This window comes from Oncorhynchus mykiss, chromosome 6, assembly GCF_057628025.1.
Source record: "Oncorhynchus mykiss isolate SJ-2025 chromosome 6, ASM5762802v1, whole genome shotgun sequence".
In the NCBI taxonomy this organism is placed as follows: domain Eukaryota; kingdom Metazoa; phylum Chordata; class Actinopteri; order Salmoniformes; family Salmonidae; genus Oncorhynchus; species Oncorhynchus mykiss.
This window is the reverse complement of record NC_143027.1, coordinates 34221635-34293723: the sequence shown is the minus strand read 5'-3', so window position 1 is coordinate 34293723 and position 72089 is coordinate 34221635. Positions and strand designations below refer to the sequence as shown.

The 72089-nt window shown below is 42.8% G+C and overlaps 1 protein-coding gene across 1 annotated transcript; it reads left to right on the top strand.

The window, feature by feature from the left end:
- Positions 1-48151: 48151 nt before the first annotated feature.
- On the top strand, positions 48152-51740 carry LOC149982841 (uncharacterized). Its single transcript, XM_090237735.1, has 2 exons — positions 48152-48455; positions 50500-51740. The coding sequence occupies exons 1-2, from the start codon at positions 48347-48349 to the stop codon at positions 50928-50930; spliced, it is 540 nt and encodes a 179-aa protein (XP_090093861.1). The 5' UTR covers positions 48152-48346; the 3' UTR covers positions 50931-51740.
- The last annotated feature ends 20349 nt before the right edge of the window (positions 51741-72089 follow it).

The window sequence follows — 72089 nt, the reverse complement described above, 5'->3', positions numbered from 1 at the left end:
GATTTTTGAAATTCGTTCCAGTCATTGGCAGCAGAGAACTGGACGGAAAGGAGGCCAAAGGAAGTGTTGGCTCTGGGGGTTACCAGTGAAATATACCTGCTGGAGGGCGTGCTGCGAGTGTGTATTTCTTTGGTGACCAGTGAGCTGAGATAAGGCGGGGCTTTACCAAGCATAGACTTATAGATGACTTGGAGCCAGTGGGTTTGGAGACGAATATGTAGTGAGGGCCAGCCAACGAGAGCATACAGGTCGCAGTGGTGGGTTGTATATGGGGCTTTGGTGACAAAACAGATGGCACTGTGATAGACTACATCCAATTAGCTGAGTAGAGTGTTGGAGGATATTTTGTAAATTACATCGCCGAAGTCAAGGACCGGTAGGATAGTCAGTTTTACGAGGGTATGTTTGGCAGCATGTGTGAAGGAGGCTTTGTTTGCGAAATAGGATTTCCGATTCTGGCACACGGGGAGTGTGGTGAAGACAGGTAGGAGACCTGCACCAACTTTCCGTGCTTACAGGAGAGAGAGAGGGACCGGGCAGGCACCGTGTTATGCGGTGGAGTGCACAGTCTCCCCAGTGCATGTGCATAGCCCGGTGCGGTACATTCCAGGACCTCGTATCAGCCGGGCTAGAGTGGGCATCGAGCCAGGTGCCATGAAGCCGGCTTTACGCATCTGGTCTCCAGTGCGTCTCCTCGGGCCGGCGTAGATGGCACCAGCCTTACACATAGTGTCCCCGGTTCGCAAGCACAGCCCAGTGTAGGCTATTCCACCTTGCGGCACTGGCCTGGCTACCGGGAGCATTCAACCAGGTAAGGTTGGGGAGGCTTGATGCTCAAGAGCTCTATCCGGTGCCACCTCCACCCACAAGCCCTCCGGTGGCAGCCCCCCGCACCAGGGTGTCTCTCCGTCTTCTGCCTACAGGTGCTCCCGCCTGTCCAGCACTGCCAGAGCCTTCCTCCTGTCCTGAGCCGCCAGAGTCTCCCGTCTGTCCTGAGCCGCCAGAGTCTCCCGTCAGCCAGGAGCCGCCAGAGCCGCCAGCCAGGAGCCTCCAGAGCCGTCAGCCAGCCAGGAGCTTCCAGAGCCATCAGCCAGAGTTAGTGCTACAGTATGCAAATTTCTGTTTGAAAAAGCTAGCCTTTGCTTTCCTAACTGCCTGTGTATATTGGTTCCTGACTTCCCTGAAAAGTAGCATATCGCGGGGGCTATTCGATGCAAATGCAGAATGCCACAGGATGTTTTTGTGCCGGTCAAGGGCAGTCAAGTCTGGGGTGAACCAAGGGCTATATCTGTTCTTAGTTCTACATTTTTTGAATGGGGCATGCTTATTTGAGTTGGTGAGGAAAGCACTTTTAAAGAGCAACCAGGCATCCTCTACTGACAGAATGAGGTCAATATCCTTCCAGGTTCCCTGGGCCATATCGATTAGAAAGGCCTGCTGGCTGAATTGTTTTAGGGAGCGTTTGATAGTGATATGGGGTAGTCGTTTGGCTGCAGACCCATTACGCACGCAGGCAATGAGGCAATGAGATCCTGGTTGAATACAGCAGAGGTGTATTTAGAGTGCAAGTTGGTCAGGATGATATCTAAGAGGGTGCCCATGGTTACGGATTTAGGGATGTACCTGGTAGGTTCCTTGATAATTTGTGTGAGATTGAAGGCATCTATCTTAGATTGTTTAACAGCCAGGGTGTTAATTATGTCCCAGTTTAGGTCACCTAACAGTACGAACTTTAAAGATAGATGGGGGCAATCAATTCACATATAGTGTCCAGGGCACAACTGGGAGCTGATAGGGGTCTATAACAAGCGGCAACGGTGAAAGACTTGTTTCTGGAAAGATGGATTTTTAAAAGTAGAAGCTCGAATTGTTTGGGCACAGACCTGGATAGTATGACAGAACTCTGCAGGCTATCTCAGCCCCCTTTGGCAGTTCTATCTTTTTGGAAATGTCTATAGTTAGGGATGGACATTTCTGGACTTTTGGTGGCCTGCCTAAGCCAGGATTCAGACACGGCTAGGACATCCGGCTTGGCGGAGTGTGCTAAAGCAGTGAATAAAGCAAACTTAGGGAGGAGGCTTCTAATGTTAACATGCATGAAACCAGGTTTTACGTTTACAGAAGTTAACAAATGACAGCGCCTGGGGAATGGGAGTGGAGCTAAGCGGTGCAGGGCCTGGGTTAACCTCTACGTCACCAGAGGAATAGAGAAGGAGTAGGATAAGGTTACGGCTAAAGGCTATGAGAACTGATCTTCTATTGCGTTCGGAACAGAGAGTAAAAGGAGCAGATTTCTGGGTGCGGAAGAATAGATTCAAGGCGTAATGTACAGACAAGAATATGGTAGGAGGTGAATACAGTGGAGGTAAAACTAGGCATTGAGTGACGATGAGAGAGGTTTTGTTTCTAGGTGCACCATTTAAGCCAGGTAAGGTCACCGCATGTGTGTGAGGTGGAACAAAAGGGCTAGCTAAGGCATATTGAGCAGAGCTGGAGATACGGCAATTCAGACAGCTAGCGAGCCAGGGCTAACAGGCTAACAGATGGGCCTTCAGGGGATGTGCAACGGAAGAGCCTGTTGAAACCCACTCGGAAGTTTATGTTGGCAGACCAGTCGTGATGGATCGGTGGGGCTCCGGGTCGGCAGTAAAAGGGTCCAGGCCAATTGGCAAAATAGGTGTTGTAGCCCAAGAATTGGCTGATGGACCTCTTCAGCTAGCCAGGAGATAGACCTAGCTCGAGGCTAGCTCCAGGCTAACTGGTGCTTGCTTTGGGACAGAGACGTTAGCCAGGAGTAGACACTCAGATAGCAGCTAGCTAGCTGCGATGATCCGGTGTAAAGGTTCAGAGCTTGTGGTAGGAATCCGGAGATGTGGAGATGTGGTAGAGAAAAAGCAGTCCGATATGCTCTGGGTTGAAATTGTGCTGTGCAGACTGGCAGGAATTGACCAGGCTGAGGCTGGCTGATGTCCAACTTAAAAGTGATGACCGCTAGCAGTGGCTAACTGACTGCTGGCTAGTTTCTGTTGGGGGTTCCGGTTCTAAAGTGTAAAAAATAGCAGATCTGTACCACTTTGGGGGATGCGGGTTTCAGGAGAGTTTGTTCAGTCCGTAGATGGAAATTAAGTTTTAAAAAAACATACAAAGAAAAATATATATACTTGGGACGGGACAAGACAAACAGGCGTCTGACTGCTACGCCATGTTGGATTCTGCACAGGATGTACCGATCCTTTGCAGGTGTTGTTACACGTGGTCTGCCGCTGCGAGGGCGATCAGCTGTCCGTCCTATCTCCCTGTATCCCTGTCTTAGTTTATTTTTTTGCCGAGTTAACAATTATCTGTAAGGTCCCTCAGTCAAGCAGTGAAATTCAAGCACAGATTTAACCACAAAGACAGAGAGGTTTTCCAATGGTTCACAAAGTAGGACACCTATTGGTAGATGGGTAAAAATAAAAATGCAGACATTGAATATCATTTTGTGCATGGTGCAGTCATTAATTACTCTCTGGATGGTGTATAAATACACCCAGTCACTGCAAAGATACAGGCACCCTTCCTAACTCAGTTGCCGGAGAGGAAGGAAACCGCTCAGGGATTTCACCATGAGACCAATGGTAATTTTAAAACAGTTACAGAGTTTAATGGCTGTGATAGGAGACAATTTAGGATGGATCAACCACATTGTAGTTACTCCACAATACTAACATAAAAGACAGAGTGAAAATAAAAGAAGCCGGTACAGCAGGGTTCCCCAACTGGTGTCCTGCGGGCCAAATTTGGCACATAAAATGTTGTTTTATTTGGCCCTCCCCAAGTTTTCTGAGCCAAATTGTTGGACATAAAAGACTGTAAAAACACCAGGAAATCAGCTAACCCTAACCCAAGTGATTTTAATTTAAGAAAATCAGTTCCCAAGTATTCCCATGCATAATAGAGAGATGTGATCGTATACAAATTTAAGCAAGATTTTAAATGATTATGTTTTAGTCAAATATTATATCTGGTCAATTTGAAGTCTACAAATGATGTTTAATTGTGTTACGGCCCCCCGACCATCCGCTCCAGATAAAATCTTCCCGTAGCTTAATTGAGTTGATGATCCCTGCTGTATAGAATACAACTATTCCAAAATATGCATCCTTTTTGCAATAAGGCAATAAAGTAAAACTGCAAAAAATGTGGCAAAGAACGTCACTTTTTGTCCTGAATACAAAGCGTTATGTTTGGGGCAAATCCAACACAACACATCACTGAGTACCACTCTTTCTATTGTTAAGCATGGTGGTGGCTGCATCATGTTATGGGTATTCTTGTCATCGGCAAGGAAAAGGGAGTTTCTCAGGATAAAAAGAAACGGAATAGTGCTAAGCACTGGCAAAATTGTAAAGGAAAACTTGGTTCAGTCTGCTTTCCAACAGACACTGGGAGACAAATTCACCTTTCAGCAGGACAATAACCTTAAACACAAGAACAAATATGCACTGGAGTTGCTTACCAAGACAACATTGAATGTTCCGGAGTGGCCTACTTACAGTTTTGACTTAAAATCAGCTTTCAAACCTATGGCATGACTTGAAAATGGCTGTCCAGCAATGGTCAGCAACGAACTTAACAGAGCTTGAAGGTTTTAGAGGCCTTCCTCTTGGCAACAGAGACAAAATGTTTCTGTTTTCAAGCAAATTTCCTGCAATTCTATATATTTCTCATGGGGCTGAGAGAATAATTTCAGTTTCAAAACGAATTACCTGTAATTCTACACATTTTGCCATGGATTAAACCTTGTGATTATGCAATCTCATTGATTCAAACATTATAACAAAATCTATGGGGGACCCATGCCATGACATTTTAGGAATTTTAGATTCTCCCTGACTGTCTATTTAAATTTTTATTTCTCAAAGATTACTAATCATTTCTACATACGTTATATCTGGTTTTAGTCATTTAGGTTTACACTGAAAACATTTTACTATTTCAAAATGTATTTTATAAAATACATATATATATATATATTTGTTCAGTGTATATATATATATACACTGAACAAAAATACAAATGCAACATGTAAAGTGTTGGTCCTGTTTCATCGCTAAAATGTTGTGCAAACATTTGTTTACATCCCTATTAATGGCCATTTATCCTTTTCCTAGATAATCCAACCACTTAACAGGTGTGGCATATCAAGAAGCTGATTAAACAGCATTACAAAGGTGCAACTTGTGCTGGGGACAATAAAAGGCAACTCTAGAGTGTGCAGTTTTGTCACACAACACAATGCCACAGATGTCTCAAGTTTTGAGGGGGCATGCAATTGGCATGCTGACTGCAGGAATGTCCACTAGAGCTGTGGCCAGAGAACTGAATGTTATTTGCTCTACCATAAGCTGCCTCCAACCTCATTTTAGAGAATTTGGCAATACGTCCAACCGGCCTCAGAACCGCAGACCAAGTGTAACCACACCAGCCCAGGACCTCCACATCCGCCTTCTTCACTTGCAAGATCGTCTGAGACCAGCCACCTTGACAGCTGATAAAACTGTGGGTTTGCACAACCAAAGAATGTATGCCAAACTGTCAGAAACTGTCTCAGGGAAGCTCATCTGCGTGCTCGTCATCGTCACCAGGGTATTGAACTGACATCACTGGGAAAATGCTCACCTTTGATGGCCACTGGCATGCTGGAGAAGTGAGCTCTTCACGGGTGAATCCTAGTTTCAACTGTACCGGGCAGATAGCAGACGTGTGGCATCGTGTATGGCATCGTGTATGGCATCGTGTGGGTGAGTGGATTGGTGATGTCAACATTGTCAACAGAGTGCCCCATGGTGGCGGTGGGGTTATGGTATGGGCAGGCATCAGCGAACACAATGCTATCATTGGCAACTTAAGTGCACAGATATACCATGACGAGTTCCTGAGGCCCGTTGTCGTGCCAAATTCCGCCACCATCACCTCCATTTTCAGCATGGTAATGTACGGCCCCATGTTGACTCCTTGCTGTCCCCAGTCCACCTGGCCATGCTGCTGCTCCAGTTACAACTGTTCTGCCTGCGGCTATTGAACCCTGACCTGTTCACCAGATGTGCTACCTGTCCCAGACATGCTGTTTTCAACTCTCTAGAGACAGCAGAGCTGCAGAGATACTCTTAATGATCGGCTATGAAAAGCAAACTGACATTTACTCCTGAGTTGCTGACTTGCTACACCCTCGACAACTACTGTGATTATTATTATTTGAACATCCTGGTCATTTATGAACATTTGAACATTTTGGCCATGTTCTGTTATAACCTCCACTCAGCACAGCCAGAGGAGGACTGGCCACCCCTCATAGCCTGGTTCCTCTCTAGGTTTCTTCCTAGGTTTTGGCCTTTCTAGCGAGTTTTTCCTAGCCACCGTGCTTCTACACCTGCATTGCTTGCTCTTTGGGGTTTTAGGCTGGGTTTCTGTACAGCACTTTGAGATATCATCTGATGTAAGAAGGGCCATATAAATACATTTGATTTGATTTCATGTTGCTAGGATGTGTACGTAAACAATTCCTTGAAACTGAAAATGTCCCAGTTCTTCCATGGCCTGTATACTCATCAGACATGTCACCCATTGAGCATGTTTGGGATCCTCTGGATCGATGTGTACAACAACGTGGTCCAGTTCACACCAATATCCAGAAACTTTGCTCAGCCATTTAAGAGGATTGGACAACATTCCACAGTCAACAGTCAACAGCCTGATCAACTCTACATGAAGGAGATGTGTTGCGATGCATGAGGCAAATGGTGGTCACACCAGATACTGACTGGTTTTCTGATCCACGCCCCTACTTTTTTAAAGGTATCTGTGACAGATACAGATGCATATCTGTTTTCCCAGTCATGTGAGATCCATATATTAGGGCCTAATGAATTTATTTGCATTTATTGATTTCTTTATATGAACTGTAACTCAGTAAAATCTTTGAAATTGCTACTTGTTGCTTTTAAATGTTGTTTGTCTATAGTGCATTTGGAAAGAATTCAGACCCATTTACTTTTTTCACATGTTGTTACGTTACAGCCTTATTCTTGTAACGATCGTTGTTGGAAGGATGGTCGGACCAAGATGCAGCGTGGGGTAGGTTAATCATTTTTTATGTATGATAACCGGCACAAAACAAGAAAGGGCTAAAATGCAACAATACAAAATCAAGATCCCACAAACAACAGGTGGGAAAAGGCTGCCTAAATATGATCCCCAATCAGAGACAACGATAGACTCTGATTGGGAACCATACCAGGCCAACATAGAAAATAAAAAACTAGACTACCCACCCTAGTCACACCCTGACCTAACCAAAATAGAGAAAAAAAAGGTTCTCTAAGGTCAGGGCGTGACAATTCTAAAATGGATTATATAGTTTTTTTCCCCTCACCTATCTAATACCCCATAATGACAAAACAAAAACAGTTTTTTAGATTTTTTTTTTTTTTAAATAACTGAATTATCACATTTACATAACTATTCAGACCCTTTACTCAGTATGTTTGTGAAGCACCTTAGGGGGCGATTAGAGCCTAGAGGCTTCCTGGATATGACGCTAAAAGCTTGACACATCTGTTTTTGGGGAGTTTCTCCCATTCTTCTCTGCAGATCCTCTCAAGCTCTGTCAGGTTGGATGGGGAGCGTCGCTGCACAGCTATTTTCAGATCTCTCCAGAGATGTTTGATCAGCTTCAAGTCAGGGCTTTGGCTGGGCCACTCAAGGACATTCAGAGACTTGTCCTGAAGCCACTCCTGCATAGTCTTGGCTGTGTGCTTAGGGTCGCTGTCCTGTTGGAAGGTGAACCTTCACCCCAGTCTGAGGACGATCTCTCTGTACTTTGCTCCGTTCATCTTTCCCTCAATCCTGACTAGGATCCCAGTTCCTGCCGCTGAAAAACATCTCCACAGCATGATGCTGCCACGATCATGCGTCACCGTTGGGATGATGCCAGGTTTCCTCCAGACTTGACCACTATACTTCATTGTAGGGACAGTGCCAGGTTTCCTCCAGACGTGACGCTTGGCATTCAGGCCAAAGAGTTCAATCTTGGTTTCATCAGGCCAAAGAATCTTGTTTCTCATGGTCTGAGATCTTTAATCAATCAATCAAACAAATGTATTTATAAAGCCCTTTTTACATCAGCCGATGTAGAGTGTTTTCTATCCTAATCTGACAATTATATGCATATTCTAGTTTCTGGGCCTGAGAAATAGGCAGTTTCAAATGGGTACGTTTTTTAGCCAGAAATGTAAATCCTGCCCCCTACACTCAAGAAGTTAGACTAATAACACACAAACAATTATACAGCTTCATGTCTTTATTGAACACACCATATGAAGCCTGAGAAATAGGCAGTTTAATTTGGGTGTTTTTAATCCAAACATCAAAATACGGCCCTCTACACTCAACATGTTAAAGGTAGAAAATCCCAGTGGAAAGAGGGGAACCGGACACGCAGAGACAGCAAGGGCGGTTTCGTCGGTCCAGGGCCTTTCCGTTCACCTTCACACCACCTGGGCCAGACTACACTCAATCATAGGACCTACTGAAGAGACGAGTCTTCAATAAAGACTTAATGGTTGAGTCCGAGTCTGCGTCTCTCACATGGATAGGCAGACCATTCCATAAAAATTGAGCTCTATAGGAGAAAGCCCTGCCTCCAGCTATTTGCTTAGAAATTCTAGGGACAATAATGAGGCCTGCGTCTTGTGACCGTAACGTCCGTGTCGGTATGTACAGCAGGACCAAATCAGAAAGATAGGTAGAAGCAAGCCCATGTAATGCTTTGTAGGTTAGCAGTAAAACCTTGAAATCAGCACTTGTCTTAAAACTTCTTATGGCTGGGGGCAGTATTGAGTAGCTTGGATGAAATAAGGTGCCCAGCGATGCCCAGAGTAAACTGCCTGCTACTCAGTCTCAGTTGCTAATATATGCATATTATTACTATGTTTGGATAGGAAACACTCTGAAGTTTCTAAAATTGTTTGAATGATGTCTGTGAATATAACAGAACTCATATGGCAGGCAAAAACCTGAGACAAAATCCAACCAGGAAGTGGGAAATTTGAGGTTGGTCGTTTTTCAACTCATTCCCTACTGAAGATACAGTGGTATATTGGTCATGTTGCACTTCCTAAGGCTTCCACTAGATGTCAACAGTCTTTAGAAACTTATTTGAGGCTGCTAATGTAAAGGAGGGGCTTATAAGGGCTCTTTGAGTCAGTGATCTGGCAGAATGACACAAACTCGTGACACTCGTTCAAGTGAGAGGTAGCTCGCGTTCCATTGCTTTTCTACAAACAAAGGAATTCTCCGGTTGGAACATTATTGAAGATTTATGTTATAAACATCGTTTGACATGTTTCTACGGACTGTAACAAAACTTTTTGACATTTCGTCTGCTCCTAGTGAACGTGCTTCGTGAGTTTACATTTGTTTACAAAACGCGCTAACAAAAGTAGCTATTTGGACATAAATGATGGACATTATTGAACAAAACAAACATTTATTGTGGAACTGGGATTCCTGGGAGTGCATTCTGATGAAGATCATCAAAGGTAAGTGAATATTTATAATGTTATTTCTGACTTCTGTTGACTGCACAATATGGCGGATATCTTTTTGGCTTGTTTGATCTCTAAGCGCCGTACTCAGATTATTGCATGTTTTTCTTTTTCCATAAAGCTTTTTTGAAATCTGACACAGAGGTTGCATTAAGGAGAAGTGTATCTAAAGTTCCATGCATAACACTTGTATTTTCATCAACATTTATTATGAGAATTTCTGTAAATTCATGTGGCTCTCTGCAAAATCACCAAATGTTTTTGGAACTACTGAACATAACACGCCAATGTATACTGAGATTTTTTTATAGAAATATTAAATTTATCGAACATAACGTACATGTATTGTGTAACATGAAGTCCTATGAGTGTCATCTAATGAAGATCATCAAAGGTTAGTGATTAATTTTATCTCTATTTCTGACTTTTGTAACTCCTCTCTTTGGCTGGAAAAAATGGCTGCGTTTTTCTGTGACTTGGCTCTGACCTATCATAATCGTTTGTGGTGCTTTCGCCGTAAAGCCTATTTGAAATCGGACACGGTGGTGGGATTAACAAGAACTGTATCTTTAAATGGTGTGAAATACTTCTATGTTTGAGGAATTTTAATTATGGGATATCTGTTGTTTTGAATTTGGCGCCCTGCACTTTCACTGGCTCTTGTCATATCGATCCCGTTAACGGGATCTTAGCCCAAAGAAGTTTTAACAGGAAGCCAGTGTAGAGAGGCTAGCACTGGAGTAATATGATCACATTTTGGGGTTCTAGTCAAGATTCTAGCAGCTGTGTTTAGCACTAACTGAAGTTTATTTAGTGCTTTATCCGGGAGGCCAGAAAGTAGAGCATTGCAGTACTCTAATCTAAAAGTGACAAAAGCATGGATACATTTTTCTGCATAATTTTTGGACAGAAAGTTTCTGATTTTTGCAATGTTACATTGATGGAAAAAAGCTGTCCTTGAAACAGTCTTGATATGTTCGTCAAAAGAGAGATCAGGGTCCAGAGCAACGCTGAGGTCCTTCATAATTTTATTTGAGACAACTGTACATCCATCAATATGAATTGTCAGATCCATCAGAAGATCTTTTTGCTTCTTGGGACCTAGAACTAGCATCTCTGTTTTGTCCGAGTTTAAAAGTAAAACATTTGCAGCCCTCCACTTCCTTATGTCTGAAACACAGGCTTCCAGGGAGGGCAATTTTGGGGCGTCACCATGTTTCATCAAAATGTACAGCTGTATATCATCCGCATAGCAGTGAAAGTTAACATTATGTTTCCAAGAGGTAAAATATATACACCAAAATGTACAGTTGATTTGTCAGAGGACAAACGATCCACAGAGACAAATTGATACCTTTCCGACAGATAACATCTAAACCAGGCCAGAACTTGTCCGTGTAGACCAATTAGGGTTTCCAATCTCTCCAAAAGAATGTGGTGATCGATGGTATCAAAAGCAGCACTAAGGTCTAGGAGCATGAGGACAGATGCAGAGCCTCGGTCTAAAGCCATTAAAAGGTAATTTACCACCTTCACAAGTGCAGTCTCAGTGCTATGATGGGGTCTAAAACCACTAATAGGTAAAAAGGTGTTTTATATTCATTGTTTGTCTTCAGGAAGGCAGTGAGTGGGAGATTCGATTAGTTTTTTAAATATTTTCTGGGTCAGGGTTTGGCTTTTTCAAGAGAGGCTTTACTACTGCCACTTTTAGTGAGTTTGGTACACATCTGGTGGATAGGGAAGCTTTAATTATGTTCAACATAGGAGGGCCAAGCACAGGAAGCAGATCTTTCAGTAGTTTTGTTGTTGTCGGGTCCAGATTGAAGGTTTAGAGGCCATGACTATTTTCATCAATGAGATACAGTATTAAAAACGTGAGTGTCTCCCTTGATGCTAGGTCCTGGCAGTGTTGTGCAGACTCAGGACAAGTGAGCTTTGGATAAATACGCAGATTTAAAGAGGTGTCCGTAATTTGCTTTCTAATGATCATCATCAAATGATCAGGTTCCTGAATTGGGGAATGCTACTTTTAGTTAGCTCTGTGACAGTATCAAAAATAAATTTGGATTGTTCTTGTTCTCCTCAGTTAAGTTGGAAAAATAGGATGATCGAGCAGCAGTGAGGGATCTTAGATACTGCATGGTATTGTCTTTCCAAGCTAGTCGGAAGACTTCCAGTTTGGAGCGCAACTTCTGTTCCAATTTTCTTGAAGCTTGCTTCAGGGCTCAGGTATTTTCTGTATACCAGGGAGCTAGTTTCTTATGACAAATGTTTTTTTGCTTTTAGGGGTGCAACTGCATCTAAGGTATTACGCAAGGTTACATTTAGTTCCTCAGTTAGGTTGTTAACCGATTTTTGTCCTCTGATGTCCTTGGGTAGGTGGAGGGAGTCTGGTAGGGCATCTAGGAATCTTTGGGTTGTCAGAGAATTTATAGCACAGCTTTTGATGATCCTTGGTTGGGGTCTGAGCAGATTATTTGTTGCGATTGCAAACGTAATAAAATGGTGGTCCGATAGTCCAGGATTACGAGGGAAAAACATTTAGATCCACAATATTTATTCCACGGGACAAAACTAAGTCCAGAGTATGACTGTGGCAGTGAGTAGGTCCGGAGACATGTTGGACAAAACCCACTGAGTCGATGATGGCTCCGAAATCCTTTAGGAGCCTTTTGGCAAACTCCATTTGCCTTTTACTGAGGAGGGGCTTCCATCTGGCCACTCTACCATAAGGCCTGATTGGTGGAGTGTTGCAGAGATGGTCACCTCCCTGACCAAGGCTCTTCTCCCCCGATTGCTCAGTTGGGCCGGCTGGCCAGCTCTAGGAAGACTCTTGGTGGTTCCAAACTTCTTCCATTTAAGAATGACGGAGGCCACAATGCTGCACAAACATTTTGGTACCCTTCCCCAGATCTGTGCCTCGACACAATCCTGTCTCGGAGCTCTATGGACAAATACATCAACCTCATGGCTTGGTTTTTGCTCTGACATGCACTGTCAGCCGTGGAACCTTATGTAGACAGGTGTTTGCCTTTCCAAATCATGTACAATCAATTGAATTTACCACAGGTTGACTCCAATCAAGTTGTAGAAACATCTCAAGGATGGTAAATGGAAACAGGATTCACCTGAGCTCAGTTTCGAGTCTCATAGCAAAGGGTCGGAATGCTTATGTAAATAAGTTACTTCTTTTTTATTTCTAATACTTTTGAAAAAATTTCTTAAAACCTGTTTTCGCTTTGTCATTGTGGGCTATTGTGTGTAGATTGATGAGAAAAATAAATGATTTAATCCATTTTAGAATAAGGTTGTAATGTAGCAAAATGTGGAAAAAGTCAAGGGGTCTGAGTACTTTCCAGATGCACTGTATATAATTTTTTTGCAGTGGAGGCCACGGTTGTGCGCCATTGCTAAATGCAAATAGGGGAAACACTGATAAAGTAGAAAGACTGATATGGTTTAAAAACATCCCATTCTAGCTAAAAAAAACACATTTTAATACACTTAACCCTACTGAGAACAGTAATATTTTGCACACACACATTAAGGTACACATAAGTAACAATTTCTAGTGAAAAAACACAATTGTGAAACATTTGTGTATATAGTGTTTTCAAAAAACTGTTATTTAAGTCACCACATACGTTACTTACACCACCACATCTAATTGTTATGCTTTTACATAATGTCAAACTCAACAGTAAACACTTACATCTCCATCACAAGACACAAAAAATTAAGTGTGTGTGGCGTGTAAATATTTATTGGACCTTGTGTCTATTTTGCAGTACAGAACACTTAAAAGACATCACAAGACACACAACACAATTATGTGTTTTATGATCAGATTGGCTGCATATGACCTGAGAGTACTAGTACCTCAGGCTCGTAATGACACACACTACCGGGTGGGATGCAGGGTTTTTTCTGGATCAAAAAGGGGCTTGCAGCAGGGGGAGAGGCAATGAGCGTGGCGGGCCGTCGGTGCCCTTGGCGATGGGGGCCTTTCAAACAACCCTATCAAAAACGTATAGCTATTTGATTGATATTTGATTGATTGTCTATTTATTTGCCCATGCCTCATCCCTCTCTCTTTCTCTTAGGAATGTAGTTCTTGTTGTGAGTGTGTGGTACACACACACACACACACACACACACACACACACACACACACACAAAGACACACACACACAATTTGTGTATTGCTATACTTGTGAGATCTTTTTGGGGACCAACAATTGATTCCCATTCAAAATCCAATTTTCCCTAACCTCTAATCCTAAATCTTAACCTCAGCCTAACCACTAACCCTAACTCCTAAACATAAAATCCTATTTTCCCTAAATTTAAACCCTTAACCCTAAATCTAAACCTAACCTTAACCCCAAACCCCTAGCCCTAATTCCTAATCCTAAACTTACATTTAACCCTAATTCTTATCAGAATTGTCCTTGGTTTAAGACTCTTGTGAGGAATTCTGGTCCTCACAAGTATAGTAAAACAAACACACATACACACAGCGTCCCCAGCCCCACAGCCTCTTCATTGGGCCTATACCTAATGACACTCACATGGCTCTCTCTGTTCCAAACAAACACTTGGTTCTCCTCTGCTTGTATTAGATTCGTCAGCCAGATAAATTACACTCAGTTCCCTTCTTCTGAGGAAGACCTCAGGAAGGCTATACCACCTACAGTACCTCACTCACTCAGACAGACAGAGGTATAATAAAGGTCCTATTGTAGAACCAGGAGACAGACAGTGAACTGCAGTAACCTCCCAGACACACATCTCACAACACATCTGATCAGGACTCAACATATCACGAAGGAGCTGTTTATGCCACTGGCTTCAGCATTGTGACCCACTACAAACATTTTCTGTTCTTGTGACCCACCAAAGGCACACAGTGTTTCTATCACACCCCGGGTGTAAACTGTGACCCAATAATAACTGTAGACAGTGGAGTTTATATGCACTAGATTTTTTATGATGTTTTTTACATTTAGTTATCAACTACTATGTGGTAAATTAGCATTGTTGGTGATTAGCCTACATTTCATCCCTATGACCATTCAGTGTTTAACCCACTGATTTGTTAGCAGCACATCTCTGGGCGTGAGCCACCAGTCAGTAAAGGTACTGCAGAATCAGACGTCCAAAGTTAAACTCCAGAATGGATTAATTAAGGGTTCATGTTTGGGATAGGGTTAAAAGTAAAAAGTAAAAAATGAGTCCTTAGCACTGGGATTGAACATGAAACCCCTTGGAGCTGGAGCTTGTGGCTTACACCCATTTGGCGTCCCTGTCCGCAACACAAAGCAAAACCCAAGCCTACTTGATGGTAATAGCGCTCTCCGTTGCCCCTATTGGCCGCGTTTGACAACATCTCCTGACATCCTGCTTACATTGATGGATGTCTAATTTTGCAGTGGATCTTGAGCGGCCTGGCTACGTTTGAAAAACTTTGGGGTCCAACTACTTGCAGTTGAATGTAGTTATATCTGTCCTTGCTTGCAAACAATATGGGTTGTGTAGGATGTTATATAGCCTAGCTAATACTAACACAAATATACATTATCTGTTATTATCATCTCCTGATCCTCTCTGTGCGTGTGCACATGTACGCGTCCTCTGAATTATGATGTAGTAAAACGTCTTATCGCTTGAATGTTTGTTGGACTTTTAATGTTCTTTTCCGTTATCTACTCCATTTAGAAGTCAAAAATAACTATCTCTCAACATTTACAGCTGGGCTGTGCCTTGAAGTAGACTAAAGTGTTTTATCTCCACAAACACCTTATATAACGTATGAGCCAGCCAGCTCCTAAATGTCTGAATAACAGATAGTAGTTTGGGGAGAGGAAACGGTCACGGTATCGGACACACTGACTGGACTGTGGTTCATGTGCTGTCTTCGTCGGGTTCTTTAAACAACGTGGCCCCAAACAAACACACACACAGGCCCAGGTTGCTGTATTAGCACTGTGACAAATGTAGTCCTACTTGGGAATAGTGTCAATTATACATATTGACTAGACCTAACCCTAAGATAACTGCAACAAATATGGGAGGCAGATAGCGTGGCAGTTAGACCATTGAGCCAGTAAACAAAAGGTCGGTAGTTCGAACACCCAAGCCAATAATGTAACAAATATTTTGATGTACCATTGAGCAAGGCACATAACCCTACTTTTCTCCATGGGCGCCAAACTGCTATGGCTGACCCTGTAAATCGAACACATTTGATTTCATTTCACCTATCCAGTATATGTGACAATAAAATGTATTTTTTTTGTAATAATGTCCCTGATTCTCATGGGGATTTACAGCCACTACTATACTTTGGCTGTCAGCCTTGTCATTGGGTTGTTTTTAGGATTTAATTAATTTGTGTTGGTACCAGTGTTGTTTTCAGTGCATTCAGAAAATATTCCCACCCCTTGACTTTTTCCACATTTTGTTGTGTTACAGCATGAATTTAAAATGGATTAAATTGAGATTGTGAGTAACTGCCCTATACACAATACCCCATAATTTCAAAGTGGAATTGTGTTTTTAGAAATGTATAGAAATTAATTAAATAAGTTGCATGTACTCACTCTGTGTGCAATAAAAGTGTTTTTCTATGACTATCTCATCTCTGTACACCACACATACAGTTACAGTGCATTCAGAAAATATTCAGACCCCCAGACTTTTTCTAATTTTGTTACGTTACAGTGTTCTTCTAAAATGGATTAAATAGTTGTTTACCCTCAATCTACACACAATACCCCATAATGACAAAGTGAAGACAAGTTTTTAGAAATTTGAGCAAATTTATAGAAAAACAGAAATAAGTTAATTATGTAAATAAGTATTCAGACCCTTTGCTATGAGAATCAAAAGTGAGCTCAGATGGCCTTGGTCAGGGAGGTGACCAAGAACCCAATGGTCACTCTGACAGAGCTCTAGAGTTCCTCTGTGGAGATGTGAGAACCTTCCAGAAGGACAACCATCCCTGCAGCACTCCACCAATCAGGTCTTTATGGTAGAGTGGCCAGGCGGAAGCCACTCCTCAGTAAAAGGCACATGAGAGCCTGCTTGGAGTTTGCCAAGAAACAAGATTCTCTGGTCTGATGAAACCAAGAATGAACTCTTTGGCCTGCATGCCAAGAGTCACATCTGGAGGAAACCTGGCACCATCCCTACGGTGAAGCATGGTTTTGGCAGCATCATGCTGTGGGGATTTTTTTCAGCAGCAGGGACTGGGAGACTAGTCAGGATCGAGAAAAAGATGAACGGAGCAAAGTAAAGAGATCCTTGATGAAAACCTGCTCCAGAGCGCTCAAGACCTCAGATTGGGGACAAGGTTCACCTTTCAACAGGACAACGACCCTAAGCACACAGCCAACACAACGCAGGAGTGGCTTCGGGACAAGTCTATGAATGTCCTTGAGTGGCTCAGCCAAAGCCCGGACTTGAACCCGATCTAACATCTCTGGAGAGACCTGAAAATAACTGTGCAGCGTCTCTCCCAATTCACCCTGACTGTAACGGCAGATTTCCTCCTCTTCCTCTGAAGAGGTGTAGCAAGGATCGGACCAATATGCAGCGTGGTAAGTGTCCATGTTTTAATAGAAAAGACTGAACATGACACAAATACAAAATAACGAAATGAAATGGAAATGAAACAGTCCCGTGTGGCACAAACACTGACACAGGAAACAAACACCCACAAACCAACAGTGAAACCCAGGCTACCTAAATATGGTTCTCAATCAGGGACCACGATATACAGCTGCCTCTGATTGAGAACCATATCAGGCCAAACACAGAAATAGAAAAAACCTAGAAACACAAACATAGACTGCCCACCCCAACTCACGCCCTGACCATACTAAATAAAGACAAAACAAAGGAAATAAAGGTCAGAACGTGACACTGACAGAGCTTGAGAGGATCCGCAGAGAAGAATGGGAGAAACTCCCCAAATACAGGTGTGCCTAGCTTGTAGTGTCATACCCAAGAAGATTCAAGACTGTAATTGCTAGTCTGTAAGGTGCTTCAACAGAGGGGATAAAAACAATTTAATCAATTTTAGAATAACAAAATGTCTAAAAAGTCAAGGGGTACGAATACTTTCTGAATGCACTGTATCTGTAAGGTCAGTCGAACAGTGAATTTCAAACACAGATTCAACCACAAAGACCAGGGAGGTTTTACAATGCCTCGAAAAGAAGTGCACCTATTGGTACATAGATAAAAAATATAAAAAGCAGACAATGAATATCCCTTTGAATATGGTAAAGTTATTAATTACACTATGGATGGTGTATCAATACACCCAGTCACTACAAAGATAACACCGTCCGTTACCGTAGACGAAGAAAACCACTCTGTTATTTCATCTTGAGGCCAATGGTGACTTTAAAACAGTTACAGAGATTAATGGCTGTGATGGGAGATAACTGAGGATGGATCAACAACATTGTAGTTACTCCACAACATTAAGATAAAGAAGGAAGCCTGCATGGAATTTTTTTTTTCCGAAACATGAATCCTGTTTGCAACAAAGCACTAAAGTAAAACTGCAGAAAAGTGTCAAAGCAAATTAACTTTTGTTCTGAATACAAAGTGTTATGTTTGGGGCAAATCCAATACAACTGACTACCACTCTCCTTATTTTCAACCATAGTGGTGGCTGCATCATGTTATGGGGGTGTTTGTAATCATTAAGGACTAAGGAGTTTCATTCTGGATAAAAAACAAACGGAATCGAGCTAAGCACAGGCAAAATCCTAGAGGAAATCCTGGTTCAGTCTGCTTTCCACCAGACACTGGATGATTAATTCACCTTTCAACAGGACAATTCCCTAAAACACAAGGCCAAATCTACACTAGTTCCTTACTGAGAAGACAGTGAATGTTCCTGAATAGTTACAGTTTTAAATTAGATATATTTTAAAATCTATTGCAAGACCTGAAAATGGTTGTCTAGCAATGATAAACAACCAATTTGACAAAGCTTGAATAATAAAAAATAAAAATAATGGACAAATGTTTTACAATCCAGGTGTGGAAAGCTCTCAGACTTATCCAGAAAGACTCAAATCTGCAATCTCTGCCAAAGGTGCTTCTGCAAAGAATTGACTCAGGGGTGTGAATAATGGCACAGCGATCTAAGGCACTGCATCACTGCGTCACTACAGACACGGGTTCGATCCCAGGCTGTGTCACAGCAGGCCATGACCAGGAGACCCATGAGGCGGCACACAATTTTCCCAGCGTCGTCCGGGTTAGGGGAGGGTTTGGCTGGCCAGAATATCCTTGTCCCATCGTACTCTAGCGACTCCTTGTGGTGGGCTGGTCGCCAGATGGACGATGTTTCCTCCAACACATTGGTGCAGCTGGCTTCTGGCTTAAGTGAGCAGTGTCCTCGTGTTTCGGAGGACGCATGGCTCTCGACATTCGCTCCCGATTTCGTACCAATTGAGGAGAGAAAGTTTTTAAAAATTATCCCCAAGCAGACTAGGTGGAAAATATGCTGATGTGCCCTTGAACAAGGTACTTCACCCTTGTCACTCTGGATAAGAGTGTCTGCTAAATGACTAGAATGCATTTGAAACTTCACGCACAGGCACACTTTTGTATGACTTATAACATTATTTTCTGTGGGGGAAAGTTGCTTGTATAATAAACACACCAAAATCCTCTGCTTTCAGTGTCAGGTAGAGCTCATTGTGCATTCCTCACACCAGGACAGAGGTGTCTCAGATGCAACAACACACTCACTCATCTTCACAAATTACAAGCAAGCTAGTTACAGTGCCTCCTAAAGAAATCGTAAAAAGAGGGTGGGCTATCAGCTGATCATTGACGTTGATGATTGATGTAAATCTGCGAGTTAGCTGGCTTCATTTATTTTACTGATTGTGATTTATTTCTCTATGTCTTTCTGCCTCTCTTTGCTGTGGTTATCAGCCAATCCGACTAAATATTGATGATGATTTAAATCAAGTGTTATCAAGTGTTAATCAAATGTTATGCTGCTGTGGCAGTACTGTTAATATTTAAACTAGGTAACTGGATTCACACACTTACCTGTCGACCACATCTCTCAAGCCATACATATTTGGATACTGGTGCACATTCTCCTACACATCAGACTTAGAAAAAAGGTTGCTAATGGAATGGCGCAAGCTCTGTAAAGTCCATATCAACAACGGACGGGGTGGGGGGTGGAATGCTTATCGAGTGGGTTCCGAACAACAATGACACAAAAAATCACAAAAAAATACATTTTGGGGGGAAATTATACCACCACACAAAAGGGCACTTTGGAGACTGGAAAGGTAGAGCCCTATCTCTGCACGTGCCTGCTCATGTCAGCTATCATATCAATAAAACATCATACATACCTTGCTTCCACAAAGAGATAGAGAAAGACAGTGGATGGGAGAGATTGAAAGATATGTGGGGGAGGTGGCGATAGAAAAAAATAGGATAAAGATGCATTGTCTTTTCACACTTATAGTGTGACTGAGCGAATCCACTTGTAGTGTGACAGATTTAGTACAATTGTAGTGTGACTGATTTAGTCAACTTGTAGTGCGACTAAATTAATCCACTTATAGTGTGACTGAGCGAATCCACTTGTAGTGTGACAGATTTAGTACAATTGTAGTGTGACTGATTTAGTCATCTTGTAGTGCGACTAAATTAATCCACTTGTAGTGTGAATGAGCTTATCCACTTGTAGTGTGTCTAAGCTAGTCCACTTGTAGTGTGATTTAATTAGTCCACTTGTAGTATGACTGAGTTTGTCCATTTGTAGTGTGACTGAGCTAGTCCATTTGTAGTGTGACTGAGCTAGTCCACTTGTAGTGTGACTGAGCTAGTCCACTTGTAGTGTGACTGAATTTGTCCACTTGTAGTGTGATTTAATTAGTCCACTTGTAGTGCAACTAAGCTAGTCGACATGTAGCGCAACTGAGCTAGTCCACTTGTAGTGTGACAGAGCTAGTCCCCGTGTAGAGTGACTGAGCTAGTCCACTTGTCATGTGAATTAGTTAGTACACTTGTAGCGTGACTGAGCTAGTCCACTTGTAGTGTGACTGAGTTTGTCACCTAGAGGAACTATGGGAGGACTACAAAAAAATGTAAACACCCTCGCTAGCACAGGGAAGAGAATAATTCTCCCCCGTACTACCTAAGGAGTTCGTAAAGTTTCAGCCGACTCTTTCCCCTGAACGAGTACCTGAAGAAACTTTGCAATGACCTGAATGTCTCTTTTTGTGACAACTTTGATTTACTGTGGGAACAACCAGCACATTTTAAGAGACTGGATTATTTCCGGAAACATCCCAAACTGTTTTAGAGACTGATGGACAGGGTCTGGTATTGCTCCGGTTCTCCCTGTCAGAATAAGCAACAGAGGAATTGGAAAGCATATCAACTCCTGTAGAAATGGCACTATGGTTATTGTGAGTAACCTAATTTATGTTCCTTTAACTCCGCCATATACTGAGTTTATACAAACTTATCTCCCACCATTCTGATAGATTGGAGACTGTCATAAAACGTGGTTGTAACGTTAATAATTTGGTTGTTATTCCATTGGTTACCTCGAGGCAGATGCCCCAGGGGCAGAGTGGCCCACACTCATTGAATGTTAGAGCAATCACAAGTAGAACCTTTCTCGTGAATGACCTCATTACTGAGCACAAAGTTGATTGTGTGTTTCTCACTGAAACATGGCTGTCATCAGACTGTAGTGCCGCTCTTATTGAAGCGTCCCTCTGCATTACAGCTTTTCATACTCTTATCAGAAAAGGCGAAAAGGGTGGGGGGACAGCCTCTATTTTTACTAATGCTCTCAGCTGTAAAGATATTTTGTTTGACGGCTTTGGGTCTTTTGGGCATCATGCTATACTGTTTAAATGTCAGCCACCAGTGCTGGCCTTAACCCTGTAAAGGCCACCAAAGCACTGCCCCACTTTTTTTACTAATCTGTCTGAACTATTGTGTATTGTCCTTGAGAGATATGATAAAATCATTGGGTTGGGCGATTTTAATATTCACGTTGACAAAGAGACTGACTCCAAGGCCATTAAATGTATGAATCTTTTGAGCTCTATGTGGACTTTATCCAATATGTTACTGGGCCCACCCTCTGGACCTCGTTATTACCAAGACGCTTTCTATTGTTATGTCCTCTATTGTTGATGTTGCTTGATCTGATCAGCACTCTGTATTCTTTACTACTTTGTTGCCCACAGGGTATTACTGAACGCATTATTAAGCAACGCTATCTTACCTGCGAAGGTGCTACAGTTTTTGTGTATAAACAAAACTCCACCACCTATTCTGCCTTCCTCTTGGGATGATTTAGTTGACTTTAACAGCAAATTAAGGGCAACCATTGATGCCATAGCTCCAGTAAAGTTGAAAAAGTCCACATCCAAATAGAGAGCCCTTTGGGTGAGTGAGGAAACAAATCAATTAAAGAGAAATTGTAGAAAGGCAGAGCGGAAGTGGAGAAAGTCAAAGCTGCACGTCCCCATTATGATATTCTGAGAGATCAACTTGGGATACAGCATATAACAAGGCAATTAGAAATGCCAGACGTGCTCATTTTTCTAGCTTGATCACTATTAATCAGAATCATTTGAGGGTGCTCTTCTCAACCATTGATGGCCTGATAAATCCTACCCCCGCAAACCTATGTGAACTTTCCTCCACATCTAAATGTGATGAGTTTGCAGCATACTTCATAGATAAGATAACCAAGATGTGTCTGGATATCAGTCAAGCAAGGCCTGATGAGACGTTTGATGATATTTGCCCTAGCCTACCACGCAAAGGCACTATGGATTTATTTTCCATGGTTGAGACAGACATGCTCAGGAAAGTGATATTCCAACTTAAGCAGTCTACCTTCTCGATCCTATCTCCATCACATTCTTAAAAACGGTTTTATTTGCATATCTGAAGAAGTGCAAGCTGTTGCTAATCACAGGCACTTTCCCCACTGCATTAAAAACTGCTATGGTGAAACCCCTTCTGAAGAAAAGTAATCTAGATTCTTCAGCTCCTAGCAGTTTCCAGGCAATCCCCAACCTTCTATTTTTAAGAACAAATATTGCGAATTTGGTGTTCAAACAGCTAAATGATTTAAGTACCAACTGTATTTTTTTAAATGCCAATCTGGTTTTCGTGTCCAACACAGCACAGAAATAGCCTCAGTTAAAGCGAAAAATGATCTTAGAGCCAACACATGCCAAGCATCTCTCTGTACTCTTAGATTTAAGAGGTTCATTCGACACTGTTGAGCATCATGTCCTTCTAGACAGACTGGAGAGATTGGTTGGCCTATCTGGTCCAGTTCTAAATTAGTTTAGGACCTATTTAACTGGTCATGAGTTTTTTGTCACCCCTGGTGAACATAACTCAGAGTCAATACCATATCACGTGGCGTTCCACAAGGTTCGATTTTGGGTCCGGTACTGTTCAGTTTATATATGTTACCCCTTGGCAGTGTTATCAGATTGCACAGCATTGATTTTCACTGCTACACAGACAATACGCAACTTTACATTTCTGTGTTACAAGAGGATTTTAGATAAATTATTAGACTGTATTAGTGATTTAAATACTTGGATGGCTCACAACTTTCTCAAGCTAAATCAAGACAAGACCGAGGTACTTATTGTTGGAGCCAAAGCTCATAGGGAGAATCTAGCCACACATTTTAATTTGCGGGCAATAAAGGTAAAACACCAGATAAAACACCTAGGTGTTATTTTTGATTCTGAACAAAATATTGACTCACACAATAGGAATGTGACCAAAATTATATTTTTACCACCTGAGGAACATTGCCACGGTGCGGCCATTTCTCTCTCAGGCTGATACAGAGACATTCCTCCATGCTTTTATTACAAGAAGGTTTGACTATTGTAACGCTCTCCTGTCTGGTCTACCCAAGAAATCCATTGGTCAACTGCAAAACATACAGAATGCTGCAGCACATGTACTGACCAAGACCAGACAGAGAGCACGTTACACCGGTTTTAATGTCTCTGCACTGGCTGCCTGTGAGTTTTAGAATTCATTTTAAGATTCTTCTATTGGTTTTTAAATCAATCCACGATTGTGCATCCCACTACATGTAAGACATGCTTTTACATGATGTACCCAGTAGGTCCCTCAGGTCCTCTGGCTCTGGCATTTTAACCACAGGAGGTTGATATCAAATACATCAAACAAATGGTTTCCATTGTGTTTGATGCCTTTCCATTCGCTCCGTTCCAGCCATTATTATGAGACATCCATACCTCAGCCGCCTCCACTGCTTTTAACTATCCCAAAGCCTACGACCCAGAGGCATAGACAGGCAGCCTTTAGTTATTCTGCCCCCAGCCTCTGGAATAGCCTGCCAAAGAACCTGAGGGAAGCTGAAACTGTGAAAATATTTAAAAGAGATCTTAAAACATCTTTTTAGCTTTGATTTTCCTTAGGGTGCTTTTTAGTTGTTCAGTTTCTGTCATTCTTTAGTTTTTTTATCTTGTGTTTGTTGTGTAGCAAATATTTCAGCTTTTATTTTCATCGTTTTTTTGTTTGTTTTTCCTGTAAAGCACATTGCGTTGCATTCCATGTCTGAAATGTGCTGTATAAATGAAGCTTTGATTTGACTTGTAGTGTGACTGAGCTAATCCACTTGTAGAGTGACTGAATTAGTCTACTTGTATTGTGACTGAGTTACTTTAGTCCTCTTGTTGTGTGACTGAGTTAGTCCACTTTTAGTGGGACTGAGCTAGTCCACGTGTAATGTGACTGGATTAGTCCACTTGTCATGTGAATGAGTTAGTCCACTTGTAGTGTGACTGAGCAGGTCCACTTGTAGTGTGGCAGACTGAATTAGTCCACGTGTAGTGTGACAGAGTTACTGTAATCCCCTTGTAGTGTGACTGAGTTTGTCCACTTGTAGTAGGACTGAATTAATCCACTTGCCGTGGGACTGAGTTAGCGAACAACATTTTCCACTTTCAGCGTTATCAGGTAGAGGGTGGGCGTTGATGTACAGTAGGCAATTTTTCCAGTCATGGACATGACTCGGATGAGTTTAACAATGAATAGGCTAATTATGGAATTCCATTCAAGCAGAGCAGGAAATAAGACTTTTCATCTGAGGGCATCACCTGATGGAGATGACACGGCCATCAATCAAATTACCCTGAACTCTGGTTCATATCTTTTCAAAACCTTACCTGTTCTTTGACCTTTCTCTCTTCCCTTTCTATCCACAAACCAAAGTTTACATTAAATGATTTTATTCAATGCATTTTATTGTATTTTATTCTGTCTGTTGTTTTTCTCTGTGCCCTCTCTTCCCTCATTCCACTCTCCATTTCCAGACCCAGTTCAGCCAGAGTTTAGAGGCGGGGTTGTCCATGTCAGGCCTTGTGACTTTTGTAACTGAAATGTACAATTAGTTCAGAGCAGAGCTGGGGGGTTAGAACTTGGTTGAGACTCAGAGTCATAACAGTTCTAAACCATGGAGACAACCAAGGAACAACACAAAACATGCACATTCTAATTCCATGAAGGGACTATTTGTCACGTTCTGACCTTTATTTCCGTTGTTTTGTCATTATTTAGTATGGTCAGGGCGTGAGTTGGGGTGGGCAGTCTATGTTTGTTTTTCTATGATTTTGGGATTTGTATGTTTCGGCCTAGTATGGTTCTCAATCAGAGGCAGGTGTCATTAGTTGTCTCTGATTGAGAATCATACTTAGGTAGCCTGGGTTTCACTGTTTGTTGGTGGGTGATTGCCTATGTTGATTGCTTGTGTCAGCACAGTTCTCATTAGCTTCACGGTCGTTATTTCGTTTATTGTTTTTGTATAGTGTGTTTCAGTGTTCAGTGTTTTCTTTATTAAATGGCAGGATGAACACAAACCACGCCGCATTTTGGTCCTCCGATCCTTCTCGCCTCTCCTGTTCAGATGAAGAGGAGGAAGACCGTGACACTATTAATAATGTCCAAAAGAACTGGACAGAAAAGAGAGAAAAGAGAGGGAATGGGGAGAAAGGGAGAGTGAGGTAGAAAGGGGATGGAAAGAGTGGGAGAGAAGGGAATGAAGATATATAAAAGGACATAGAGAGGAGAGTGAGGTAGAGAGGAAGATAAAGGGAGCAAGAGAGAAGGAGGAAATGTTAGAGAAACAAAAAGCAGAGTGAAGAGGATTGGTTGAGAGATGAGAAGAGCGCAGCATGAAGTTAAGTAGAGGGGTAGAGAGAAAGCAAAGAATGAAGAGCTGCTTCTGAGCCATTTAAGAGGAACACAATGATACTCTGCCTCAATGACTCTACAAGTCACTCCACTCCATGAGAGGCCTTCTGAAAGAGAGTGTGTGTGTGTGTGTGTGTGTGTGTGTGTGCGTGGCCCATCCCAGAGAGATCGTTAGCAAGTCAAAAAGAGCTCTAAACACACGCACTTAGCACACATCACTTTAATCATACATTTACATATGTACGTATGTATTATTATTTATTATCTATGTGTCCTTCATTTATAAACAGAGGCAAGAAAAAGTATGTGAACCCTTTGGAATTACCTCGATTTCTACATAAATTGGTCCTGAAATTTGATCTGATCTTCATCTAAGTCACAACAACACACAAATTATTGTATTTTTCTTGTCTATATTGAATACATAATTTAAACGTTCACAGTGTAGGTTGGAAAAACTATGTTGGAGTATTAGAGTTAGGAGTCAGCTAACCTGGAGTCCAATCAATGAGACGAGATTGGAGATGTTGGTTAGAGATTGGAGATGTTGCCCTATAAAAAACACTCACAAAATTTGAGTTTGATATTCACAAGAAGCATTTCCTGATGCTAACCATGCCTCGAACAAAAGAGATCTCAGGAGACGTAAGATTAAGAATTGTTGACTTGCATAAAGTTGGAAAGGGTTACAAAAGTATCTTTAAAAGCCTTGATGTTCATCAGTCCACGGTAAGACAAATTGTCCATAAATGGCGAAAGTTCAGCACTGTTGCTACTCTCCCTAGGAGTGGCCATCCTGCAAAGAGGACTGCAAGAGCAAAGTGCAGATTGCTCAATGGGATTAAGAAGAATCCTAGAGTGTTAGCTAAAGACTTACAGAAATATCTGGAACATGCTAACATCTCTGTTGACGAGTCTACGATACGTAAAAAATTAAACAAGAATGGTGTTCATGGGAGGACACCACAGAAGAAGCCACTGCTGTCCAAAGGAAGGAACACACAACACTATGTGTGGAGAAAAAAGGCACAGCACACCAACATAAAAACCTCATCCCAACTGTAAAGTATGGTGGAGGGAGCATCATGGTTTGGGGCTGCTTTTCTGCCTATCAAGACATTTTGCAGGAGAATGTTAGGCTATCTGTCCACCAATTGAAGCTCAACAGAAGTTGGGTGATGCAACAGGACAACGACCCAAAACACAGAACTAAATCAGCAACAGAATGGCTTCAACAGAAGAAAATATGCCTTCTGGAGTGGCCCAGTCAGAGTCCTGTCCTCAACCCGATTGAGGTGCTGTGGCATGACCTCTTGAGCAATTCACACCAGACATCCCAAGAATATTGCTGAACTGAAACAGTTTTGTAAAGAGGAATGGTCCAATATTCCTCCGGACCATTGTGCAGGTCTGATCCGAAACTATAGAAAACGTTTGATTGAAATTATTGCTGCCAAAGGAGGGTCAACACGTTATTAATCCAAGGGTTGGCATACTTTTCCCACCCTGCACTGTGAATGTTTACATGGTGTGTTCAATAAAGACATGAAACTGTATAATTGTTTGTGTGTTATTAGTTTAAGCAGACTGTGTTTTTCTATTGTTGTGACTTAGATGAGGAACAGATCAAATTGTATGACCAATTTATGCAGAAATCCAGGTATTTACAAGGGTTCACATACTTTTTCTTGCCACTGTAAGTGACATTTTCAGAGAAAGATAGGTTTTTGTCAAGTGAGTCCTGTCCCAAGGTTGCAACAAATAGTTGCATGGCATAGGCTGGCTGTTTGTGTAAATAATTTATAAATCAATTAATCAAACCATTTCATTTTACTATGGGAGTCCTGAGAGGTGTTCAGTGTTCCCTCAGTGTTGCGTAGAACGGACCTTTTCAATTGGCTGAATGCGCTGAGCTGCTTTATTTAATAGCATACTACAGTAGTTAACTATTTAAATAATAGTATCTACTTGTTAACATCAAGGTTAGACTGCGTAGGGTGCGTGTGTGCGTGCACGTGTTAGTATGTGTTGACTCAAGAGATTTATGTGAATAACAGCTTCAGCATTAGCAGAGTTGACCTTGAGGTCAGGTATTTTACTATTGGCAGACCACCCTTACACTCAAGTCAGACAGACTATGCAGTCCACACAAGCACCACAGTAATTCACTAACATACAGAGAGAGAGAGAGAGAGAGAGAGAGAGAGAGAGAGAGAGAGAGAGAGAGAGAGATGTCCACATGGAGCTCTCTACACATAACAAGTGTGTTTGTAGCCATAGTAATGAGAGAGGGTAATTCCTAGCAGCCAGTGGTGGTTTGGCTCTAGCTGTAAGTGTTGCTGCTAGTAGAAACAGATCTAGAACTATGTTCTGTATCTATCTGTAGGATATTTGCTGGCACTAGTGATTTCCAGGTGGCCTTGTTTGAGTGAGTGAGTGAGTGAGTGAGCTAGAGAGAGAGAGAGAGAGAGAGAGAAGATGATGAGTGAGAATACAGCCTTCACTCTGATACGTGCTAATTCCTCACATCCTTAATCCACAAATGAATACCCTTTCTCTACCTCGTCCTTCTTCCTCTGCCTTCCTAGTAGGAAGCTGGGGGGCCCTGGAAACCACTGATCGATTCCTGGTGTTCCAGGGGGAAGATAATGAATGTGGGAACCAGAGCCAGTTGAAGTGGAGCAACTCCCCAAAGGGAGGGGCTTAGTTTTAATTAGCCAACTTTAATGGGGCGGGGGTGAGCGAAAGAGAGAGAGAGCGATGGAGACAGAGAGGAGCAGAGAGAGATACGGGCTTTAAGTGTCTCTGTTGCAGGATTAGCATTGAACCCACTAATACATGAACTCTACTCTACTAAATAACCATATATCAAAGGAATGTCCCATGGAAACCTGTTTGTAGAGCAACAACACAGTACTCTGGCTAGCCATGGCTTCACTCACACTGATTTCTGAGGGGGCAAAAATACCCCCGCTACTGTAGCTGTGTGAAGTGAAATTAGATCATGTTTCCTGAGGCCCTATATAACTGTGACCCACCAGTTTTAATCTAACCTTGATACACTATATATACAAAAGTATGTGGACAAATTAGTAGATTCAGCTATTTCAACCACACCCATGCTGACAGGTGTAGAAAATTGAGCACACAGCCATGCAATCTCCATAGACTTACTGAAGAGCTCAGTGACTTTCAACTTGGTACCGTCATAGGATGCCACCTTTCCAGCAAGTCAGTTCATCAAATTTCTGCCCTGCTAAAGCTGCCCCCGTTAACTGAAAGGGCTGTCTAGGAGCAACAACGGCTCAGACGGGAAGTGGTAGGCCACACAAACTCACAGAACGGGACCGCCAAGTGCTAAAGCGGGTAGTGCGTAAAAATCATCTGTCCTCGGTTGCAACACTCACTACCGAGTTCCAAACTGCGCCTGGAAGCAACAAGAACTGTTCATTGGGAGCTTCATGAAATGGGTTTCCATGGCTGACGAGCCGCACAAGCCAAAGATCACCACGCCAATGCCAAGCGTCGGCTGGCGTGGTGTAAAGCTTGCCGCCATTTGACTCTGGAGCAGTGAAAAGGCGTTCTCTGGAGTGATGAATCAAGCTTCGCCATCTGGCAGTCTGACAGACGAATCTGGGTTTGGCGGATGCCGGGAGAACGCTACGTGCCAGAATGCATAGTACCAACTGTACAGTTTGGAATAATGGTCTGGGACTGTTTTTCATGGTTCAGGCTAGGCACCTTAGTTCCAGTGAAGGGTGAACGCTACAGCATAAAATTATATTCTAGACGTTTCTGTGCTTCCAACTTTGTGGCAACAGATTTGGGAGGTCCCTTTGCTATTTCAGCATGACAATGCCCCCGTGCACAAAGCAAGGTCCATACAGAAGTGGCTTGTCCAGATCGATGTGGAAGAACTTGACTGGTCTGCACAGAGTCCTGATCTCAACCCCATCTAACAACTTTGGAATTAATTAGAACACAGACTGCGAGCCAGGCCTAATCGCCCAGCATCAGTGCCAACCTCACTAATGCTCTTGCTCACTGTCCCTCTTTCTTTGTTGGCTCTCTCTCTCATCTAATGCTTGTCTCCCCCTCTAGACTCTATTCCCAGCCCTGCGGTGTGATGGGAATACCAGTGTGTGAGTTGACGATAGTGTGAATGACAGAGTGCAACCATGGTTATACCAGTCTCCTCTCTCACTGAGAAAATCCCAGTCTCAGCCCAGTAGGGGAGAGTGGGGTAAATTGAGCCCTTTTTACATTCAGCACCACTCTGTCAATGGAAATAGATACTGTGTCAATTGATTAGACATGATTTAGAAAGGCACACACCTGTCTTTATAAGGTCCCACAGTTGACAGTTCATGTCAGAGCAAAAACCAAGCAATGAGGCCGAAGGAATTGTCCATAGAGTTTAGAGACAGGATTGGGTCGAGGCACAGATCTGGGAAAGGGTACCAAAAAATGTTTGCAGCATTGAAGGTCCCCAAGAACACGGTGGCCTCCGTCACTCTTAAATGGAAGAAGTTTGGAACCACCATGACTCATCCTAGAGCTGGCCACCCAGCCAAACTGAGCAATCGGAGGAGAAAGACCTTGACCAAGAACCTGATGGTCACTCTGACAGAGCTCCAGGGTTCCTTTGTGGAGATGGGAGAACCTTCCAGAAGGACAACCATCTCTGCAGCACTCCACCAATCAGGCCTTTATGGTAGAGTGGCCAGACGAAAGCAACTCCTTAGTAAAAGACACATGACAGCCCGCTTGGAGTTTGCCAAAATGCACCTAAAGGACTCTCAGACCATGACAAACAAGATTCTCTGGTCTGATGAAACCAAGATTGAACTCTTTCGCCTGAATGCCAAGTGTCATGTCTGAGGTGACCAAGAGCCCGAAGGTCACTCTGATAGAGCTCCAGCTCTCTTCCTCTTTGGAGATGGGATAACCTTCCAGAAGGACAACCATCTCTGCAGCACTCCACCAATCAGGCATTTATGGTAGAGTAGCCAGATGGAAGCCACTCTTCAGTAAAGACACATGACAGCCAGCTTGTAGTTTGCCAAAAAGCATCTAAAGGACTCTCAGACCATGAGAAACAGATTCATTGGTCTGATGAAACCAATATTGATCTCTTTGGCCTGAATGCCAAGTGTCACATCTGGAGGAAACCAGGCACCATCACTACGGTGAAGCATAGTGGTGGCAGCATCATGCTGTGGGGATGTTTATCAGCAGCAGGGACGGGGGAGACTATTCAGCATCGGGGGAAAGATGAACAGAGCAAAGTACAGAGAGATCCTTGATGAAAAGCTGCTCCAAAGCGCTCAGGACCTCAGACTGGGGTGAAGGTTCACCTTCCAACAGGACAAAGACCCTAAACACACAGCCAAGACAATGCTGGAGTGGCTTCGGGACAAGACTCTAAATTTCCTTGAACCTGATTGAACATCTCTGGAAAGATCTGAAAATAGCTGTGCAGCGACGCTCCCCATCCAAGCTGACAGAGCTTGAGAGGATCTGCAGAGAAGATTGGAAGAATGTCCCCAAATACAGGTGTGCCAAGCTTGTAGCGTCATACCTAAGAAGAATCTAGGCTGTAATCTCTGCCAAATGTGCTTCAACAAAGTACTGAGTAAAGGGTTTGAATACTCATGTAAATGTGATATTTCCGTTTTTTGGGTTTATAAATTTGCAAACATTTCTTAAAACCAATTTTAGCTTTTGTCATTATGGGGTATGGTGTATAGACTGATGAGGAACATTTTCTTTTTAAATTAATTTTAGAATAAGGCTGTAACGTAACAAGATGTGGAAAAAGTCAAGGTGTCTGAATACTTTCTGAATGCATTGTATAATAATTAATCAAGCCTACAAACAATACAATACTCTATTATTATGGGGGGAGATGATATTACAGTTTTAAATACCTCAATGGACTGTAATGTAAATCACAATAAAACTATCACCCTCATGCACTTAAATAAATCACGAATATCATGGATATATTGGAACTAGTGGATGTACGGAGGCATAAATGTCCTGCCCTAGTGAGATATACTGTACATGGCGGAGGTTCAATCAAGCTAGTCGTCTTGACTACTTTCTTATGTCATTTTCGCTGGCACCAAAAGTTTAAAAAGTGTTGATAGTGGACAGAATGCAGTAGGACAATCAAATAATTGACATATACATTACTCTTACATAATTTCCACATGGGTGAGGTTATTGGAAATTGAATCAAAGCCTATTGGATGACAACTAGGACCGAAGAATTTATAACTGACTTTTTCCGACATAACATAGGTATAGCAGATCCCCTTATTGTACGGGACACTTTTAAATGTGCCTTTAGAGACCATGCAATTCAATACTCATCTTTAAAACAAAAGCAGTGTCGGGTCAAGAGTTCATATTAACAAAGGAAATAGAGGGACTAACAGTACAGATGGATAGCAATAAAAACTATACCAGGCACATAATCAGTTAAAGGAAAAACAAAAACAACTGGAGGAACTTATTCAATAATGATCAAGTGTAATATATTATAAAACATTTAAAAAATTGATGGAAAATGGGGGAAAATGTACTGTACATTTATCTTTATCTTCAACATAGAAATGCTACCAAAAAGAATAACTGAAACATGTTACAAATGATGGAGTCACCATTGATTCAACAAACAATATTTTGAAAGAGGACGCAAAGTACTATAAACTTATGTTTTCGTTTCAGTCTCCTCCATATCTACTAACCGACGTTAATTATAGGGTTGTTTTTCTATTAATAATGTAAAATTAACAGCTGTACAGAAAGCCTAATGTGAATGCCAAATTACAGAGGAGGAACTTGCATGCAATTCAAGCCATTAAGTCCGGGGGAAAATCCAAATATGGATGGCATACCAGTTGGGGTATATCAAACCTTTTTTGATGTACTCAGCGGTCCGTTATTGGCATGTTTAACCACTCAAATAAATATGGCAGATTATCAGCTACTCAACAAGGTCTGATTCCACTATTACTGAACCAGGACCCAGGTGGTAAACAGAAAGATCCAGTCCATTTAAAAAAAATGGAGGCCCTTTACATTTCAGTGTTGTGATGCACAAATTCTAGCAAAATGCATAGTGCATAGAAACATAAAGGTATTGTCAGATATTATTAATCCTAATCAGACAGGTTTTTTATATGGACGATACGGTGAAGATAATATAAGACAAGTACTGGAAACAATATAACACTTTGAAAAATCTGTGAAACCAGGCCTGGTATTCATCGCTGACTTTGAAAAGGCTTTTTTTAAATTATGATTGTAATTTATATATAAATGCCTGTAATATTTCAATTTGGGAGAGTCTCTTATACAGTGGGTTAAAGTTGTATAGTAACCCTAGGTGTAAAATAGTAAATAATGGCTACTTCTCAGAAAGTATTGAACTGTCAAGATGGGTAAAACAAAGCTGTCTACTATCGGCATATCTATTTATTATGGCCATTGAAATGTTAGCTATTCAAATCAGATCCAACAGTAATATCAAGGGGCTAGAAAAACAGGGCTTAAAAACAAAGGCGTCATTATACGCTGATGATTCATGTTTTCTTTTAAATCCAAAATTTGGATCCCTCCACAGCCTCATAGAGTATCTAATTGTTCTAAACTCTCTGGATTACAACCAAATGATGATAAGTGTACTATATTACATATCGGATCACTAGAAATAAAACTTTTACATTACCGTGTTGTTTACCAATGAAATGGGCTGATGGTGAAGTGGACATACTCAGTGTTCATATCCCGAAAAATACATTTTAATAGAAAGTTAGCAAAATTAGATAAGATAATGCTACCATGTAAAGGAAAATACCTGTCTATTTGTCAAAAAATCACCCTGATTAACTCTTAAATCATATCCCAGTTTACCTATTTGCTTATGGCCCTGTCTACACCTAAAGACTTGTTTTTTTTAATATATGAGCAAAAACATATTAATATTCATTTGGAATGGCAAGCCACACAAAATTAAACGGGCCTATTTATATATTGAATAAGAATTCGGAGGGCAGAAATGATTAAATATTAAAGCATTAGACCTCTCAATAAAGGCTTCAGTCATACAAAAGCTATACTTAATTCTGAACTGGTTTTAGAATGGTTAATCCCGTGTTCAAGAAGGGCCTTTTTCCCTTTATTCAGATTACAACCTCTCACTTTCGATTATTTGAAAATGAAATCATATCCAAAATATAGCTATTTTTAAAACAAGCCATAAAAAGTTGGTTTAAATGTCAGTTTAATCCACCAGAAAAGGCAGAACAAATATAAAAATACATATTACGGTTAAACTCAAATATACTAGTTGATTAAAAAAAACATGTCTTTTTTTAAATTAAGAAAAAACTGTATAATCTTTGTAAATTAAATAATAAATAGGGCTGGTGGAGTTATGTCACACATGCAGCTAACAAAAATATATGAAAATGTCAGCTCTATCGAAAATTACAATCAACTAATTGCAGCATTACCGCAAAAAATGGAAGCCGTGGAAGGGGAGAAAGTAAAAACTTGTCTGTTGGCCCTGCATTAACGATCAAATGTAAAGAAAATTCTGATAAATAAAAAGTATACAAGTTTAATTTAAGGACAAAAAAAATGACAGCTGTGCCATACAGATTGCAAAATAGTTGGGAAGAGTTTTTCGATGTACCGATGCCATGGCACATGGTATATAGTGCCTTGCAAAGGTATTTATCCCCCTTGGTGATTTTCCTATTTTGTTGCATTACAACCTGTAATTTACAACACCACTAAGCAAGGGGCACCACCAAGCAAGCGGCACCATGAAGACCAAGGAGCTCTCCAAACAGGTCGGGGACAAATTTGTGGAGAAGTACAGATCATGTCATGTATTGTCATGTTGTGTGTTTCTGTCCTTTCCCTTCACCCCGTCTCCCTCTGCTGGTCGTTGTTAGGTTACCTTTTCTCCTCCTCTTTCCCCCAGCTGTGCCTTGTCTCCTCCTAACTACCCATTCACCCCGTTTCCCACCTGTTCCTTTTTTCCCTCTGATTAGGTCCCTATATCTCTCTCTGTTTTTGTTCCTGTCCTTGTCGGATTCTTGTTTGTTGTGTTTCATGCCTGAACCAGACTATCGTCATGTTTGCTGTAACCTTGTCCTGTCCTGTCGGAATCTGCCGGTCTATCTGAGCCTACCTATGTTTGGTTATTAAAGAAGCTCTGTTTAAGTTAATTCACTTTTGGGTCCTCATTCACTCACCGTAACAGATCAGGGTTGAGTTATAAAAAAACAATCCATTGCTAAATAATGGAAAGAATATGGCAATACAACAAACCTGCCAAGAGAGGCCACTCACCAAAACTCACAGACCAGGCAAGGAGGGCATTAATCAGGCAACAATCAAGGAAAACGCTATGTCTGGCGCAAACCCGACACCTTTCATCACCACAAGAACATCATACTTTGGGGATACTGTGGGGATGTTTTTCATCAGCAGGGAATGGGAAACTGGTCAGAATTGAAGGAATGATGGATGGCGCTAAATACAGGGAAATTCTTGAGGGAAACCTGTTTCAGTCTTCCAGAGATTTGAGACTGGGACGGAGGTTCACCTTCCAGCAGGACAATGACCCTAAGCATACTGCTAAAGCAACACTCGAGTGGTTTTATTTATTTATAAATATATAATATAATATAATATATATATATAAATTCCCTTTATTTAACTAGGCAAGTCAGTTAGGAACAAATTCTAATTTACAATGACGGCCTACCAAAAGACAAAAGACCTCCTGCGGGGACGGGGGCTGGGATTTCTGTTTTTTTTGTCTTATTTCTTGTTTGTTTCACAAAACAAAATGTGCATCCTCAAAGTGGTAGGCATGTTGTGTAAATCAAATGATACAAATCCCCGCAAAAACTATTTTAATTCCAGGTTGTAAGGCAACAAAATAGGAAAAATGCCAAAGGGGGTGAATACTTTCACCAGCTACTGTATGCACTGATTCAGAAAACTAAACCTGATTCAAAACTTTCAATTTAAATTATTATAAAAAAATATTGCAACCAATAACATTTTATATATTGGGGATACAACCATACCAGCTCTGCAGATTTTGCCGCAAAGAGAATCAATAGAGCATTTGTTTTGGTACTGTCGATATGTAGCTTGTTTTTGGTCGCAGGTTCAGGAATGGCTGAAGAATCCATATCACCTGTCTTTTCGGACTACTGTAGATGAAGGAGAGGAAGCCTCTATTGAGATGTACCCATAGACAGAGGGTTGACCTGACACCTAAAGCATATTTAGCAAACCCAGTCATGTCCTAATAAATGACCCATTTAGATGACATCCCTCAAGGACCTTCAGTATTCACTTCAGTCTCTGCAGCAGTGGTGGCTGGGGGCACTTTATTAAATTAGAGGATGAGTTCATAATGGCATGAATGGGCTGCAGAACAAGTCTGATTATTGAGTTTCGGCTGTCAGTGAAAAGCATCTGAAAATGTGTGAAGACAATGTGTCTTGTGTATAATTTAAAATGTTGAATCCTGCAGGATTTTTCTTTATTTTTCTTATTTTCTACATTGTACTGTAGAATAATAGTGAAGACATCAAAACTATGAAATAACACATATGGAATCATGTAGTAACCAAAAAAGTGTTGTAGTAACCAGCATTTTTTTTAACATATCAAAATTCATTTTATATTTAAGATTCTTCAAAGTAGTCACCCATTGCCTTGATGACACTCTTGGCATTCTCTCAACCAGCTTCACCTGGAACGCTTTTCCAACCGTCTTGAAGGAGTTCTCACATATGCTGAGCACTTGTTGGCTGCTTTTACTTCACTCTGTGGTCCAACTCATCCCAAACCATATAATTGGGTTGAGGTTGGGTGATTGTGGAGGCCAGGTCATCTGATGCAGCACTACATCACTCTCCTTCTTGGTCAGAGCTCAACAGTCCTATAGTATAAAAGGTAATAGCAGAGCAGTGTTTTTGAAACAGCTGCAATGTATTGACATTTTCCTTATATTTCAGAATTGTTTTGTTGAGTTTTTACCTGAAATTGCAGTAACATCCTCTTACATTCTGAAATTGTCGCAGTAGCTGCCGCCTGCCGGCTGCACTGAGCCACGTAAAACTATGGAAGCTCATTTCCGCCTCCAATCTCTGTTAGGGAGCATTTCTCCTTTCTTTGCCAAGATAATCCATCTACCTGACAAGTAGCTGATTAAACAGCATGAACATTACACAGGTGCACCTTGTGCTGGAGACAATAAAAACCCAATCTAAAATATGCAGTTTTGTCATACAACACAATGCCTTCACCTGCGGGATTGTCTGAGACCAGCCACCCGGACTGTTACGGTGCGTGAATGAGGACCCAAAAGCGAATTAACGTAAACAGAGCTTCTTTAATAACCAAACATAGGTAGGCTCAGATGGACCGGCAGATTCCGACAGGACAGGACAAGGTTGCAGCAAACATGACGATAGTCTGGTTCAGGCATAACTAACACAAACAAGAATCCGACAAGGACAGAAGCAGGAACAGAGAGAGATATAGAGACCTAATCAGAGGAAAAAAGGGAACAGGTGGGAAAAGGGGTGAACGAGGTAGTTAGAGGAGACAAGGAACAGCTGGGGGAAGGAGGGTAAGGAAAGGTAACCTAATACGACCAGCAGAGGGAGACAGGGTGAAGAGAAAGAACAAGACACAACATGACAATACATGACAGTACCCCCCCACTCACCGAGCACCTCCTGGCGCACTCGAGGAGGAAACCTGGCGGCAACGGAGGAAATCATCGATCAGCGCACGGTCCAGCACGTCCCGAGAGGGAACCCAACTCCTCTCCTCAGGACCGTACCCCTCCCAATCTACTAGGTACTGATGACCACGGCCCCGAGGACGCATGTCCAAAATCCTACGGACCCTGTAGATGGGTGCGCCCTCGACAAGGATGGGGGGGGGGGGGGGGGAGACGAGCGGGGGCGCGAAGAACGGGCTTGACACAGGAGACATGGAAGACCGGGTGGACGCGACGAAGATATCGCGGAAGAAGAAGTCGAACTGCGACAGGATTAATGATCTGGGAAATACGGAACGGACCAATGAACCGCGGGGTCAACTTGCGAGAAGCGGTCTTAAGGGGAAGGTTCTGAGTGGAGAGCCAAACTCTCTGACCGCGACAATATCTAGGACTCTTAGTTCTACGCTTATTAGCAGCCCTCACAGTCTGCGCCCTATAACGGCAAAGTGCAGACCTGACCCTCTTCCAGGTGCGCTCGCAACGTTGGACAAAAGCCTGAGCGGAGGGGACGCTGGACTCGGCGAACTGAGATGAGAACAGCGGAGGCTGGTACCCGAGGCTACTCTGAAAAGGAGATAGCCCGGTCGCAGACGAAGGAAGTGAGTTGTGGGCGTATTCTGCCCAGGGGAGCTGTTCTGACCAAGACGCAGGGTTGCGAAAAGAAAGACTGCGTAAGATGCGACCAATAGTCTGATTGGCCCGTTCTGCTTGACCGTTAGACTGGGGGTGAAAGCCGGAAGAGAGACTGACGGAAGCCCCAATCAAACGGCAAAACTCCCTCCAAAATTGAGACGTGAATTGCGGACCTCTGTCCGAAACGACGTCTGACGGAAGGCCATGAATTCTGAAAACATTCTCGATGATGATTTGTGCCGTCTCTTTAGCAGAAGGAAGCTTAGCAAGGGGAATAAAATGAGCCGCCTTAGAGAACCTGTCGACAACCGTAAGAATAACAGTCTTCCCCGCTGACGAAGGCAGTCCGGTGACAAAATCTAAGGCGATGTGAGACCACGGTCAAGAGGGAATGGGAAGCGGCCTGAGACGGCCGGCAGGAGGAGAGTTACCGGACTTAGTCTGCGCGCAGACCGAACAAGCAGCCACGAAGCGACGCGTGTCATGCTCCCGGGTGGGCCACCAAAAACGCTGGCGAATGGAAGCAAGCGTACCCCGAACGCCAGGGTGGCCGGCTAACTTGGCAGAGTGAGCCCACTGAAGAACGGCCAGACGAGTAGGAACGGGAACGAAAAGAAGGTTCCTAGGACAAGCGCGCGGCGACGGAGTTTGAGTGAGTGCTTGCTTTACCTGCCTCTCAATTCCCCAGACAGTCAACCCGACAACACGCCCCTCAGGGAGAATCCCCTCGGGGTCAGTGGAGGCTACTGAAGAACTGAAGAGACGAGATAAAGCATAAGGCTTGGTGTTCTTAGAGCCCGGACGATAAGAAATCACGAACTCGAAACGAGCGAAAAACAGCGCCCAGCGCGCCTGACGCGCATTAAGTCGTTTGGCAGAACGGATGTACTCAAGGTTCCTATGGTCAGTCCAAACGACAAAAGGAACGGTCGCCCCCTCCAACCACTGTCGCCATTCGCCTAGGGCTAAGCGGATGGCGAGCAGTTCGCGGTTTCCTACATCATAGTTACGTTCCGACGGCGACAGGCGATGAGAAAAATACGCGCAAGGGTGGACCTTGTCGTCAGAGAGGGAGCGCTGAGAAAGAATGGCTCCCACGCCCACCTCTGACGCGTCAACCTCGACAACGAACTGTCTAGTGACGTCAGGTGTAACAAGGATAGGTGCGGATGTAAAACGATTCTTGAGGAGATCAAAAGCTCCCTGGGCGGAAACGGACCACTTAAAGCACGTCTTGACAGAAGTAAGGGCTGTGAGAGGAGCTGCCACCTGACCGAAATTACGGATGAAACGACGATAGAAGTTCGCGAAGCCGAGAAAGCGCTGCAGCTCGACGCGTGACTTAGGGACGGGCCAATCAATGACAGCTTGGACCTTAGCGGGATCCATCTTAATGCCTTCAGCGGAAATAACAGAACCGAGAAATGTGACGGAGGAGGCATGAAAAGAGCACTTCTCAGCCTTCACAAAAAGACAATTCTCTAAAAGGCGCTGGAGGACACGTCGAACATGCTGAACATGAATCTGGAGTGACGGTGAAAAAATCAGGATATCGTCAAGGTAAACGAAAACAAAGATGTTCAGCATGTCTCTCAGGACATCATTGACTAATGCCTGAAAGACAGCTGGAGCGTTAGCGAGGCCGAAAGGAAGAACCCGGTATTCAAAGTGCCCTAACGGAGTGTTAAACGCCGTCTTCCACTCGTCCCCCTCCCTGATGCGCACGAGATGGTAAGCGTTACGAAGGTCCAACTTAGTGAAAAACCTGGCTCCCTGCAGGATCTCGAAGGCTGAAGACATAAGAGGAAGCGGATAACGATTCTTCACTGTTATGTCATTCAGCCCTCGATAATCTATGCAGGGGCGCAGGGACCCGTCCTTCTTCTTAACAAAAAAAAACCCCGCTCCGGCGGGAGAGGAGGAGGGGACTATGGTACCGGCGTCAAGAGCTACAGACAAATAATCCTCGAGAGCCTTACGTTCGGGAGCCGACAGAGAGTACAGTCTACCCCGGGGGGGAGTGGCTCCCGGAAGGAGATCAATACTACAATCATACGACCGGTGTGGAGGAAGAGAGGTGGCCCTGGACCGACTGAACACCGTGCGCAGATCGTGATATTCCTCCGGCACCCCTGTCAAATCACCAGGCTCCTCCTGTGAAGAAGAGACAGAGGAAACAGGAGGGATAGCAGACATTAAACATTTCACATGACAAGAGACGTTCCAGGAGAGGATAGAATTACTAGACCAATTAATAGAAGGATTATGACAAACTAGCCAGGGATGGCCCAAAACAACAGGTGTAAAAGGTGAACGAAAAATTAAAAAAGAAATGGTTTCGCTATGATTACCAGAGACAGTGAGGGTTAAAGGTAGCGTCTCACGCTGAATCCTGGGGAGAGGACTACCATCCAGGGCGAACAAGGCCGTGGACTCCCTTAACTGTCTGAGAGGAATGTCATGTTCCCGAGCCCAGGTCTCGTCCATAAAACAGCCCTCCGCCCCAGAGTCTATTAAGGCACTGCAGGAAGCTGACGAACCGGTCCAGCGTAGATGGACCGACAAGGTAGTGCAGGATCTTGAAGGAGAGACAGGAGTAGTAGCGCTCACCAGTAGCCCTCCGCTTACTGATGAGCTCTGGCTTTTACTGGACATGAAGTGACAAAATGACCAGCAGAACCGCAATAGAGACAGAGGCGGTTGGTGATTCTCCGTTCCCTCTCCTTAGTCGAGATGCGGATACCTCCCAGCTGCATAGGCTCAGCACCCGAGCCGGCAGAGGAAGATGGTAGTGATGCGGAGAGGGGGGCAACGGAGAACGTGAGCTCCTTTCCACGAGCTCGGTGACGAAGATCAACCCGTCGCTCAATGCGAATAGCGAGTTCAATCAAGGAATCCACGCTGGAAGGAACCTCCCGGGAGAGAATCTCATCCTTTACCTCTGCGAGGAGACCCTCCAGAAAACGAGCGAGCAAAGCCGGCTCGTTCCAGCCACTGGAGGCAGCAAGAGTGCGAAACTCAATAGAGTAGTCTGTTATGGATCGATTACCTTGACATAGGGAAGACAGGGCCCTGGAAGCCTCCTCCCCAAAAACAGATCGGTCAAAAACCCGTATCATCTCCTCCTTAAAGTCCTGATACTGGTTAGTACACTCAGCCCTTGCCTCCCAGATTGCCGTGCCCCACTCACGAGCCCGTCCAGTAAGGAGAGATATGACGTAGGCGACACGAGCAGTGCTCCTGGAGTAAGTGTTGGGCTGGAGAGAAAACACAATATCACACTGGGTGAGGAACGAGCGGCATTCAGTGGGCTCCCCAGAGTAACACGGCGGGTTATTGATTCTGGGCTCCGGAGATTCGAAAGCCCTGGAAGTGGCCGGTGGATCGAGGCGGAGATGGTGAACCTGTTCTGTGAGGTTGGAGACTTGGATGGCCAGGGTCTCAACGGCATGTCGAGCAGCAGACAATTCCAGCTCGTGTCTGCCTAGCATCGCTCCCTGGATCTCGACGGCTGAGTGGAGAGGATCCGAAGTCGCTGGGTCCATTCTTGGTCGGATTCTTCTGTTACGGTGCGTGAATGAGGACCCAAAAGCGAATTAACGTAAACAGAGCTTCTTTAATAACCAAACATAGGTAGGCTCAGATGGACCGGCAGATTCCGACAGGACAGGACAAGGTTGCAGCAAACATGACGATAGTCTGGTTCAGGTATGACTAACACAAACAAGAATCCGACAAGGACAGAAGCAGGAACAGAGAGAGATATAGAGACCTAATCAGAGGAAAAAAGGGAACAGGTGGGAAAAGGGGTGAACGAGGTAGTTAGAGGAGACAAGGAACAGCTGGGGGAAGGAGGGTAAGGAAAGGTAACCTAATACGACCAGCAGAGGGAGACAGGGTGAAGAGAAAGAACAAGACACAACATGACAATACATGACACGGACAGCTGAGGAACCTGAAGAGTATTTCTGTCTGTAATAAAGCCCTTTTGTGGTAAAAGAAAAACAACTAATTCTGATTGGCTGGACCTGGCTCCCCAGTGTTTTGAGTTTCCACTTCGTCAGGAGGTGAATTAGCACCAATTGAATGAGGCTTACGTATAATATTAGTTCACATAAAGATTAAGGCAAATTATAAAATTCTGGAGCCCTATTTTCACAGTAAATTATTTCAAAAATGGCCTAATTGTCAACCCAAAATTCAAGACAATCACTGGATTAGGCTGCATTTCACAATATTTTGAATCATGCATTCCTGCTTGGAGATGTTAAATGTAACAACTTATTTTGTTAAATACCATCTCAGCAGTCTATTACAGTTCTTAATAAAGCATTGTGAATGACTTTATAATGACTTTATAAGATGTATTCTATTGTGAAATGTATTCTATTGTGTAACACTACATATTGTTTTTTGGGGGGGAGCCATCAAATCATGGGCTGGTGCCACCAACTGAAAAAGTTAGTGGCACCAGTGCCACGAAGGAAAATGTTAGTCTGGAGACCTGCCAAGGAGCCATAGGTTGATCATAGTAGAATGGACTGGTGAGAAAATGCATCTATGTTAAACTAACTGTGAAATCATGTACTGTATGTCCATACACACACACAGACTTTTGATCGGGAGGTTTGTAGGTGTGCATGTGCATAGAGTGCAATTGAAAGAATAAAGTGGGTGTGTGTGTTTCTTTGTTCATGGGGTGCTCCACAGTTGTATATACACTATATACCCCTCCTGTCTCAGCTTCCAGTATTTATGCTGCAGTAGTTTATGTGTCGGGGGGCTAGGGTCAGTTTGTTATATCTGGAGTACTTCTCCTGTCCTATTCGGTGTCCTGTGTGAATTTAAGTGTGCTCTCTCTAATTCTCTCTTTCTTTCTCTCTCTCGGAGGACCTGAGCCCTAGGACCATGCCTCAGGACTACCTGACATGATGACTCCTTGCTGTCCCCAGTCCACCTGGCCGTGCTGCTGCTCCAGTTTCAACTGTTCTGCCTTATTATTATTGGACCATGCTGGTCATTTATGAACATTTGAACATCTTGGCCATGTTCTGTTATAATCTCCACCCGGCACAGCCAGAAGAGGACTGGCCACCCCACATAGCCTGGTTCCTCTCTAGCCACCGTGCTTCTACACCTGCATTGCTTGCTGTTTGGGGTTTTAGGCTGGGTTTCTGTACAGCACTTTGAGATATCAGCTTTACAGCTTTATGTAAAACAGTACAGCGCCCTTAACCACTGCGCCACCCGGGAGGCCCTGTCTTTGATTAATTCTGACTATTTTGAGGAAGTGTATACTGGCTATGGCGTCCCAACATGGACAAACAGTACTATTACCGCTTTCTTCTTGTTTTTCAAGCAAGGGTCTTTTAAGGAGGTATGCGAGCACACTCGTTCGGTTCACAGCCTGCCGAAATGAAGTATGCTAACGCCTTAACTCTCTTCCTGTCACCTGACTGATATAACCAGCTCCTATAGGTCAGTCCTGCAGATATTTTGCGTGGTCTTCCTTCCTGTGGGTCCAATCACACAGCAGGAAGCAGAAACAGACAGCCTCTACTCATGGGCTGGTGCCACCAACTGATGTTACTCATGACATCCGCAAGTCTGACTCCAACAGTAAGCGCATTTGAAGGGCCTTCATTCTTCAAAAGGAAGAGCAGAAATGTAATTTGGGCTACACACACACACACACACACACACACACACACACACAAATACACACACCATCTTTATTTCTCTACTTGGCATGCTGATGGCAGCCCTTCAATCAGAACCCAACCTGTCCCTATCCCCATCTCATCTCCAGGACCATCTCCATCCCACACTCCATCCCACTCCAGCTCTGTTGCCATTCCCATGGACAGCCGCTCCAAATCTCACTAGTGAGGCTGTGGCGTCTGTTGGCTGGAGAGGAGAGATGGAAAGGAGAGAGGAAAAGGGGGAGAAAAAGCTGTCTCCCCACTCAATCAGAACAAACAAATCTCCTGCAGGTTGAGTTCAATAACTACAGGCAGATGTATGTTGAGATGTTGGAGGAAGCTTTGAATTGGTCAGTAGCCTACAGAGTAATATGAGAAGAATGCAATTCCTGAATTTATGTAGATATTCTAAACTAAGTGTTTTGATAACTTTCAAATGTAGTAACAGGTCCATGTAGAATAAACAACACTTTACATAATACCAAAGAAGTAGTGTTCTGCTAATATAACAATGTGCACATTTCATCTTTCATTGTCATTCCCAGCCGATACAGATATTGTGCCTATCGGCATTTTGTCTAGTGGTAATGGGGCTACCTTGGCAAACGTGTCAGAGTGGTCATACCCTAGGGCTGTGACAGTCATTAAATTTTGACAGCCGGTTATTGTCATGCAAATGACTGCCGGTCTCATGATAATTTGTTGTGAATGATACAAACCTTAGAATATCTTAGAAATCAAAACATATACAGTATGGGCTGCATGATGCAACTATAGGCTATTGACTATTTGAAAAAGTTACAAGAAAAATTTGCTCTCTGATCCTTGCCTCAGGCTGCACACGCTGTTCTCTCATCAAGTGATAATATACTGAACAAAAATATAAATGCAACCTGTAAAGTGTTGGTCCCATGTTTCATGAGCTGAAATAAAAGATCCCAGAAATGTTCCATACGCACAAAAATCTTATTTCTCTTCAACTTTGTGCACAAATTTGTTTACATCCCTGTTAGTGAGCATTTATCCTTTGCCAAGATAATCCACCTGACAGGTTTGGCATATCAAGAAGCTAATTAAACAGCATGATCATTACACAGGTGCACCTTGTGCTGGAGACACTCTAAAATGTAATTTGGGCTACACACACACACCAACTTTATTGCTCTCCATGCTGATGGCAGCCCTTCAATCAGAACCCAACCTGTCCCTATCCCCATCTCATCTCCAGGACCATCTCCATCCACACTCCATCCCACTCCAGCTCTGTTGCCATTCCCATTAACAGCCGCTCCCAATCTCACTAGTGAGGATGTGGCGTCTGTTGGATGGAGAGGAGAGATGGAGAGGAGAGAAGAAAAGGGAGAGAAAAAGGTGTGTCTTTGTATGTGCGTGTTTGGCAAGCCTAGGCAGGTTGTGTCTATTTCTGTGGGTAGGTGATTTGTCCATGTGTGTCCTTATTTAGAGAGGTCAGGGTAAGTAGTGCTGGATGAATTACTCTCGCTGTTACATTCCTCCTCAACTCTGCCTCGCTCTTTTATTTTTCCATGTCAATTTCTTTAGTCTGTTTCTCCTTTTTTTCTATGTAGCCTATCTGTTGTTCATGATTATCAATGTGTTTTTGTACCATAGAAATACCTTTCTATTTGGGGACAAAGCCCTTGGCTCTAACCACTAGGCTACCTGCCGCCCCAACTTAAGTATGCTCTCTCTAATTCTCCCATAGCTCTCTCTCTCCTCTCCCAGAGGACCTGAGCCCTAGGACCAAGTCTGAGGACTCCTGGCTGTCCCCGTCCCCAGTCCACCTTGTCTTTCTGCTGCTCCAGTTTCAACTGTTCTGCCTGCGGTTATGGATCCCTGACCTGTTGCCTGGATGTGCTACCTTCTCCTGAACCTGCTGTTTTTGACCCTCTTTGTCACTCTCCCTCCCTCTCTCTACTGCACCTGCTGTCTCAAACTCTGTTTATTTTTATTTAACTAGGCAAGTCAGTTAAGAACAAATTCTTATTTACAATGACGGCCTACAGGCTAGACCAATTATGTACCAGAGAAATCTTAAATCATTTTTGTTTTATGTTTTTCTTCCATGCATAATATGTGGTAGGCTGTTTGTTGTATAAAAGGCACAATCATAATAAAAAATAAAAAAATGGGCTCATAAGCCTATGCATAAGCTCTAATATTCATATGGAAGTGTTGAATTGATCATCACTTTAGAAAGCGCTGGTCCTTTCATCAGGTTAGGCTTTGAAACAACATCCACAACAACCATGTTTTACACTGTTTCAACCTGCTGTTGAACTTCTTTCTTCAAATTGTTCATCACAGTGAGGTGAGTTTTAAAGGGACTATAGGCCTACTGTTTTAATGATAAGTGTTTGATGTGAATTTCAATTGCATTGATATCAGAGTGGTTAGAGGAACAATAGAGCCCCGAGTACCAGGCCATAGGACCTGATGGTAGTTAGGTGCTACCTAAGCATGTCCAGAGTGCATTAACCATGACACGTGGAATTTTACTGCGGTCATGACTCATGACTGCCGGTGTGGTGGTAATACGGTCACCACAACAGCCCTACTCATGACTGCCGGTGTGGCGGTAATAAGGTCACCGCAACAGCCCTAGTCATGCCTTCCTGTGTGGTGTCCCGTATACAACAGGTGTTTCCTGATTCTGGTGCAGAATACAAAGGGTTTCTCCCTCCCCATATTGACTGATACCATTCAATCCAACAATAAAAAGAGGCAATACAAGTAAAAGTTGTGTCTAGTAAAAGTTATGCCGAGTGCCAGGTCTCTCTCCATTCAGAGACATCAGTATCAAGCCCTTCTGTCAGTCTGGACTTCATCACATCATCTTGCGAGTCTCCATGTGGTGGCGCCATACATGTTTCTATGAACACATACACATATAGTCACTGTTCTATTACCAATATCAGTTAGGATAGGTACTATGTTGAAGTTTGAACAGGTAAGACTAAACCTACCTAATTCTGTTCTCCCCATCGACAACCATTGGTGAGCAGGCAAGAGACTGGAGGTGAGGTCTTTGCAGAGCCCCATTGATTGGCATTGCAGCATAGATCAACTCCTGGCCCCTCAAAGATACTGGTCGGACACACACGCACGCACGCACGCACGCACACACGCACACACGCACACACGCACACACACGCACACACACGCACACACACGCACACACACGCACACACACACACACACACGCACACACACACACACACACACACAGAGTTTACATAGATTATGTTTCAAAATTGGGTTATCAAATGTATCAAAATAATGAAGTGGGCAAACTTCTGTATTTGTGCAAATGATGAGCCTGTGAAAGCTGTTGCCGCTGACAGGTGAAAGTTGCTGGCTGGATACTTGCAAACATGTGCCTGACTGTTTCATTCATAGGAATATTCACAGTGGAGGCATGTCTGAATCAGTGGAGGCTCGGAGGACCATCTGTCACGTATACTCCGCTCTTCCCCTCCGGCATTTGACATTGACAGTTTACTATCCACCGGCCCTGGCAACCATCGTTACGCACACCAGGCACCCATCAATACGCACACCTGTGTCTCATCATGAGACATACCTGGACTCCATCACTTCACTGATTACCTCCCCTATATCTGTCATTTCCTTTATTCCATTCCCCAGGTGGTATTGACTGTTTCGTGTCTATACGCTGCTCGTGTTTCTTGTATTGGTCTATGGGCCGTTTATTAAACTCACGACCTGCACTTGCTTTCCGACTCCCAGCGTACATGTCACACCATCCTCCTCAATTAATTTCATAGAAATGGTGAAACATTAAAAGTGATCCTATTTAGATATGTCAACAAATAATTGCTTAAACACACTGTTTTGTAATGTAGGTAGCCTCAGCAGCACTCTGTAGGGTAGCACCATGGTGTAGCCAGAAGACAGCTAGCTTCTGTCCTCCTGTGTGTACGTACATTGGCTAAAAATACAAAACCTAAGAGGCTCATGGTTCTCACCCCCTTCCATAGACTTACACGGTAATTATGATTGGTTTCAGGATGTCCTCCGAAAAATCATCAGAGCACTTGCATCATGAACTGACATGTTGTCCACCCAATCAAAATAGCAGAGAATGAATCTAGTAAAGAAAGCATAAACTGCAGCTAGCTAGCACTGCAGTACATAAAATGGGGTGAGTAACTCACTCAGAGAGACAATAGTTAAACAGTTTTGAACAAATTAATTTCTTCCAAAATTAGCGAGATGCAAAAGAGAGCTAACTATATTTGGTTTCACTTTCATTTTCACTTAGCTAGTGAATGGAGCTAGCTAGTTTAGCCTTCTCAAACACCCAGCTCAAACCCGAGAGGAATGCCATGTTAACTAGCTGGCTATGGCTATCCAACACTGGAACTCTTCCAAGTCAAGGTAAGCTTTTGGTTTTATTTATTGAAATCAGGTCTCATCAGTGTAACTGCTAAACTGCTTTCTGACTACACTGTACTGCATGATTGTAGTGGGTTTACTAACACAGTTGTAGTAGCTACGGTACGTCTACTATGACGATATCATAACCGCCATCGATAAAAGACAATACTGTGCAGCCGTCTTCATCAACCTGGCCAAGGCTTTCGACTCTGTCAATCTGTCAAATGACTGCCTCGACTGGTTCACCAACTACTTCTCAGATAGAGTTCAGTGTGTCAAATCGGAGGACCTGTTGTCCGGACCTCTGGCAAGTCACTATGAGTGTGCCACAGGGTTCAATTCTTGGGCCGACTCTTTTCTCTGTATACATCAGTGGTGTCGCTCTTGCTGCTGGTGATTCTCTGATCCACCTCTACGCAGACGACACCATTCTGTATACTTGTGGCCATTCTTTGAACACTGTGTTAAAAAACCTCCAGACGAGCTTCAATGCCATACAACTCTCCTTCCGTGGCCTCCAACTGCTCTTAAATAAAAGTAAAACTAAATGCATGCTCTTCAACCGATCGCTGCCCGCACCCACCCGTCCGTCTAGCATCACTACTCTGGAAGGTTCTGACTTAGAATATGTGGACAACTAAAAATACCTAGGTGTCTGGTTAGACTGTAAACTCTCCTTCCAGACTCACATTAAGCAACTTCAATCCAAAATTAAATCTAAAATCGGCTTCCTATTTCGTGTCAAAGCATCCTTCACTCATGCTGCCTAACATACCCTCGTAAAACTGACCATCCTACCGATCCTTGACTTCGGCGATGTCATTTACAAATTAGCCTCCAACACTCAGCAAATTGGATGTAGTCTATCACAGAGCCATCCGTTTTGTCACCAAAGCCCCATATACAACCCACCACTGCGACCTGTATGCTCTCGGCTGGCCCTCGCTTCATATTCGTGGCCGAACCCGCTGGCTCCAGGGCATCTATAGGTCTTTGCTAGGTAAAGCCCCGCCTTATCTCAGCTCACTGGTCATCATAGCAGCACCCACCCGTAGCACACGCTCCAGCAGGTATATTTCACTGGTCATCCCTAAAGCCAACTGCTCCTTTAGCTGCCTTTCCTTCCAGTTCTCTGCTGCCAATGACTGGAACAAATTGCAAAAATCACTGAAGCTGGAGTCTTCTATCTCCCTCACTAACTTTAAGCGTCAGAGCAGCTTACCTGTCACGTCCTGACCTTAGTTCCTTTTTTATATCTCTATTTTGGTTTGGTCAGGGCGTGAGTCGGGGTGGGCATTCTGTGTTTTTTCTATGTTTTCTATTTCTATGTGTTTGGCCTGGTATGGTTCCCAATCAGAGGCAGCTGTCAATCGTTGTCTCTGATTGAGAACCAAACGTAGGTAGCCTTTTCCCACCTGTGTTTTGTGGGTAATTATTTTTCAGTGTGTGTTTGTGTGCACCTCTGTTGTGTCACGTTCTTTGCTGTTTACCTGTTTGTTTTTTGGTAATTTCAATTTTACTTTTATTAAAAGATGTGGAACTACATGCACGCTGCGCCTTGGTTGATTTATGACAGGGAGTTTGAGGATAGCGAGCATGACAGAATTACCCACCACAAGAAGACCAAGCAGCATGCGCCAACCTGGAGGAGGAGTTGGACCGGGGAGGAGAGAATGGTGGAGGACAAGACCCGGTCACTGAAGCCCGAGAGGCAGTCACCAAAATGTTTTGAGGGGGGGCACACGGGGAGTGTGGCGGGGTCAGGTTGGAGACCTGAGCCCACTCCCCATGCTTACTGGGGCGAGCAGGTGACAGGTCAGGCCCCGTGCTATGGGGTGATGCGCACTGTGTCTCGGCGGGTGGAAGCTGGCATCCAGCCAGAACCGGGGGGGGGCAGCTATGCGGTCGAGACCGCCAGTGCGCCTCCAAAGCCCTGTCTATCCGGTGCCTCCTCCACGCACCAGGTCTCCTGTAGGTCTCCCCAGCCTGGTGGGTCCTGTGGCAGCCCCACACACCAGGCTGTCTCTCTGTCTCCTCTCTCCAGGTTCTCCCGTCAGTCATGAGTTGCCAGAGCCGCCCGTCAGTCAGGAGCTGCCAGAGCCGCCCGTCAGTCAGGAGCTGCCAGAGCCGCCCGTCAGTCAGGAGCTGCCAGAGCCGCCCGTCAGTCAGGAGCTGCCAGAGCCGCCCGTCAGTCAGGAGCTGCCAGAGCCGCCCGTCAGTCAGGAGCTGCCAGAGCCGCCCGTCAGTCAGAAGCTGCCAGAGCCGCCCGTCAGTCAGGAGCTGCCAGAGCCGCCCTTCACTCCGGAGCGGCCAGAGTCTCCCGCCTGTCCGGCGCCGCCAGGGTCACCCGCCTGTTCAGGGCCCGTGGTAAGGGTCCCCAGTTTGGGGTCGGCGGCGAGGGTCGCCACTCCAGAGTGGGCCAAGACTAAGGTGGAGTGGGGTCTACGTCCCGTACCAGAACCGCCACCGCTGTGAAATGCCCACCCAGACCCTCCCCTATAGGTTCAGGTTTTGCAGCCGGAGTCCGCACCTTTGGGAAGGGCACTGTCACGTCCTGACCTTAGTTCCTTTTTTATGTCTCTATTTTGGTTTGGTCAGGGTGTGAGTTGGGATGGGCATTCTATGTGTTTTTTCTATGTTTTCTATTTCTATGTGCTTGGCCTGGTATGGTTCCCAATCAGAGGCAGCTGTCAATCGTTGTCTCTGATTGAGAACCATACTTAGGTAGCCTTTTCCCACCTGTGTTTTGTGGGTAATTATTTTTCAGTGTGTGTTTGTGTGCATCTCGATTGCGTCACGTTCTTTGCCTGTTTACCTGTTTGTTTTTTGGTTATTTTGGTTTCATTTTCATTAAAAGATGTGGAACTACATGCACGCTGCGCCTTGGTTGATTTATGACAGGGAGTTTGAGGATAGCGAGCGTGACATTACCAATCATTGCACCTGTACACAGCCCATCTGTAAATAGCTCCTTTGCATCTCTACTTGCACATTCATCTTCTGCATATCTATATCTCCAGTGTTTCATTGCTAAAATGTAATTATTTCGCCACTATGGCCTATTTATTGCCTTACCTCCCTATTCTTTCTACATTTGCACACACTGTATATAGATTTTTTTATTGTGTTATTGACTGTACGTTTGTTAATCCCACGTGTAACTCTGTGTTGTTTGTGTTGCACTGCTTTGCTTTATCTTGGCCAGGTCGCAGTTTTAAATGAGAACTTATTCTCAACTGGCCTACCTAGTTAAATAAAGGTAAAATAAAATGACACAACAATGTAGGCTGTGTGTAGTGGTTGGTGGTCATGGTGTGAAGGTTTGGCTTTGAAAGACTTGGTCAAAGACACCTGGTCACAGACAGCTGATGTGTTGTGCATTGAAGTCCACAAGAAAAGGTGAGATGAGGAGAACGAGTAGATAGTTGCAAGAAATAATTATACAGTGCATTTGGAAAGTATTCATACCCCTTGACTTTTTCCACATTTTGTTACGTTACAGCCTTTTTCTAAAATGTATTAAATTGTTTATTTCCCCTCATCAATCTACACACAATACCCCATGATGACAAAGCAAAAGCAGGTTTTTAGAAATTGTTGCTAATTCAAAAATAATACTGAATATCACATTTACATAAGTATTCAGACCCTTTACTCAGTACTTTGTTGAAGCACCTTTGGCAGCGATTACAGCCTTGAGTCTTCTTGGGTAGGATGCTACAAGCTTGGCACACCTGTATTTGGGGAGTTTCTCACATTATTCTCTGCAGATCCTCTCAAGCTCTGTCAGATTGGATAGGGAGCATCGCTGCACAGCTATTTTCAAGTCTCTCCAGAGATGTTAGATCAGGTTGAAGTCCGGGCTCTGGCTGGGCCCCTTGGACATTCAGGGACTTGTCCCGAAGCCACTCCTGCGTTGTCTTGGCTGTGTACTTAGGGTCGTTGTCCTGTTGGAAGGTGAACCTTCGCCCCAGTCTGAGGTCCTGAGTGCTCTGGAGCGGGTTTTCATCAAGGATCTCTCTCTGTACTTTGCTCGGTTTATCTTTCTCTCAATCCTGACTAGTCTCCCAGTCCCTTCCACTGAAAAACATCCCGAACAGCATGATGCTGCCACTACCATGCTTCAACGTAGGGATGGTGCCAGAATTCCTCCAGAGGTGACGCTTAGCATTCAGGCCGAAGAGTTTAATGTTGGTTTCATCAGACCAAAGCATCTTGTTTCTCATGACCTGGGAGTCCTTTAGGTGCCTTTTGGCAAACTCCAATCAGGCTGTTATATGCTTTTTACTGAGGAGTGGTTTCTGTTTGGCCACTTGATCATAAAGGCCTGTTGGAGGAGTGCTGCAGAGATGGTTGTCCTTCTGGAAGGTTCTCCCATCTCCACAGAGGAACTCTGGAGCTCTGTCAGAGTGACCATCGGATTTTTGGTCACCTCCCTGACCAAAGCCCTTCTCCCCCGATTGCTCAGTTTGGCCAGGCGGCCAGCTCTTGGAAGTGTTTTGTTTGTTCCAAACTACATTTGAGAATGATGGAGGCCACTGTGGTCTTGGAGACCTTCAATGCTGCAGAAATGTTTTGATACCCTTCCCCAGATCTGTGTCTCAACACAATCCTGTCTCGGAGCTCTATGGACAATTCCTTCAACCTCATGGCTTAGTTTTAGCTCTGACATCTACTGTCAACTGTATATAGACAGGTGTGTGCCTTTACAAATCATGGCCAACCAATTGGACACCACAGGTGAACTCCAGTCAAGTTATAGAATACTTATGGAAATAAGATTTTCACTTTGTCATTATGGGGTATTGCGTGTAGATTTTTTTACATTTAACTTCTTATGGGCCAACATCCGGTGAAATTGCAGAGCGCAAAATTCAAACTACAGAATTAAAAAATATTTAACTTTCATAAAATCACAAGTGTTATACATCAAAATAAAGCTTAACTTCTTGGTAATCCAGCCGCTGTGTCATATTTCAAAAAGGCTTTACGGTGAAAGCACACCATGCAATTATCAACCAGGCAGGTGCGCCACGAAAGTCAGAAATAACGATATAATAAATGCCTTACCTTTGATGATTTTCTTCTGTTGGCACTCCAAAAGGTACCAGATACATCACAAATGGTCCTTTTGTTCGATAATGTCCTTCTTTATATCCACAATAACTCAGTTTAGGCGGCGCACTTCAGTGAATAATTCACCCAGTTTCCCTCCATCAAAACGCAAACAAAATGAATCCCAAACGTTACTAATAAACTTTTCCAAACAAGTCAAACAACATTTATAATCAAACCTTAGGTACCCTAATACGTAAATAAATTATACAATTGAAGACGGAGAATCTTTATTGTCTTTACCCGAGAAAAATACCAAAGAACGTGCTCTCTTCCACACGCTTGGAAACACTACAGCCAAAATGGAAGCCACCTAGAAAAACTACAATTTCTGGCGCATTTTTCCAAAAACCAACACTAAACTCTTTCTAAAGATTGTTGACATCTAGTGGAAGCCCTAGGAACTGCAATCTGGGAGGATTTCGCCTTATAATAAAAGTGACAGCCATTGAAAACAGTGGTAGGCTGAAATATTTATTTTTCTGGGATGGTTTTTCCTTGGGGTTTCGCCTGCCATACCAGTTCTGTTATACTCACAGACATAATTTTAAGAATTTTAGAAACTTTAGAGTGTTTTTTATCCAAATCTAAATTATATGCCTATTATATATATTGTATGTGTCGAACTGCTTTGCTTTATCTTGGCCAGGTCGCAAATGTAAATGAGAACTTGTTCTCAACTTGCCTATCTGGTTAAATAAAGGTTCATTTTTTTTCTTTTTTATAAAAATATATATGCATATCCTAGCTTCTGGGCCTGAGTAACAGGCAGTGTACTTTGGGCATGCTTTTCATCCGAACGTGAAAATACTGCCCCCTACCCAAGAGAGGTTAATCCATTTCAGAATAAGGCTGTAACGTAACAAATTTTGGAAAAGGTCAAGGGGTCTGAATACTTTATGAAGGCACTGAATATACGGTACAACAGGCAACATGATCATACTGTTTTTAATGTGGGTTCTATGAAAATGAACTGTGTTTGCACGTGATCAGGGGTGTATTCCGCCAATTCTGTTGAAAAACGTTTCTTAAACGGAAGCAAACAAAATGGGGATTAACATACTTGAACTTGTCCAATTGAAACTCAAATGTACAAATACTAGACTAATGATTACATCCTATATCAGCTAGATGCAGGCAATAGTGTGCAAGGCAGTATTGAATGTGTCACTGTCTGTCACCTTGATTACTTAAAATTCTCTCGACCTGTAAACTTTCGTTCATAGGCTAGGTTGTAGTAACCTCATGATGGGTATAGGGAAAATTTGAGCATCATGTTGTAGCCTAAACCTATCGGTCTTACATTGAGCTGGGTGAATGGAATGTGAATGACAGTCATCCGATATGCTGCGATAGAAATAAGGCCATGCTCATAAAACAATTATCATCCTCCCTCATCTTAAACGGGATCGACCACCACTGGTCTACATGATGCTGATGAAAGCCTCCTTGCTGGACTTCTCTATGCTGCATGTCTGGCTGCAAACTGGACATCTCTCTTACAACTGCAGCAGGCAATCTTATGAGGTGGTGTGGACTGGGAGGGTATGTGACAGGGTGATATAATAAATAACCAAGTGGTAAATTGCATTCTGTTCTAAAGAAAGGACTAAGTTTTTTTGCTAATGCAATTCACAGCCAAAATTACCCTGCTAGTTGTATCTGCTTGGCAGGGGAATTGGCCTACTATTTTATCAAGCCGGGTTGTTTTTTAACACAACATTTCACATTTCACATAACACACATTACCCTTCGTTGTTGATGAAGCCGTCTGTGTCCTTAGGGCAGTAACTCGGGTCACTATCAGAGGCCTAATGATGGGGTGTCCTTTTCAAAGGAGTCGAGGGAGACTGGCAACAACGGAGGAGTTGTCACAAATGTACTTTTATTCTTGCCTGACAAGCTGTGAAAATAGCAAGTGAACATTCAATTAAATTATTTCTGGAGGTCACTAAACCATTGAAATCACAATGGTGGACATGTTATGATACCCATCTTTGCTCCTTCTGATAGGTCCCGGCATCCGTTCCTGACCAGGGGATCAGTCTGACACCCATCTGAGCACTTTTTCTAACAGAAAAACAGGGTCAACGATTGTTATCATCCCTCAATTATAAACATAGCTCGAGAAATAACGTAATCTTGTTTGGAAGCTAATTCTATGCTTTACAGATGTAGACACTGGCTCCAGATTGGATTAGATTCAGGCCTGTGATGCCGTTACACTATGCAGTCAACTGTGACATGATTTGAAATAGGGTGCAGGCCAGGCAGCAGGCTGTTAGCCAGCCTGCCAGCTTAGTGGAGTCTGCCACTAGCACAGTCAGTGTAGTCAGCTCAGCTATCCCCATTGAGACAGTGTCTGTGGGCAAAACAAAACATGGCGGTGTTCGCCTTAGCAATCTCACTAGAATAAAGACCTCCTCCATTCCTGTCATTATTGAAAGAAATCGTAATACCTCACATCTCAAAATAGGGCTACTTAATGTTAGATCCCTCACTTCAAAGGCAGTTATAGTCAATGAACTAATCACTGATCATAATCTTGATGTGATTGGCCTGACTGAAACATGGCTTAAGCCTGATGAATTTTCTGTGTTAAATGAGACCTCACCTCCTGGTTACACTAGTGACCATATCCCCCGTGCATCCCGCAAAGGCGGAGGTGTTGCTAACATTTACGATAGCAAATTTCAATTTACAAAAAGCTTCTAGTCATGAAATCTATGCAGCCTACTCAATCACTTTTTATAGCTACTGTTTACAGGCCTCCTGGGCCATATACAGCGTTCCTCATTGAGTTCCCTGAATTCCTATCGGACCTTGTAGTCATAGCAGATAATATTCTAATTTTTGGTGATTTTAATATTCACATGGAAAAGTCCACAGACCCACTCCAAAAGGCTTTCGGAGCCATCATCGACTCAGTGGGTTTTGTCGAACATGTCTCTGGACCTACTCACTGTCACAGTCATACTCTGGACCTAGTTTTGTCCCATGGAATAAATGTTGTGGATCTTAATGTTTTTCCTCATTATCCTGGACTCTCGGACCACCATTTTATTACGCTTGCAATCGCAACAAATAATCTGCTATGACCCCAACCAAGGGGCATCAAAAGTCATGCTATAAATTCTCAGACAACCCAAAGATTCCTTGATGCCCTTCCAGACTCCCTCTGCCTACCCAAGGACGTCAGAGGACAAAAATCAGTTAACCACCTAACTGAGGAACTCAATTTAACCATGGCAGTACCCTTGATGCAGTTGCACCCCTAAAAACAAAAAACATTTGTCATAAGAAACTAGCTCCCTGGTATAAAGAAAATACCACGTTCTGAAGCAAGCTTGCAGAAAATTTGAAAAGAAATGGCACCACATTAAACTGGAAGTCTTCTAACGAGCTTGGAAAGACAATACCATGCAGTATCGAAGAGCCCTCACTGCTGCTCGATCATCCTATTTTTTTCCAACTTAATTGAGGAAAATAAGAACAATCCGAAATGTATTTTTGATACTGTCGCAAAGCTAACAGCATTCCCCAAGAGAGGATGACTTTCACTTCAGCAGTAATACATTCATGAACTTCTTTGAGGAAAAGATCATGATCATTAGAAAACAAATTACGGACTCCTCTATAAATCTGCGTATTCCTCCAAAGCTCAGTTGTCCTGAGTCTGCACAACTCTGCCAAGACCTGGGATCAAGAGAGACACTCAGGTGTTTTAGTACTATATGTCTTGACACAATGATGAAAATAATAATGGCCTCTAAACCTTCAAGCTGCATACTGGACCCTATTCCAACTAAACTACTGAAAGTGCTGCTTCCTGTGCTTGGCCCTCCTATGTTGAACATAATAAAGGGCTCTCTATCCATCGGATGTGTACCAAACTCAATAAAAGTGGCAGTAATAAAGCCTCTCTTGAAAAATCCAAAATTTGACCCAGAAAATATAAAAAACTATCGGCCTATATCGAATCTTCCATTCCTCTTAAGGTGGTAAATCCTCTTCCTCTTGTGAAGGTGGTAAATTACATTTTAATGGCGTCAGACCGAGGCTCTGCATATTTCCTCGTGCTCCTGGCTTTTGATACCATCGATCACCACATTCTTTTGGAGAGATTGGAAACCCAAATTGGTCTACGCGGACAGGTTCTGGCTTGATTTAGATCTTATCTGTCGGAAAGATATCAGTTTGTCTCTGTGAATGGTTTGTCCTCTGACAAATCAACTGTAAGTTTCGGTGTTCCTCAAGGTTCCGTTTTAGGACCACTATTGTTTTCACTATATATTTTACGTCTTGGGGAAGTCATTTGAAAACATAATGTTAACTTTCACTGCTATGCGGATGACACACAGCTGTACATTTCAATGAAACATGGTGAAGCCCCAAAATTGCCCTCGCTGGAAACCTGTGTTTCAGACATAAGGAAGTGGATGGCTGCAAACATTCTACTTTTAAACTCGGACAAAACAGAGATGCTTGTTCTAGGTCCCAAGAAGCAAAGAGTTATTCTGTTGAATCTGACAATTAATCTTGATGCTTGTACAGTCGTCTCAAATAAAGCTGTGAAGGACCTCTATGTACTCTGGACCCTGATCTCTCTTTTGACGAACGAATCAAGACTGTTTCAAGGACAGCTTTTTTTCCATCTACCTAACATTGCAAAAATCAGAAACTTTCTGTCCAGAAATGATTCAGAAAAATTCTCTACAATGCTCTACTTTCCTGCTACCCGGATAAAGCACTAAATAAACTTCAGTTAGTGCTAAATATGGCTGCTAGAATCCTGACTCAAACCCCAAAATTTGATCAAATGACTCCAGTGCTAGCCTCCCTACACTGGCTTCCTGTTAAGGCAAGGGCTGATTTCAAGGTTTTACTGCTAACCTACAAAGCATTACATGGGCTTGCTCCTACCTATCTTTCCGATTTGGTCCTGCCGTACATACCTACACGTACGCTATGGTCACAAGACGCAGGCCTCCTAATTGTCCCTAGAATTTCCAAACAAACAGCTGGAGGCAGGGCTTTCTCCTATAGAGCTCCATTTTTATGGAATGGTCTGCCTACCCATGTGAGAGACGCAGACTCGGTCTCAACCTTTAAGTCTTTACTGAAGACCCATCTCTTCAGTAGGTCATATGATTGAGTGTAGTCTGGCCCAGGAGTGTGAAGGTGAACGGAAAGGCTCTGGAGCAACAAACCGCCCTTGCTGTCTCTGCCTGGCCGGTTCCCCTCTCTCCACTGAGATTCTCTGCCTCTAACCCTATTACAGGGGCTGAGTCACTGGCTTACTGGCTTACTGGCTTACGGCGATGGTTCCCAGTCCAGAGCTTCCGGCGACAGTTCCCAGTCCAGAGCTTCCGGTGACGTTTCACAGTCCGGAACCTCCTGAGACGGTCCACAGTCCGGAACCTCCTGAGACGGTCCACGGTCCGGAACCTCCTGAGACGGTCCACGGTCCTGAACCTCCTGAGACGGTCCACGGTTCGGGAACCTCCTGACACGGTCCATGGTCCGGAACCTCCTGCGATGGTCAACGGTCCGGAACCTCCAGCTCCATTGCCGGAGCCTTCCCCTGCGCCAATGCCCAGTCTAGGCACGGCGTCCAGTCTAGCTACAAGGCCAGAGTCTTCTTTGGTGTTGGTGCCAAGTCCAGGCACAGCATCCAGTCCTGTTCCATGGCGGGAGCTTTCCCCTGCGCCGATGTCCAGTCCAAACACGGCGTCCAGTCCAGCTCCATGGCAGGAGCTGTGGATGAAGTTCACCCTCTACAGACCCTCCTGCACCTTTACCATCCTAAACAACAGGTGTGTGTGTGTGCGTGTGTCTGTATGTTCATATTATGCCTAAGGATGGGCATATTACCTTTTCTGACTGTTTGAGTACTCTAGTGATTTTTTTGTTGTTGAGTACTCCAGTACAATAAAATGAAAACTATTTTTAGAACACAAGGCCCTCACTGGAGAAAAAAATGTGTACATTTATCTATAGGCCTATGCCAACAGTGTGCAACAACGCCTAATTTATCATAACCATTACAGATAACAAATCCTAATTGCATCATATACAGTATATTCAGTCAATAAAAAAGCAAGTGCCATATAAGATGAGTTTATTGGAACCATAATGTGAACTGATTATACTGTATTCTATTGTGGAGTCAGTAACCTCAGCAGAGGCGAAAAAAAGCCTATGGCTCTGCAATGGCATAGCGTTGCTTAGAACATTTCTGCAGACAAGTCGCTCTTATTTCCCGAGCCCTTATCACAGTCAAGACACCTATTTTATAGTAAAAAACAACAACAATGTAATAAGACAGAATAAAATAGAACATAATATTTTTCCTAATTAAAAAGGTTCCAGGTGCAAAGTACATCTCGCTGTCACGTCCTGACCTTAGTTCCTTTTTTATGTCTCTATTTTGGTTTGGTCAGGGCGTGACTTGGGGTGGGCATTCTATGTTTTTCATTTCTATGTTTTGTTCTGTGTGTTGTATTTCTATGTGTTTGGCCTGGTATGGTTCCCAATCAGAGGCAGCTGTCAATCGTTGTCTCTGGTTGAGAACCATACTTAGGTAGCCTGTTCCCACCTGTGATTCAATTTGGTGAGTTGAAAGGCATTTATTTCAGGGTTAAAACAAAAAATTGTCGATATACAGGTATTATTGTGCCTGTTCTTTGGAATTTTCTAAATGGATAAAAAATTCCACATTGAACACTGCATGGTGATGAATAATGGCCACAACATCTGTTTGGTGTGTAAGCCTATGCTTAATGATTCTGATGAAAATATGCTTTTTATCTTTAAAAAAACTGTTTGTTTTTTTATTTTCAGCATGGAACCTGCCTACAGTGGGGCAAAAAAGTATTTAGTCAGCCACCAATTGTGCAAGTTCTCCCACTTAAAAAGATGAGAGAGGCCTGTAATTTTCATCATAGGTATACTTCAACTATGACAGACAAAATGAGAAAAAATCCAGAAAATCACATTGTAGGATTTTTAATGAATTTATTTGCAAATTATGGTGGAAAATAAGTATTTGGTCCATAAAAAAAGTTTATCTCAATACTTTGTTATATACCCTTTGTTGGCAATGAGAGGTCAAACGTTTTCTGTAAGTCTTCACAAGGTTTTCACACACTGTTGCTGGTATTTTGGCCCATTCCTCCATGCAGATCTCCTCTAGAGCAGTGATGTTTTGGGGATGTTGCTGGGCAACACAGACTTTCAACTCCCTCCAAATATTTTCTATGGGGTTGAGATCTGGAGACTGGCTAGGCCACTCCAGGACCTTGAAATGCTTCTTACGAAGCCACTCATTCGTTGCCCGGGCAGTGTGTTTGGGATCATTGTCATGCTGAAAGACCCAGCCACTTTTCATCTTCAATGCCCTTGCTGATGGAAGGAGGTTTTCACTCAATCTCACAATACATGGCCCTATTCATTCTTTCCTTTACACGGATCAGTCGTCCTGGTCCCTTTGCAGAAAAACAGCCCCAAAGCATGATGTTTCCACCCCATGCTTCACAGTAGGTATGGTGTTCTTTGGATGCAACTCAGCATTCTTTGTCTTCCAAACACGACGAGTTGAGTTTTTACCAAAAAGTTATATTTTGGTTTCATCTGACCATATGACATTCTCCCAATCTTCTTCTGGATCATCCAAATGCTCTCTAGCAAACTTCAGACTGGCCTGGACATGTACTGGCTTAAGCAGGGGGACACGTCTGGCACTGCAGGATTTGAGTCCCTGGCGGCGTAGTGTGTTACTGATGGTAGGCTTTGTTACTTTGGTCCCAGCTCCCTGCAGGTCATTCACTAGGTCCCCCCGTGTGGTTCTGGGATTTTTGCTCACTGTTCTTGTGATCATTTTTACCCCACGGGGTGAGATCTTGCGAGGAGCCCCAGATCGAGGGAGATTATCAGTGGTCTTGTATGTCTTCCATTTCCTAATAATTGCTCCCACAGGTGATTTCTTCAAACCAAGCTGCTTACCTATTGCAGATTCAGTCTTCCCAGCCTGGTGCAGGTCTACAATTTTGTTTCTGGTGTCCTTTGACAGCTCTTTGGTCTTGGCCATAGTGGAGTTTGGAGTGTGACTGTTTGAGGTTGTGGACAGGTGTCTTTTATACTGATAACAAGTTCAAACAGGTGCCATTAATACAGGTAACAAGTGGAGGACAGAGGAGCCTCTTAATTAAAGAAGAAGTTACAGGTCTGTGAGAGCCAGAAATCTTGCTTGTTTGTAGGTGACCAAATACTTATTTTCCACCATAATTTGCAAATAAATTCATTAAAAATCCTACAATGTGATTTTCTGGATGTTTTTTCTCATTTTATCTGTCATAGTTGAAGTGTACCTATGATGAAAATTACAGGCCTCTCATCTTTTTAAGTGGGAGAACTTGTACAATTGGTGGCTGACTAAATACTTTTTTGCCCCACTGTATGTTTAGGGAGTTATAGCCTAGGCTAATAAATTCTAAATGACACTAGCAGTTTGCAAAGTAGCCTCAGCGGAAAATAGACGGGATGCAATTATTCCGAAACTGCAGCTCGTTGTTGGAACACCTATTGTTCAATCAACCAGTCCATTTTCAATTTGTGATAGCACTGTTGTCACCTGTCAAGGAATGTATCTTGTGTATCCCATCAGTTAGATACGTTTTGTAATCATTTCTTTCTGTAGGCCTAACGGGAGCTTGTGTGCGCACTCAGCGTGCATGTGTGTAGTATGTGGTCAGAACACAATTGAGTGAATGAGACATGGAGGGGAAAGGAAATGTAGGGAGAAGAACTGTGATGCTTGGCTTGGTTTCTTTTTTGTTGTGCCCCGCAAAAGTACATGTACAAATGGAACACTAGAGTCAAAGCAAATTAAAGTTGTCTTCAAGACCACATTTCACTTGCCCGTTCGGCCAGCCACAAGGCATATTCCACCAAATAGTTTTACAGTATATATATATATATATATATATATATATATATATATATATATATATATATATATATTGAATTTGTTAAATCTCTTGTTAAAGATCAAGCTTTGGTACTAGAGTATTCGATTACTCATACCCATCCCTAGTTATGCCGACCAATATTGTTGCAACTTGCAATTGTTCTTCAAGCATATCAAAACTTTGTGTTAGCATTACACATTCTGTGGAGCCTTTTCACAGCATTGTCACAGCATTGTCACATGAGTCTTTCTGACAGAGAAGATAAGATGTGATTTATTCTGTTATCTCAATCTCTGTTGTTCAGTGCTCACTTCTTATGAAATTTAGAGGGGGATGAAGAGACAGAAAGAGAGGTAGAGGAAGATAGAGAAAGAGTTGGCAGCGATTATCAGCAGTGGGCACTAAAGATGGAAAGAGAAAGAAGACACAACAAGATTGCATTTAGTCAATCTGTATGGCTTTTCTTGGTTTATTGTTTCTGTTTAAAGTCTCTATTGTTCACAGCTCAAATAATAAGCACATCAACAGCAGTCAACAGGAGAGCTGGCCAAATTAAGCTGGGGCCTGGTGGGATACACAAACACACACTTTTGATCTCACTCAAACACACAGGTTTAAAGTACCTAAGTGATGCACACACACACACACCATGCAGTCTCTACTCTGTTTTATGTTTCCTGTAGTCTATCCAGCGTCGCTAATTAAGATCCTTTCCTGTTTTGAATTAGCTGATTTGTTGAAAGGTCTTCTGGCTGATCTGTCTGTCTGTCCTTTTCCCCCCACCAGGTCATCACCCACTGATTAACTTGTCATATAGCAGGCTAAAATGTTTTGAGCTATTCATATGTCAATATTTATCTTTAGAAATTAGTGTTGTTTGGATACCAACATTTTTATTAACGATACAATACCAGGCCAAGTTTCACGATACCGAGTAGTATTAAGATACCACAGTAGTGAGAATTCAGTGGCCTAGCGTCCTGTTTGCTCCGTCGCCTGGTGCTTGTTCCCGTTTTCTAACGCCCCCCCCCCCTGAACGACTGCGGAATGCAATTGCTTGACTGCCGGGAGATTAGCACAATATCATTCAAACGATTCGTTCTCTAATTCGAGTGTTTAGCAGAGGCAGGGTATATATGGTTTCGTTTTACAAAGCTGTGTCCATCGATTACATTCAATAATCAATTAATTGCATTCATTCTTTCACCATTCAATCAATTATCATGTATTTATCATTAGTTTTTTCTTCTCTATGCCTCCTGCAGCATTATCTATTTGTCTGTGCGCACATGATAGACAGTTAGTGGTCGGAGCACGCCGCTGAGCTCGTATTTATCCTGCAGAATTAATTGCGACCAGCAGGTCAACGAACAACCAAAATGTATGAGTCACTCGGAAACATGTAAAAAGAATGACGAATTGTTCTTGAACTGCACATCGCTAGCTGACGCTGACTCTTTATGCTCAACGGGTCAAAAAAATTATAATAATTATTGGTCATTAGTTCCAGTCTGCTCAGCTCACCCCATTTTCTCTCATTCCTTCTGACCCACTATTTCTTTCTCTCTCTCTCTCTCTCTCTCTCTCTCTGTTTCTGTCTCTCTCTCTGTTTCTGTCTCTCTCTGTCACTCTCTCCCTCAATCTCTATATGATTCCCGACCCCTATCTCTCCACCACTCCCTCTCTTTCCCACCAAGCCCAGATACTTACACACACACACACACACATTCATCCATGAGGCTGTCGATGGTACATGTGTGTGCAAATCCATTACCACATTCACAATCTTGGTTGGTTAGTTTGCTTTAAAGATTCATTATTTATATGACTATTTTTAAATAAAAACACGTCTTACCTTTTTGTAGTTAATAAAGCCAATGTGAAATGTTATAACTATAGAATTCTTAAAGTTACTCCATTCTTCTCAAATAAAATACCTCTCTGCCTAATTTCTGAATCCCGGTTGTAACATCATTAGGCTAGTAGCCTATGCTTCGGAGGGGAAGGGGCAGCTAGCACACAAAGGTTTTCAGCTGGCAGGCAGACACTGGACTATGTTTCTAAGTGAGGGCTTTGCCTAAGCGCTTTGAGTTTTTTTGTGGAACTGGAGAAAAATGCCCTGAAAGTAAAATAACGTTTTTAACCGGTTCCCATGATTTCAAAATAACGATTCTGCTCCAGAACAGTATAGATCACTTTTGTTCCCAGTTCTAATTCTGTTCCTCGGAAAAACAATTTTTTCTGGTTTTCTGTTCTGTTCCCTGAACCGGTTCTAACCCATTGCTGTGAGTACACACACTCACACTGCCCCAGGTATATACCGGTGAGTAGTACACAAACACACCTATTGCCCCGGGATATTACTGGAATAGTCACTAAACAAACACACACACTATCTCTGTAGTTGAGCCAGCCCAGCCAGTGTCCAGAGCTGCTATTCTTCCTATGCAGTCTGATTGCTGGGCTACAGAAAGACTGCACCTCCTAAACTTCCCCTACCAGATGTGTGTGTCTCCCCCTGCAGAGGCTGTATGTTTAGCCCAGATACACTCCCACCTGTGTGACACCGCCCAGAGGGACAGGTGACACTATGGTGAGATTAGAACTACACAATGACACACACACAGAATGCTAATACCTGTACTTCAGACATTTGTCTAATGAAAAACACCTCTCTTTAAGAACCAGCTCATTTGTTTGTAGGCTACGCACTCTACTTACACATTCACATTTACTCCGATTTACACACCATTCCCAAAAACTGGTGTGTGTGTGTTTGTCTATGTGTGTGTGTGTGTGTGTTTCACAGAGAGCTGCTCAGAGGAGGTGGCATGTGAGGCAGTCAGGATGCTGTGATTAACATTTTATCAGTGACTCACTGGTCCTTGCACGTGTATCTAAATAAAGTGTTTGTGTGTGTCCGTCCTCAGGTTCAGCAGAGATGATGTGTGTTCCTGGGAGTCAGTCCACCCTCCCAACCGACAGCAAACAGACAAACTCCACAACTTTGTATCATAGTCGCTAAGCATGCTCTTATTGATTTTCATGTGTTTACGTGATCAAGTTGTTGACATTAAGTTTGCATTTTACATTTCATTTTCACATCAGGTTGTTTTGTGTTTAAACTGAATGTGTTTTTCAGTTCAGTATTAGACTTTGCATGAGTCTATAAGAGACCAGAACTTTGGTTCTTGCTTCAGTTCAGAAGTTGCCTTTGGACAAGGATGTACAATATGTAAAAAATATTTGTTTTCTCACCCATCAACACACAATACCCCATAATTACAAAGTGACCACATGTTTATTGAAAATGAAATGCAGAAATACCTCATTTACATAAATATTCACACCCCTGAGAATCACCTTTGGGAGCGATTACAACTGAGTCTTTCTGGGTAGACAGACATGGCAGCTCTGCTTCTAGCTCCTAAGCAACTTTGCAGTATTTTGTTTTTTTTGTGTGTTATTTCTTACATTTTTTAGCCCAGAACGTTTTTTGTGTTTATTATTACATACAGCCGGAAATAACTTTTGGATATCAGAGTGGTGGTAACTTAGCATTACGACCAGGAATATGACTTTCCCGAACTCCCCAGGGAAATGTAACTTATCCCAGAGGCTGCTCCAAAATGCCGCCAGCGGAGAAGAGGTATTCGGAGTGGACTTCTAGTCCAACTCAGGAGGCGTGCACACCATCCACCGCTTCCGAGTATATTAATCGCTAATATTCAATCTCTGGACAATAAAGTAGATGAGCTCAGGGCAAAGGTCTCCTTCCAGAGAGATATCAGGGACTGTAACATTCTCTGTTTCACAGAATCATGGCTCTCTCCAGATATACTGTCCCAATAGAGAACTAACCATTTGATTAGATGTTCATGAGTCTTATGGTTTGGGTGTAGAAGCTGTTTAGAAGCCTCGTGGACCTAGATTTGGCTCTCCGGTACTACTGGCCGTGCGGTAGCAGAGAGAACAGTCTATGACTAGGGTGGCTGGAGTCTGACACCGCCTAATATAGAGGTCCTGGATGGCAGAAAGCTTGGCCCCAGTGATGTACTGGGCCGTACGTATTACCCTTTGAAGTACCTTGCGATCGGAAGCCGAGCAGTTGCCATACCAGGCAGTGATGCAATCAGTCAGGATGCTCTCGATGGTGCAGCTGTACCTTTTGAGGATCTGAGGACCCATGCCAGAAACTACTGCACTAGGAACACAAGCATTTTTTTTCGCTACACCCGCAATAACATCTGCCAAATATCTGTTTGTGACCAATAAAATTTGATTTGTAAGTCTCGAAGAGCTTTGCACACCTGGATTGTACAATATTTGCACATTAATCTTTTTAAAATTCTTCAAGCTTTGTCAAGTTAATCATTGCTAGACAGCCATTTTCAAGTCTTGCTGTAGATTTTCAAGCCTATTTATGTCAAATATTTTAACTAGGCCCCTCAGGACCATTCCATGTCGTCATGGGAAGCAACTCCAGTGTATATTTGGCCTTGTGTTTTACGTTATAGTCCTGCTGAAAGGTGAATTTGTCTCCCAGTGTCTGTTGGAAAGCACTCTGAACCAGGCTTGCCTCTAGGATTTTGCCTGTGCTTATAGCTCTATTCCATTCATTTTTATCCCCAACAAAACTCTAGTCCTTGCCGATGACAAGCACACCCATAACATGATGCAGCCACCACCATGTTTTAAAATATGAAGAGTGGTAGTGATGTGTTGTGTTGGATTTGCCCCAAACATAACGCTTTGTATTCAGGACATAAAGTTAATTTATTTGCCAAATGTTTTGAAGTTTTACTTTAGTGTCTTATTGAAAACAAGCATGTTTTGGAATATTTGTATTATGTACAGGCATCTTTCTTTTCACTCTTTGTCATTTACGATAGTATTGTGGAGTAACTGCAATGTTGTTGATCCATCCTCAGTTTTCACATATCACAGCCATTCAAGTCTGTAATTGTTTTAAAGTCACCATTGGCCTCATGGTAAAATCCCTGACCGGTTTCCTTCCTCTCCAGCAACTGATTTTATGAAGGACGACTGTATCTTTTGTAGTGACTGGGTGTATTGATACACCATCCAAAGTGTAATTAATAGCTTCACCCTGCTCAAAGGGATATTCAATGTCTGCTGTTTAAATGTTTTAACCATCTACCAATAGATGCCCTTCTTTGTGAGGCATTGGAAAACCTCCCTGGTCTTTGTGGTTGAATCTGTCTTTGAAATTCACTGTCTGACTGAGGGACCTTACAGATAATTGTCTGTGTGGGGTATAGAGATGAGGTAGTCATTCAAAAATCATGTTGATAACATATTGCTCACAGAGTGAGTCAATGCAACGTGTAACTTGTTAAGCAAATGTTAGTTAGGCTTGCCATATCAAAGGGGTTGAATGCTTATTGACTCAAAACATTTCAGCTTTTAATTTTAAACAAATTTGTAAACATTTCTGAAAATATATAGTTGAAGACAGAAGTTTACATACACTTACACAGCACCCAAACCGGCTGCGTGCGTGCGCCATTGTGCATAAATGTATTTTGTCCCCCCACACCAAACGCGATCACGACACGCAGGTTAAAATATCAAAATATCACTCTGAACCAATTATATTAATTTGGGGACAGGTCGAAAAGCATTAAACGTGTATGGCACTTTAGCTAGCTAGCTTGCACATGCTAGCTAATTTGTCCTGGGATATAAACATTGAGTTGTTATTTTACCTGAAATGCACAAGGTCCTCTACTCTGACAATGAATCCACACAAAACGGTCAACCGAATCGTTTCTAGTCATCTCTCCTCCTTCCAGGTTTTTTCATCTTTGAACTTATATGGTGGTTGTCATGTAAACTTTCATAGTATTACCTACGACGACAGGCAAATCAGTTCGTCTTTCAATCACCCACGTGTGTATAACAATGAGGAGATGGCACGTGAGTACCTGATTCTATAAATCAACGAGGAGATGGGAGAGGCAGGATTTGCAGCGCGATCTGCGTCAGAAAGAGGAATGACTTCTATTTTAGCCCTTGGCAATGCAGATGCTCGTTGGCGCGCGCAAGCCGTGTGGGTGCAATAATTGAATAACATGGATTTCTACATTTATTTTGCAACACTCTCGCACGCGACGTGTCCGGTCTGGTCAGCATGTTAGGTTGGAGTCAAACTTGTTTAAAAAAAAATTAAAAATTAAACCACTCCACAAATTTCTTGTTAACAAACTATATTTATGGCAAGTCGGTTAGGGCGTCTACTTTGTGCATGACACAAGTAATTTTTACAACAATTGTTTATGGACATATTATTTCACATATTCACTGTATCACAATTCCAGTGGGTCAGAAGTTAACTTACACTAACTTGACTGTGCCTTTTAAACTGCTTGGAAAATTCCAGAAAATGATGTCATGGCTTTAGAAGCTCCTGATAGGCTAATTGACATCAATTGAACCAATTGGAGGTGTACCTGTGGATGTATTTCAAGGCCTACCTTCAAACTCAATGCCTCTTTGCTTGACATCATGGGAAAATAAAAATAAATCAGCCAAGACATCAGAAAAAGATTGTAGACCTCTACAAGTCTGGTTCATACTTGGGAGCAATTTTCAAACGCCTGAAGGTACCATGTACATCTGTACAAACAATAGTACGCAAGTATAAACACCATGGAACCACGCAGCTGGCATACCGCTCAGGAAGGAGACACGTTCTGTCTCCTAGAGATGAACGTACTTTGGTGCAAAAAGTGCAAATCAATCCCAGAACAACAGCAAAGGACCTTGTGAAGATGCTGGAGGAAACAGGTTCAAAAGTATCTTTATCCACAGTAAAATGAGTCCTATAATCGACATAAACTGAAAGGCCACTCAGCAAGGAAAAAGCCACTGCTCAAAAACCGCCATAAAAAAGTCAGACTATGGTTTGCAACTGCACATGGGGACAAAGATTGTATTTTTAGGAGAAATGTCCTCTGGTCTGATGAAACAAAAATAGAACTGTTTGGCCATAATGACCACCGTTATGTTTTGAGGAAAAAGGGGGAGGCTTGCAAGCCTAGGAACACCATCCCAACCGTGAAGCACGGGGGTGGCAGCATCATCTTGTGGGGGTGATTTGCTGTAGGAGGGACTCGTGCACTTCACAAAATAGATGGCATCATGAGGTAGGGAAAATTATGTGGATATATTGAAGCAACATCTCAAGACATCAGTCAGGAAGTTAATAAAGCTTGTTTGCAAATGGGTCTTCCAAATGGACAATGACCCCAAGCATACTTCCAAAGTTGTGGCAAAATGGCTTAAGGACAACAAAGTCAAGGTATTGGAGTGACCATCACAAAGCCCTGACCTCAATCCCATAGAAAATGTATAGGCAGAACTGAAAAAGCGTGTGCGAGCAAGGAGGCCTACAAACCTGACTCAGTTACACCAGCTCTGTCAGGAGGAATGGGCCAAAATTCACCCAACTTATTGTGGGAAGCTTGTGGAAGGCTAACTGAAATGTTTGACCCAAGTTAAACAATTTTAAAGGCAATGCTACCAAATACTAATTGAGTGTATGTGAACTCCTGAGCCACTGGGAATGAGAAATACAAGTCTAAATAAATCCTTCTCTCCTATTATTCTTACATTTCACATTTTGAAAATAACGTGGTGATCCTAGTTGACCTAAGTCAGGGAATTTTAACTAGGATTAAATGTCAGGAATTGTGAAAAACTGAGTTTAAATGTATTTGGCTAAGGTGTATGTAAACTTCCGACTTCAACTGAACAAGAACAATTGAGACAAGCTCTGTGTTTGTGTGAAATAGGTGTGATAGGTCAGTGAAAAGTGTCTAGCAAGGTTTTTTTAATATACATATGCTATTTTTTGTTTGTTTTTATGAAACCTAGAAATGTGTGTTTGTTTTTCCTGAATCCATCATTGATCTACTTTCACTAACATGAAGCACCACAGTCCATCAGAAGTGATACGGATCATAATGATTGAGAACTCTACCTTTAAAACTAACATGTATGCAGCCCTTATTTTCATTGGTGCCAATAGCACCCAGGCTGTTTTAAGACACTGCAGAGAAAAACATGCTCTTCAGTCACAATGTCAGAAGACCTCTCTTATATGACACATCACTTCCACCTCGTGGTGGTCTGAACAAATAGCAGCATTTGAAATCTGAGATGTGGATGACTCACAGGCTGTGCATTTTACCTCTGTTGCACTTTGAATAGTTACTAGCCTTCAGCTCTCTCTGTCTCTCATTAAGATGGATTGTTTAAATCTGAGGTTTGTACGACACAGTTAACACTTGTGTTTGTATATGTGCTACAGGAGAGGCCCTCACTGTGTGTTGGTGTGAGTGCATGTGACTATCCAGGTATCACCTAACTGCCAGACACTAAACATTTCCAAGACTTAATTTGTATCTACACTACAGTAAAGCATCAAACTGCAGAAGATACAGATATTTAATACAGATATCATACAGATATCTGATTGAATCATGGAGACCAAACCCACCATTGTCCATACAGTTCAGGGGCCTCATTTATAAGCATTGCTTAAATTTCACACTAAATTTCTGCATGCGCTATTTCTGAAAAGACTGCCCATGCACAAAAATATTGAGATTCATAAACTTGGAGCACAGCATACATTATGCATGTTTCCGGTGGTGGAAAAAGTACTCAATTGTCATACTTGAGGAAAAGTAAAGCCAACTTCAAATAAAATAACTCAAGTAAAAGTGTAAGTCACCCAGTAAAAAACTTAGAGTAAAAGTCTAAAAGTATTTGGTTTTAAATATACTTAAGTATCAAAAGTAAATGTAATTGCTCAAATATACTATCAAAAAGTATAAACAACAAAAAAAGTATCAAAAGTAAAACTAAAAGTATAAATAATAAAAAAATCCTTATATTAAGCAAACCAGATGTCATAATTTTTGTTTAAAAAAAATACAGATAGCCAGGGGCACTCTCCAACACTCATACATAATTTACAAACTAAGCATTTTTGTTTAGTGAGTCCGCCAGATCAGAGGCAGTAAGGATGAACAGGGATGTTCTCTTGATATATTTTTCAGATGGGACGTTAAACGGGTGTCCTGACTCTGTGGTCACTAAAGATCCCATGGCACTTATCATAAAAGTAGGGATGTTAACCCCGGTGTCCTGACTAAATTCCCAACCTGGCCCTCCAATTGGCTCATTCATCCACCCTCCTCTCCCCTGTAACTATTCCCCAGGTCATTGCTGTAAATGAGAATGTGTTCTAAGTCAACTTACCTGGTAAAAAAAAAAAAGAGTTACAAAAAAATGAGTTGGATTTTCCATAGCCCCGGGAAGTAGTGGTGCTGAGGGTGATTCAGCACCCCCTGAAAAATCAGAATAAAAACATATGGAAATAATATTTTTGCACAGAGTAGTGCACTGGGCCTTTACCAGTATATGTAAACTGATATAAACATCTGTAGCCCTGGCAAAACATTCTTTTTTTGCATCTACACTTGGGCAAAAGACAAGGTAGTTGAATAATTAGGAACAG

Excerpts from the sequence above, each read along its gene's own strand:
- LOC149982841 (XM_090237735.1), top strand. The coding sequence starts at position 48,347 with ATGGAGCTAGCTAGTTTAGCCTTCTCAAACACCCAGCTCAAACCCGAG. Across the intron at positions 48,456-50,499 it reads TGGAACTCTTCCAAGTCAAG|GTTCTCCCGTCAGTCATGAG; the intron begins GTAAGCTTTTGG and ends TCCTCTCTCCAG.